This window comes from Leptodactylus fuscus, chromosome 11 (genome assembly GCF_031893055.1).
Source record: "Leptodactylus fuscus isolate aLepFus1 chromosome 11, aLepFus1.hap2, whole genome shotgun sequence".
NCBI lineage: Eukaryota > Metazoa > Chordata > Amphibia > Anura > Leptodactylidae > Leptodactylus > Leptodactylus fuscus.
This window is the reverse complement of record NC_134275.1, coordinates 65535517-65607605: the sequence shown is the minus strand read 5'-3', so window position 1 is coordinate 65607605 and position 72089 is coordinate 65535517.

Here is a 72089-nt window from a genome sequence, read left to right as displayed (position 1 = left end):
CCCAGTTCACGGATACTATCTATACTGGTAGCTTGTGTAAACTGAAGCCTTTTCGTAAATATATTGCTTTAGAAATGCTGCTTTGTTTGCCTGCTATGTGAATTTATTCCTCCCATTGTTTACACAGCGTTGATGTAACCATGGACCTGTAGGACAAGTGACATCACTTACTCACTGCTCTTGCCGGCAGGACAATTGTTCAGCTAACTGCACTTTGCTGATAAAGCCCGGTCTGTTTTCTCTCTATGTAAACACACAGATAACACCGAGCCTGTTCTGTACAAACATCTGCATATTATCTGATCTGCAGAAGTGTTCTGTGTCCTGTTCAACCACAGGGAGGAGGGGGTGGAGAAATACAGGAAGTGAGAAGCAGACACTGCAGGCAGACTGCTGAGACACTGAGATGGGAAAACCCCTTTAAATGGTTCACAGTGCTCTTATCTACCACTGAGTCCATAAACCTGGTGGTCCATAAGTCATCCTCACCACACAAAGACTGATTGAACTTTTTTGACCACCTTTGATCACTGGCATTTTGCACATTGTAAATTCTCCAATCCCAATAGCTAAAGACTGGGGTAGCCATACTGGCTCTGCATCTGTTCTCTTAAAGAGGACCTCTCACCCCTACTGACAGTACATATATATGTGTCTATGTGTTATTGGATATCATTTTTCTGTTGTATTAAATTGGTAAGGGTCCCCGACTAGGTCAACCACTGCAAAAAGGGGCGGTTTTCATTCATTTTGATGGGATTTTTTGGAGTTTCATTATTTTTGACAGCTAGAATAGCCTGTAGACTGGAGAAGGTATAAAAAGCTCTGAAAATATTCAAGTGTGAAATTAGAGCTACAGGAGCTCATTGGCCTCTGTCTCACTTCCTATGCTATTAATATTGCATTTTTTTATCTTGTATTCTATGAATAAATGATCTATTTTGCATATTTGCACAAAGCGTTTCACATTGATTAAGTCAACGATAATTCCCATTAATGTATTTAGTTTAGCTCGTAACAGTGGTTGGGTGGGGCGGGGGCACGGGATGTTAAAATGAGGCCATAACAGCGTACACATGGAAATCAAACCCTGTTTACATGAACATCAAATATGAGGCCATGACTTGCCTAATATTTTATCATTGTTACCATGTCTTTGCTGTTGCGTACCGTCCATCGGAAAATGCTTTGCTTCTGTTTGCAATGACTGCTTTGTTTTCGCAACGTGTTGCTTCAGCTTAAGGCAAAAACCACAGCAATTTACAGTCCCTGAAAAGTGGATGGACTAATCCCATTTCCACTTTTCAGAAAAATACCCGTAGCAGAAATGCTGCAATTTCTTAAACCGTTAAGTCCAGGTCTGGGAGGAGATCCCTCAGGAGACCATCAGGAGCATGCCCAGGCGTTGTAGGGAGGTCATACAGGCACATGGAGGCCACACACACTACTGAGCCTCATTGTGACATGTTTTAAGGACATTACATCAAAGTTGGATCAGCCTGTAGTGTGTTTCTCCACTTTAATTTTGGGGGTGACTCCAAATCCAGGCCTCCATTGGTTAATAAATTTTGATTTCCATTGATGATTTTTGTGTGATTTTGTTGTCGTCACATTCAATTTTGTACAGAACAAAGTATTCAATGAGAATATTTCATTCATTCAGATCTAGGATGTGTTATTTGAGCGTTCCCTTTATTTATTTTTTTTGAGCAGTGTATTTTTGAGCAGATTATCACCATAAAAAAATTTAGACTAAAAAGCATTGCAAACCTCAAAATCTCCCTGAAAAGATATAAAATATAAAAGTACATTTGTCCCGTCAAAAAAAACAAAAAAAAAAAACATATGCAGCCCCATATACAGAAATATATATAAAAACTAGCCTCTGCCTGCGACTTGGCGTTGATGATCCACCTATATTCAGAAAATTACTGCCGTTGATGGTTTGCCTGCTCCGGCGTTTTGGCAGCTCTTAAGCTGTCCTGCTGCTGAACTTGTTCCTCACACTGTGCCCGAGATTGTTCCGGCATCTCAGCAGCTCGATGGGACACCATATGATGAGCGTTTTGTTGGCGTCGATGAACCTCCTCAGCTCCGCTTGAGGAGAACTCTGTTGACTTCTGGATACCTTCATAGCTTTCGTTGTTTATGACAAATTAGATTTTCTTTTTCCAGGCATGTTTAAAATTGGCAAACTTCCAATTTGGATTAAAGGTGTTTTCCCATGTCAGTTTGTCAGCACTGCCTGGAGCAGATCAGATAATATGCAAATGCCGGTACACAATCCACTGAGGGTTAGCATGTGTTGACACAGAGAGATAACAGACCTGGCTGAGATAAAGCTGCTGCAAGTGCAGTGCAATATAGTGTGTGAACATAAATTCATAACAGTTGTGAAGCCATGTCATTTACCAAGAGAAAAAGTAGCCTATGCCTTAATCGAGGTTACAAACTATCTATGTGCCAAATTTCATTCAAATCCGTTCAGCCATTTTTGCGTGATTGAGGAACAAATATCCAAACACACAAACTATTAGTAGGGTAGTTATGGGTGTCAGAATATATCAACTCTCAATTTTTTTTTTTAAGGTGTTAAAACCTAACAAAATCTGATATTGCCATGATTGTATTGACCTGTAAAATTTAGGTAACATAATTTTGACTGTATAGTGAACACCATGAAAAAAAATTAATAAAAAAGCAATTTTTTTAGAACCCACCCCATTCTGAATTTTTTGCAGCTTCCCAATACATCGTATGGAATAATTAAGTAAAATTTGTCCTGCAAAAAACAAGCCCTCATACAGCCTTGTGAACAGGAAATGTGAACACTTATGGATTTTGGAAGGGGGGAGGTGTAAAAAAACAAAAATCCAAAAACGAGAAATGTCTGTGGCAAGAAAGGGTTAAAGAGAAGGAACGAAAGTGAATATTATGGCACAGATGAGTTCTCTTTAACCAGCTGGCGCGTATCCTTGATTAACAAAAATAGGAAAAAGTAACGGCGATGTTTTGCAGCTTCAAAGTTACACTGAAACAAAGTGACATGTAGATAACTGCAAGATTTCCGCAGGTCAGAAAGCGTTCCAGAACATAGAACAAGAAGCAATTATTTGCATTTATGACATTAACAGAAACCATAGTGACACGTCGCGATATAGGTAATCGACGGCACCTTTGTCTTGAGCAGGCGAGAATGCCTTCAGCAAACAGACCTCCTTAATCAACACCCTGAATAGCCACTTACTCCGTGTCTCTCCCCCAAGGGAACGCTGACATTTAGATCAGTGCAATTAAAGTTATACAAAGTAGAAGGCAATCCTGACAAACTCTCTGGGCGAATGTACGTCAAACGGCGAATGTCAAGACTCCGATGTAACTCTTAGCAAAACATGTGCTAATACCAGATCTAGAATTAATTGAGAAGGGAGACACAGGACGGTCGCCACCCTCTCCGGCGCTCTCACAATACCTTGTCAGAGGTATCTCTCCAGGGGCACAAGTTTTCAAGTATACAGTCACAACGAGGCGCCAAAGAGCAACTCAGATCCTACACAGCAAAGGAGGCATCACTGCGACTGTCATTTGTGTTGTTCCGATGAATAATAAAACTTGTGTAATTGCAATAATTTTCTGGGCAAAATATTTCATTTTCTGGAAAAATGTCAGGGATGCCAACGCTCATGACTTTATATTCAGAAACTCAGTCATGTTCTCTTTTCTCCTCATCGGTATCCTATGTCTAACAGTTAGGCAACTGGCTTCCGTAGGATCTACCCCCCTCTACCCTATCTGCAGTAGGACAAAAAGAGTGTTAACCCTTGCCCATGTTGGTAAGCCTCAGCCCCTCCAATGGCCTTCAGCCCAAAATGGAAGAGATTAGCAGGAGATGAACCCCTGTGTTTACTGCAGGATTTCTACAAACCGAAAAACAATGGGAACAAGATTATCTCCTGTTTGCCGTTATCACATATTTCTAAGTTTAGTGTTCCTATAACTTATATTTTGGTGACTCCTTTATCAGTTGTTCCATGATTATTTTTTAAGGTCATAAACTATTTTTTTTCATTGGTGACAATGGGGAAGGAATTTGGTCCGTTTCTCATGGTTGGAAGGTCTCTCTGAACTCTTTCTTGGCTGTGATGGTTTGAAGGCCCAGTTTGGCCCTAGAGATGAGCGAGTAGTATTCGATCGAGTAGGTATTCGTTTGAATACTACGGTATTCAAAATACTCGTACTCGATCGAGTACCACTCGCTATTCGAATGGAAAAGTTTGATGCAGAACCAGCATTGATTGGCTGAATGCTATACAGTCGGCCAATCAACGCTGGTTCTTCTCCTACCTTTAGAAGTCTTCTCCGTGCAGCTTCCCCGCGGCGTCTTCCGGCTCTGAATTCACTCTGCCAGGCATCGGGCCTGGGCAGAGCCGACTGCGCATGCCCGCACTACAAGCAGGCATGCGCAGTCGGCTCTGCCCAGGCCCGATGCCTGGCAGAGTGAATTCAGAGCCGGAAGATGCCGCGGGGATGCTGCATGGAGAAAACTTCTCGGGGGATCCAGCCCGACCCTCACTCGTGGACTTGGTAAGTATAATTTGATCGAACGTTGCCTACCCCTGAAACGAGCATTTTCCCCCCCATAGACTGTAATAGGGTTCGATATTCGATTTGAGTAGTCGAATATTGAGGGGCTACTCGAAACGAATATCGAATCTCGAACATTTTGCTGTTCGCTCATCTCTATTTGGCCCTTCTTCCCCTATGATGAATCCATAAAGTGTTCTCACCAATACAATAAGAGTTTTCTGAATTTCTAGTAACATCTGTGATGATGAAAAAAAATAAATTATTATGTAAAAAAAAAATTTCAGGTTGAGTTGCCCCTTTGAATACTTTCTTGGCTGTGATGGTTTGGAGGTCCAGTTTGCCCCCTTTTCCCATAGTGCTAAGTCTATAAAGTATTCTCTACCTTACAGCAAGAGTTTTCTGGATTTCTAGTAACATCTGTCAAGAAGAAAAAATAAAGTTTACGTCAAAAAAGTTTTCAGCAGCTTCTTGGACTGAACAGTCCCTGAACTCTTTCTTGGCTGTGATGGCTCAGAGGTCCAGTTTGCCCCTCTTCCCCGAGTGCCGAGTCCATAAAATATTCTCAGCATTACAACAAGAATATTCAGAATTTCTATTAACATTTGTGAAGAAGAAAAAAAATAAAGTTTAAGTCAAAAAGGTTTGCGTCAGTTTCTTGGATTGAGCAGTCTCTGAACTCCTTGGCTGTGATGGTTCGGAGGTCCAGTTTGTCCCTTCTTCTCTTAGTACTGAATCCATAAAGTACTCTTGACAGTACAATAAAAGTTTTTTGAATTTCTAGTAACTAGAGATGAGCGAGTAGTCTTCGATCGAGTAGGTGTTTGATCGAATACTACGATATTCAAAATACTCGTACTCGATCGAACACTACTAGCTGTTCGAAGTTTAAGGTACGATGCAGAACCAGCGTTGATTGGCAGAATGCTATACATTCTGCCAATCAACGCTGGTTCTTCTCTTACCTTTAGAAGTCTTCTCCGTGCAGCGTCCCCGCGGCGTCTTCCAGCTGGAATTCACTCTGCCTAGGCATCCGACCTAGGCAGAGCCGACTGCGCATGCACGGGCATGCCCTCGCATGCGCAGTCGGCTCTGCTCAGGCGTCGGGTCGGGCAGAGCCGACCGCGCATGCGCAGTCGGCTCTGCCTAGGCCCCGATGCCTAGGCAGAGTGAATTCCAGACGGAAGACGCCGCGGGGGTGCTGCGCCGGGAGAAGACTTCAAGAAGAATCCAGCCCGACCGTCACTTGTGGACTTGGTAAGTATAATGTTATCGAATTTTGCGTACCCCTGAAACGAGCATTTCCCCCATAGACTATAATGGGGTTCAAAATCCATTCGAACAGTCGAACAGTGTGCGGCTGTTCGAATCGGATTTCGAACCTCGGACATTTTAGTGTTCGCTCATCTCTACTAGTAACATCTGTGAAGATGAAAAAAATAAAGTTTACGTCAAAAAAGTTTGCGTTGGCTTCTCAGATTGAGATGTCCCTGAACGCCTTCTTGGCTGTGGTGGTTCGGAGGTCCAATTTTCCTCTTCTTCTTCTAGTACTGAATCCATAAAATATTCTTGGCAACACAATAAGAATTTTCGAAATTTCTAGTAACGTCTGTGAAGAGGAAAAAAATAAAGTTTACATCAATAAAGTTTGCGTCAGCGTCTCAGATTGAGAGGTCCCTGAACTCCTTCTTGACTTTGATGGCTCGGAGGTCCCGTTTGCCCCTTCTTCCCATAGTGCTGGGTCCATAAACAATTCTCAGCAATAGGAGTTTTCTGAATTTCTAGTAAGATCTGCGAAGATGAAAAAAAAAACACTAAAAAAAACCTTGACCTTTGCAATATAAAAACATTTAGAATTTTGCCCAAACCGATTCCGCTAATGAAACGCCTGCCACGGCCATAGTCTATTTTCGATGCCAGGTTACATAGGTTGCCAGTGTTATTTTCAGTGCATTGACTTCCCAAAGTCCTTTTCATCTTGTTGTATGTGAAAGGGCAAGTGAAACTTTTTTCATTTGCCGCCGTGGGCCATGTTGCCTCTGGCAGATACTTTTTTTCCTTTGCTTAGTAAAGGTCAAAGAGAAGTTAGGAGGGGGCGGCAGAGAGCTCTCCTCACATTAGATGAAGCTGCAGGTGGAAATTGCTGACGGGGCATCTAACTTAACTTGAGAGTTTATATATGTATATTAGAAGCAATTTAGCAGGCGGAGAGAGAGGCGATAAAATGGGAAATTCAGCAGGTTCATGGAAATTTCTTTCCTATTTCCTTTCCCCCGTAATGAGACTCTACATATTTTGAGAACATATCTTCCTTGCTCTCTAATTATACAGGCCAGATATGCCTGTCTGTCTAGAAAGCTGAACTATACACCAGTTTCATCCAGCAATCAAAGTGGCTTTCGAGTCTAATTATTGGTACCCTCCATCTGATCCGCACCGCACTGGCTATAGACACCCGATCTTGCAGAAATGTAATCGTCGTCCTCTCCTTTGATGTAGGAGATGAGGATAAAATAATTATTGTAATAAGGACCGAGTTGATACTTTGCAATAAAAATCATTTTGTAACATCTAAGAAAAAAAGTGATCTGGTTAGAATAAAAGAGTGCATTACCTTCCTACGGCACCATTACAGGAGTCATAGTATTTCTTCAGTGCTGGAGGATAATGGAGGGCGTGAAGGTCGTTTACTCGTAGGAAGGGAATTCTGCTTAATTTAAAGGGGCGGTTAGGCTATATTTATGAGATATATGAAAACAGACGAGCTGTTGCGGTATACAGACTGGAAAGTGAATGTCCTTTACTGAGCCTAAAGTGATTCAATCTATTTATCTATCTACATGTCTCTATATCTTTACTTCATTCTATCTATCTATCTATCTATCTATCTATCTATCTATCTATCTATCTATCTCCTATCTATCTATCTATCTATCTCCTATCTATCTATCTATCTATCTATCTATCTATCTATCTCTCTATCTATCAATCATCTATCTATCTATCTATTTCCTATCTATCTATCTATCTATCTATCAATCTATCTATCTATCTATCTATCTATCTATCTATCTATCTATCTATCAATCAATCATCTATCTATCTATCTCCTATCTATCTATCTATCTATCTATCTATCAATCTATCTCCTATCTATCTATCTATCTATCTATCAATCATCTATCTATCTATTTCCTATCTATCTATCTATCAATCAATCTATCAATCAATCATCTATCTATCTATCTATCTATCTATCTCCTATCCTATCAATCAATCAATCATCTATCTATCTATCTCCTATCTAATCTCCTATCTATCTATCTATCTATCTATCTATCAATCATCTATCTATCTATCTATCTATCTCCTATCTAATCTCCTATCTATCTATCTATCTATCTATCTATCTATCTCCTATCTAATCTCCTATCTATCTATCTATCTATCTATCTATCTATCTATTTCCTATCTATCTATCTATCTATCTATCTATCTATCTATCTATCTATCTCTTATCTATCTATCTCCTATCTAATCTCCTATCTATCTATCTATCTATCTATCTATCTATCTATCAATCATCTATCTATCTATCTATCTATCTCCTATCTAATCTCCTATCTATCTATCTATCTATCTATCTATCTCCTATCTAATCTCCTATCTATCTATCTATCTATCTATCTATCTATCTATCTCCTATCTATCTATCTATCTATCTATCTATCTATCTATCTATCAATCTATCTCTTATCTATCTATCTATCTCCTATCTAATCTCCTATCTATCTATCTATCTATCTATCTATCTATCAATCAATCATCTATCTATCTATCTATCTATCTATCTATCTATCTATTTTTTAACTAATACTGATGTAGCCAACTTCAACATGACTTTTTGTTAAGTAAACAGTTGTTAATCAATCTTTTTTAATTGGTTTCAATGGCTTTCAATTCAATTTGAAGATGGCTACATCTGTTTGTGCCTATCTATTATATTATAAATATTGTGGGCAGGTAGCTCGGTGGCAGCAATGGTGTGTACCCAACCAGTCAGAGACAAGGACACAAAATGTGGTTCAAACAGGTTTATTTAGAAAAAAAAACAGCAAAATAAATAATTATTCACATTATGTATAAAAATAAGCAAAATAAAACACAGCCTTAACTTCAGGCAAAAGAAAAAGACTCCTGCTCGTCCGAGTTCTAACTATTACAGAGTAAGGCTAGTTGTACATGTGTGGCTTACTTCCGGTTACACAATAAAACAAAGCATGATAGGTCCCAGTTTGGTCTCACTAAAACTCAACTCTCCAACCTATTATGGGCCAGTAATGAGTAGGGTTGAGCGATCGGGATTGGAAAAGATCGGATTTCGATCGGCGATCGAGTAAATTTCACGATCGAGATCGGAATTCCGACCCGATCTTTTCCAGCGGCATCAAGATCGGAGGTTATCTCAAGATCGGCTCAACCCTAAAAGTGACTTTTCCCATAGAGAAGCATTGACTAGGGTTGAGGATCGGGTTCGGAAAGGATCGGATTCCGATCGGCGATCGAGCAAATTTCACGATCGCGATCAGGATCAAGATCGGCTGGAAAATGATCGGAAATCGGATTTTAAAATCGATCTTGAAATCTCAAGATCGGCTCAACCCTAGTAATGAGCCTATGACCCACACCTGGACCACACATATGTCAGGAATCTGGGGGAGATATACCGTGACTCCAGCGCTCTGCCCGTCACCTTCTCACTGACTTGTGTTGTAAATAATATATACCTATATTATTATTATTATTATTATTATTATTATTATTATTATTATTATTATTATTATTATTATCTAACATTTAAAGTAGTTGTTCCACAAAAACACTTTAACTTTCCATAGAATAAACAATTTGGACCCCACAATCACTAGAATGGGCCTCACCCAGTAGGTTTGAAGGCAGTGACGGTCATGCAAGAATGTGAGATCAACAGAGGCAACCAAGCATTGTACACAGATTTTGATTGAACTTGATGGACTTCTTTCTTAATTCAGCTTCATCAGCTATGTGACTATGTGACATTTTTGCCAAACTTCATCCCATGTTTATGGCTTTGGACATGGTTCATTGTGTTACAATAACCTTTTCCTTCAGGTCCATCTAGTTTTGTTTGCAGAGGTGATTGATGGACTTCTGCCTTAAACTGGATCAATGTTGTAAGACTGTAGGTTGGACTTGATAGATCTCTGTCTTAAACTTGAGCAACACGGCAGGATTATAGGTTGGACTTGATGGATCTCTGTCTTAAACCAAATCAACATGGTATGATTATAGGTTGAATTTGATGGATCTCTGTTTTAAACTTAAGCAGCATGGTAGGATTATAGGTTGGAATGAAAAACCTCTTTATTATACTAGATCAACAGTGTAGGGTTATTGGTTGGCCTTGATGGACCTCTTTCTTAATTCAGCTTTATCAGTTATGTAACATTTTGGTCAACTTCCATTGCATGTATATGGCTTTGAACATGGCTAGTTGTGTTAAACCAGATCAACATGGTGGGATTATAGGTTGGACTTGATGGACTTCTATCTTAAATTGGATCAACATGGTAGTATTTTAGTTTGGACTTGATGGACCTCTTGCTTAATTTAGCTTTATCAGCTATGTAACTATTAACATTTTGGCCAACTTTCTTCCCGTGTATGGCTTTCGACATGGCTATTTGTGTTAAACTGGAGCAGCATAGTAGGATTTTAGGTTGGACTTTATAGGACCTCTCTCTTAACTGGATAAACCTTGTAGGATATTAGCTTGCACTTGATGCTTTATCAGCTATCTGACTATGTAACATTTTGGCCAACTTTCATCCCAGGTGTATGGCTTTGGTCATGGCTAGTTGTGTTACAATAACCTCTTCCTTCAGATCCATCTAGTTTTGTTTGCAGAGCTGATTGCTGGTATTAACCTAAAGGTCATGCTTGTGATTACATGTCAGCCACCGATAGGGTCGAAGCTTTCTGCAAACTTCCAGCCCCGAAAAGCAATTGAATTAAATGACTTTCCACCGTCTCGCAACGGAAAAATGAATCCAGTTAAGACTTGTTAATACTCCCTCCCTTGCTGGTCGTTAAGCAAATGCTTCCACCGCCGCAGTAAACGCAGTTCTTTAGTTAGTGCCTCTTAATAAATAAGATAAATCTCACATTTAAGTGGTGAGCTGTACATTAGCATCACATTATAAAACTGCCTTTATTGTCTCAAAACACGTTATCATCTCAAACAGCCGGAAAAGTGTCTCCTGAAAAGAATTTAATAGTTGCAACTGCAATTTCTAAATACATCTAACCAAGTTAATAGTCGAGATTTGGTTGTTCTCGTCCTGATTTTAAATATTTCACATAACAGTCGACTGAAGGGAGACATTTCTCTGTCAATTTCCTTGTTCTTGAGCGTCAGGGACAATATGGAGAGCGAGAGATACAAGAGTTTGGTTTAACGTGGAGTAATTGGTTTATTCTGCCGGAGCAAAGCTTCCTAAGGGGGGCGGGGAATACTCGGAGCCGAAACAAGACATGAAAGGAAAGAAGAATATTCAGAGGATGGAAATTGTAGTACCCGAAGTGAATGGTGACGGTCTCCTGCCAATGATGATCTTGTGACCGGCCTGCTCAGCCCTCAGTATTGGAACCTATAAACCACAGAGCCAGACCATTCAGCTACCACAGGGTGCAATGAGAGAGGGGGCTAGCCCTGTTTAGCAAGAGCTGTATTGGGTAGGGAATTGGTTTGACACCATATTATTCTATCTGAATAACCAAACCAAAACCACAAGGAGGGCTTCTTCTGATCCTTTACAGTATATATGCCGCAGGTTCCCATGGTTGACTCATTCGACCCACAGTCCATATGGGATTTATGACTGTAATGTGATCCATATAATATAAATGCATTACATGTCTACTAGAGATGAGCGAGTAGTATTTGATCGAGTAGGTATTCGATCGAATATTACAGTATTCGAACTACTCGTACTCGATCGAGTACCACTCGCTATTCGAATGGAAACGTTCGATGCAGAACCAGCATTGATTGGCCGAATGCTATACAGTCGGCCAATCAACGCTGGTTCTTCTACCTTTAGAAGTCTTCTCCGTGCAGCTTCCCCGCGGCGTCTTCCGGCTCTGAATTCACTCTGCCAGGCATCGGGCCTGGGCAGAGCCGACTACGCATGCCCGCACTACATTTTCTTGTAGTGCGGGCAGTGCGGGCATGCGCAGTCGGCTCTGCTCAGGCCCGATGCCTGGCAGAGTGAATTCAGAGCCGGAAGATGCCGCGGGGATGCTGCACAGAGAAGACTTCTCGGAGGATCCAGCCCGACCCTCACTCGTGGACTTGATAAGTGTAATTTGATCGAATGTTGCCTACCCCTGAAACGAGCATGTACCCCCCATAGACTATAATAGGGTTCGATATTCGATTAGAGTAGTCGAACATTGAGGGGCTACTCGAAACGAATATTGAATATTGGACATTTTACTGTTCGTTCATCTCTAATGTCTATGTGTTAAAATGTGTAACTAAAAACCATTGAACTTGGTCTGTATTGGAGAACCTGACCTAACGTTACATCAGTGCAGGGGTTTTTTTTTAGCCTGGGAGCCTAAGGGTGATGGACACTGTATGGCCATACAATAATATTTATCGGAGGAATACATCAGGATACATTACCAGTATGTACATCTGATAACCATTGCAAAATATAGTGTGAAAAGAGCTCTAGAGACATGTTAATTACTTTTAATGGTAGGGGTCCAAAAACTGATGCCCAGAGTAATATCGCATCTCCATTGTTCGAGTCTGATAGACAAAGAACAGCACCGAGCTGCACATAGTGAAGTACCGTACAGTAAAGAGGTCAATGAGACAAGAAAGCTTCTCACCTTGTAAGGTTGTGATCACAACCGTTTTGTCAGTTTATAGACCACTTCTGGAGGGGAGGTCTTATACCCCTGGAGGAGAGCCAGCAGAATCCACGTCACCCTAGGTGTAGGTAATGGCAAAAAATGGACCGGACAAATAGAGGATCCCTGCGCTCAATCCATCGTCTTTAAACTCTCACTTTATTTTGGAAAAGTACACACAACGCGTTTTGGGCTAGCTGCCCTTTTTCAAGTGTATAGACTTATAGCTAACGTCGAGCTGGATGCTCGTTAGCTATAAATCTATAAGTCTATACACTTGAAAAAGGGCAGCTAGCCCGAAACGCGTTGTGTGTACTTTTCCAAAATAAAGTGAGATTTTAAAGACGATGGATTGAGCGCAGGGATCCTCTATTTGTCCGGTCCATTTTTTGCCATTGTTCGAGTCTGTCAGGAACCCGAACAACAAAGAAGCAGACCGGTAAAAATGCAGTTACACTTGGAGCTCGGAGTACCCCATTGACTATAATCAGGTCCGTCAGGTGTCCATCATTTTTAAACTGAAAGCAGCAGAGGACTTTTTCCGTTGCCGATTGAACATAGCCTAAGTTGCATGGTGTGGTCTTTATGGATAAGATTTGTTTTTGTATCAAATCCCAAAAGAAACTCTTTTCCCAAAGTAAGTGGCTCACAAAACTGGTTGTCCGCATTATATAGTACAAAACTGAATCTGACCAGGTGATTTCCACGGTCTAGAGATGGTCCCAGTTGCATTCCAGAGATCTCCATCACATCGAGCATCTGTGGCAAGTTGATCCTTGGAGGCCTCAAGGAACACCTTACGAAATCTACCACTAACATCTTGGTCTCAGATACCACCAGACAATCTTTACTGGTATTATGGAGTTCCTACCTCAATGGGCCAGAGCTGTTTAATGTATTGTGGTTGGTGTAAGCTAGCTTATGATATCGTCGACAAGTGGAATCTAGAGTATTCAAGTTGCTGTTTTACGAAGCTAAGTTGTAGTTCTGTTGAAATTCTACTGGAATGTACTAAAATATCCAATGTTTTATTAATATTCTCCTCTGATTATCGATTGAAGAAAGCAGATGTTTGTATATTAATAATACAATACTTGGTTAAGTGGAGGATTTCTATTGCTTATCTGAATCGAATTGCCTCTCATTGGGATTGAATAGATTGTTCACCAAAGTTTTGTAGAAACTTCTCGGAATGTTACAATAGTTGTCTACTTTTTGCAACTTTTGTCCAAGGACGTAATTTTCTTAACAACACAAAACGTTTTATTTTTTATGCTGTGTCGTCTTTTTCCTTGACAAACTGCTGAAGAAATGGGCAAATCGGCTCGTAACCAACCTATTGTGACCAGACTAGTCTAAATTATTTGGTTTTGAACAACAGAACAAATGGTGGAGGTGACACAAATAAAAAACCCCATTGATTCTCACCTTCAGTTACCACTTTTTAGGCTTTCTCATGGTGTCTGACACTCTCCTGTGATGTCATATGTCCAAGGACACCGCTGAGATTGGGCCACCAGTGGCCACACACTACAAGTCCCTGCATGCATACTGTTCTTGGAACTCCCATAGAAATGAATGAAAAATGCTGAGAGTTGTAGTTTGACAGCAGCTGGAGTGGCAAAGGTTGCTAAACTCCTTGCATATTGTGCTACAGATGACAAGACTTTGTAAGAGATCATGGCTTAGATCTTGGGGACTACTTTTCCAGCTGGTCGGTGTATGGAGTCAGGCAGCGCTCCCTTCGGAAAACGTATGCAAATCTTCTCTCCTGAAGAAAGAAGAAAAATGTCTCTCTAAAGTCACCGAGGCTAATCTACATATCAAGACTGCATCAAGGAGCTCCAGACCTTTACTCCTCTCAAGGTATATAACAGCATAACAGTACTGTGCATGGTCAAGAAATGGTTAAAGAGGCAGCTGAAATGACATCTATAACACTGGTGCAGCATTCTAAGGCAAGGTCTAATACTGTACTTTATAGATAGCAGTAATTTGGGTCATTACCATATGCGGATATTATTTGCAGCAAAGTCATTCTGCTTATTTGTTAAGAGCTTATCTATAAGAGGTAAATTTCAAGAACAAGAAGTTATACAAAGTATCTTTAGAGGAAGAAAGTGCAGGGATGTGGAGTAGCGCGATATGAAAAGGGACAATTACAGTCAATTATATTTACCCCCTATTGTGTTACATAACTAGTTACGTGTATTTATGTTCAACGTATTCACAAAGTATCGGTGTGGAGAAGCTAATGATGGCATCTATAGTGGGTACGGTGGGTATCTGAGCCGATGTGTTAATTATGTAGAAGGAAAAAGAAACGTGTGAAAAGACGTCTTCAATAAGAGCATGTGCTGTTCAATTTCACTCAGCGCTAAGTGACTTGCATTTACAGGGAGTCTGTCACCAGAATCAAGCATATCAACCCAGACAGGCATATAGATAGATTTGGGTCCCTTGAATCAAACAGTGTTTTCCCCTTGTCAATCGCTGACTCCGTTGCTGAGATATCACCATTTTTGTCAGCAATGAGGGTGTTGCGACTAGTGTTGAGCCAATCTTGACTTTTCAGGATCGATTTTAAAATCTGATTTCCGATCACTTTTCATTCAAACCCGATCTCTATCCCAATTTCTATCCCAATGCAAGTCAATGGGATTTTTTTTTTATTAATCGGAGATCGGATTTTAAAAGCAATCCTATTCACTATACAGCATGGAATCTAACAATTGAACGCTTTAATTGTTCGAATCCATGCTGTGTAGTGAATCACTAAGTAGCCAGAGGATTTTTTTTTTAATCCTCTGGCTACTTAGTCCCCCCTATTGTCCACTTACCTGCAGAGATGGCTGCTCCGGTTCTTCTTCGCCTCGCTTCCGCTCCATGCTGCTCTTCTCATCTCGCTGCCCCCTGCCTCCCAGGTTAGGAGAGTGTGGGCAGGTTAGGAGAGTGTGGGCGGGTACTGAGAGGGGAGACGTCACGTCTCCCCGCCCTGTACCCACCCACACTCTCCTAAGCCACAAGCCCCGCCTTCCTAGCTCTTTAAACACTAACCTGGGAGGCGGCAGCGGCAGCGAGGCGAGAAGAGCAGCGTGGAGCGGCAGCGAGGCAAAGAAGAACACCGGGCACCGGAGCAGCCATCTCTGGAGGTAAGTAGCTACTAGAGATGTTAGTTTAGTCTCCCATTAAAATGAATGGAGGCAGCCAGCGCGCAGGGGGTTAAGGCTGTGTGCCGGCTGCTTCCATTCATTCCTATGGAACTGCAGCGGAGCCTTCACACTAAGTATACACTCTGCTCAGAATGAGCGAGCGGAGCATATACTCAGTGTGAAGGCTAATGAAAGCATTGTGGGAAATAGTACCGATCTCGATCCCACCTAAAAAGATTGTGTTCGGAATTCCAATCGCGATCGTGAAATTTTCTCGATCGCCGATTGGAATCTGATCTATTCCGAACACGATTGCTCAACCCCAGTTGCGACTTATCATTTTGGAGCAATGGCAATGCCCTTGCTGATCCAAAGATCAAATTAACAAAAACAGCCATGTTTCGGCAATGGAGGCACCGATTCACAAGGGGAAAGAGCCGTTTGAGTCAGGTAACCCTAACCTATCTGGTTTTATATGCTGGTTTCCTTTAAGGGTTTTTCTGAGACCTATCATCTATTCATAGGACAAGTGTGTAAACCAGTGTTTCTCAACGTTTTCAGACCCAGGGCAACCCTGGAAAAAAAATTCCTAGGGACACTCCTACCAAATAACTTTTAACAAAAGAAAAAATATGTCCTATGATTGCAGATAACGTAGTATGAAGGCACACGGTCAACCTGGCCACCAGAGCATTGCAACCCAATGGCAGATTTTACGTTCGCACCCGTTTGAACTTCTGCGCCATCCTCTGGCTGCATTGTATGGTGCAGGAGGCATGTCCGCTCATGATTACCTGCTCCTGGACTCTGGTCATTTTATGATGGCACTGTTAGGGTCAACTGTTGTGTACTTTGTGATTGAAAGCCGATCTACCAATCAATTCTGGTGCGGGTTCTGGATTTCCTATAAACAGGCCATTTGCTCACACAGGTTTGCTGACTATTGTGACTCCGTTCTCGCTAAGCGCTTCCCTTTACTATTGTATTGTATTTACTTACTTCTAACCTTTGGCTTCCCTTGTTACTATTCTTTTAGATTTCGATTTGACTCTCTGGTTTGACCTCGGCTTGCTAACTCTGCTTCTGTGTTATTTTGTCTTGTCCTGTTCTGTGTAACACTTCTCCAGAGAAGGGACTGTCGCCCAGTTGTCCTCTACCTCCTAGGGTAGGCAAGTAGGCTGGGACAGGGGCTGCATCAAGTTAATACTCACTGTCTCTGCCATTCTCTTCCTTCCTGGTTTCAGCACCAGCTCTGGGGAATTGCTCAACAGACAATTCCATAATGACAGGTTTCTAAGGCACCCCTGAGTACCACAGAACACCTATTAAGAATTAATGGTCTAAACTCTGAGGTTCCTCCTACTGGGTCCCTATGCATGGTGGCCATGCACGTACACTTAAAGACTAGGGCTCTATGGAATTCTTCCAACAATAAATTCTTTAGGTTGAAAGCAAACGTCTTAGGAGAGATTCTACAAAATTATGGTTCTCTAATGTTATCCATCAAAATGGAAGAGGTTTCTTTGACCATGTGATAATCCAGATTATTTGCCAATTTGGCATTTTTCTGGTTAATTCTGGATTAAAGGACCCGTACTGTATTATGATAATTATTTTGCATAATGGATTTACATAGAGTCCCAGGAGCAAGGCGATAATTACAGCCGCTAAAGCTGTTTCCATCTCATTATACTGGACAGATCCTGAACACACTGGCTAGTCCTCATACCCCTTACACGGTAACATTAATCTGCTGGAAATATAGACAATAAGATTAGTCTTTCCAGGTGGGCTACATGATCAGACATTAATTGTAATTCAGTCCTTGGTAATGGAATATTTCTGCACTTAGTGACTCAAAGTCTTGTCAGCACCTTAGCTGTTTCAGCGTTTCAGTAGAGTGCTATTTCTATTTCTCTCATTTATCATATATGAAAGGCAGACGGTGTAGATAGTGAAAGAAAAACATGTTAGAGGTAGAAGAAACCGTCAGAGCTTCAGATTCCTTTAAAGTGAATGTGTCACCAGAAAATGACCCAATTTTTAAATCAAGTTCTATTCTAGACATATTATTTAAGAATTTTCGGTGATCTTCCCATGTTATTAACTATAATTTACAAAAAATACTTGTTACTCTTACCACTAAGCCAAATAATATGCAGACAATTCCTGTTTCTTTTGCAGCAGCACACTGATTATCCCAGCACAGAATCCACTAGTCACAATAGAGGATGTCACAGTTTATCTACTCCCCTCTCTACACAATGACCTCATGGAGTACAAGTCACAGGGCATGCCTAGAAAATTCTCCCATACAAGTGACTAGGGTCTGCTCTAGACCAGGGGTGCTCAATACGTCAATCGTGATCTACTGGTAGATCGCAAAGGACGTATGAGTCGATCTACTAGGGCGGGGCCGGCTCGGGCCTGTGGGTGGGGCCGGACGGGCCTATGGGTGGGGCAGACGTGTATGTGGGTGGGGCCGAGCACGTGGGCGGGGGCCAGGCGGACCGTGATAGCAGGAGACAGCGGTGTTCTGTGGCTGCCCAGGGATCCCCGGTGTCTGCTTGTTCACAGTGCAGGCTGAGAGTCATCTCCGGACACTAGCAGGCCGCAGCCCCAGCCTGCCAGTGTCCAAAGATAACTCTCAGCCTGCGCTGTGAAGAAGCAGACAGCGGGGATCCCTGGGCAGCCACAGAACACCGCTGTCTCCTGCTGTCACGGTCCGCCTGGCCCCCGCCCACGTGCTCGGCCCCACCCACATACACGTCTTCCCCACCCATAGGCCCGCCCGGCCCCACCCTCAGGCCCGCCCGGCCCCGCCCTAGTAGATCTTTTGCCTTGGTCAGCTAATAAAGTAGCTCACACGCTGAAAAAGGGTGAGCACCCCTGCTCTAGACTATTGTGCCTGTGGGGGAACAATAATATCTTATGAAAAATTGTGTATAGAGGTGGGGGCTGAGATGGTTCTATCTGTCCATCTCTCTCTCCCAGAGAGATGCAGTTTGGATCTTGCCAGACTGGTTATGTAAATACTATGCTCTGTGTATTGGGTGATGCTATCTTACAAAGAAACTAATTAAAATGGAGACAGTTCGGCAGGAACCACGGGCATTGTTAGGAAAGGATCAAAGACCAAAGACCCTTTTTAAGATAAAGGGACAAGAGAAGGGTAATTAAGTTAATTGTCTCCAACAAGGATGTCTATTGTCTTTAGAATACCATGAGATAGACATCTAGGATGTGTATTTGAGACATGTGCTGATGGCCGCCATTTTGTGTGATCATGCGGTCACCAGACCATGTGCTCACAAGACTCCATTTTAGAGTCCTCAGGGGGGTGTGACCTCTCTCTCCAGTTTCTTATCCAATAGATATGCATCAGGGCTATTGTTACAAACTTCTCCACCAATAGATGTTAGGCTAATTATACTAGCCAATCCTGTTCTGTCTATGCCATGTGATATATACTTTGTTCTAGCCACCATTAAACCAGAATCCATTTTGATACACGACCACCATGTGTCTTCATGATTCTCCAGGCTAAAAGATGGCGGAGGCCGATCTTGGCCTGTTAATTAACTTTCCTTTACAGACAGCATATCTCTGGGGTATTATGATTTGACCTCAACATGCCTATTGCTCATGGTCCATGTCCAGGAGACGGGAAAATACAGATAGGCTGAGTGGCAAAAGATAAAATTGGAAGATATTTATGATTTTCTGTTTAATATAAATAATAACATGAAAAATAAAAAAATAAAAATGTCCAAAAATTTAAAAACATGTTTAACATAAAACATTTCATTTATACATAAGGTTATTTTCAGGCAATTCCCTTTAAAGAAATCATCATACTTGGATAGTGCTGCATTATAGGCCTATAAGGTTGTGTTGGTTTAAGCAGGGGCGGTGCCTAAGCTTCCGCAGCTAGTGATTGGACATATGTTGCCTGAGGTGTGCTGTCCAATCAAATACATCAGAACAGTTGTCATTGAACATACATGTAGTGTAGGCTGAGGTGCATATAAAAGAAACTTAAGAAGATGCTGGCTGTCTGGATAGGCAACTAGATGGTGCTGTCCATGGTAGTGGCAGTGAATGGGAAAGGTTAATATTAGACTTGTTGCATTTTAGATGCTAAATTTAATGGAGGGGAACGTCTATAAAGTTGGGTTGAAAACATAAATTAGGTGGGGATCTGCCCTCTTAGACTCCAACCAAGGGGTCTTAAAGAGGGTATTTCACCTCCCTCCAACCAGCTCCATCTTTTTGCATCCTTTAATAGATGCTTCTCGACTGATTCCGGCACAATTAGAACTCATTCGCTAAGACTAAGAGAACAAGTTCCTTGAAACGCGTCAGCTGATCTACTTCCTCCTGTTCTTTAAGGGATGATACCCTTCATTATATTGTTGTAATGCATTCTTGTTGTTCGGACACAAGATGGAATAAAATCTAAGTTTTATTTACAAAGACGTAGGATTCTTGGGGCCTATTCTTGGGGCCTACTGAGGGTAAATGGGGTTAGCTTGTGTAATTCAAAAATTTGAGAGAGTGGCCCAGATTTACTCTTGTAGTTACGACTAGACACTAGTATCAATATGGCACATCTTTGGGATAGGTAGTCTCATCTTGGTGCAAATCGGTGCATCTAAGTTAAGGTCAAATTTTTTATAGTTGCTAGATATGTGGTTGTGGTTTCTAAGGAATGGGAATGTGCCGAGGTGCACAAAATTGTGTAGTGAAAATCTGGCATAAAGTAAGTAAGTAACTTAGACTAGACAGTTTAGTTACTAGAGATGGGTGGATCAGTTCAGATCAAGCGTGGCTTCAAAATCCGAAATTGTTCCATTTCTAAGGAAAACCTAATAATTTGGAAATCGTCTCAGGCAAACTAAAATAACCACCGCTGGTAAATTATTATACCTAGTGGTCAGTATATACGGGCCAGTGACTGACTTGATCACAAGATGTCCCAATCTCCTGATTCTAAAACTTTACGTCCATTTTCATTAAATACTTCTGCATGATCTCATCTTTTTTTCTTCTTCAGTTCTTAACAAAAATTGGTGCGATGCTGACAAACATGAAATAGAATTGTTCCTTTCAACCATGTAACAAGACAATGTCATTGGGCCAGCATCTCACTTTGTGAAACTTTTCTTACGACGCTGTCACACTTCCAGCTCCATCTTCTGGTCACGCAAACCATATCTGTCCTCTTACTAATTATGTACAAGAATCCTCCCCAACAACCTTTCAGCATCCATTAGAGGCAACATCGAACCGTTCATTTGTGACGTCATCCGGTCCTGACACGCTTCATGTCCCTGTCACATGGACCTTCTGAAGCGTGTCCAGAATAACATGTTCAACGGGACAGAAATAACTCTTGTGAAATATTAATAAGTTCTGAATGTCCGTATTATGGAAAATTTATAGCAGGGGAAATCTGTCACCTTTCAGAATAGAAAACGAATGTAACAAGTGTTGTCATGAGTCTCCAGCACCTGACAATAATTATTAGCAGCCATCACCCAGGAGACCTAGTGCCCGTCAGTCTGAGAAATAGTCATTAACTATAAAAAAACGTCAGGGCTGAAGGAGAAAAATGACCATTTATATCATGAATTTACTTTCCTGAATCTCATTTCTGGGTCATTTCAGGATAAGTGAACGGTCTGCAGAATTCTAGTGCTTTTGTGTCCTCACATTTGGTATTGGTGAAACTTAGCTGATGGTATAGCACTAGGGTTGAGCCGATCTTGAGATTTCAGGATCGTTTTTAAAATCCAATTTCCGATCATTTTCCATCCGAACCCGATCCCAATTCCAATCCTAATGCAAGTCAATGGGATTTTTTAATGATCGAAAATCAGATTTTAAAAACGATCCTATTCACTACACAGCGTGGAGTCCAAAAATTGAAGGCTTCAATTTTTTTGGCTCCACACTGTGTAGTCATTACAAAAATCCCCCGACTACTTAGTCCCCCCCACTTACCTGCACAGAATCACTGCTTCTGCTGCTCTCCATTGTTCTCGGTCCGGTCCTCTCTCATTCACAGGCCTGCAGAGCGCCGTGCATGCCCCTGCCTCCCAGGGGGATCACTCACGTCTCCCCTCCCAGTACCCGCCCACACTGTCCTAAGACACAAGCCCCGCCTTCCCCCAGGATCTGTAACACTATGCGGGGAGGCGCACAGCGCTCTGAAGGCCTGTGAATGAGAGAAAACCAAACCAAGAACAATGAGGAGTGGCAGTGGCAGCGGCAGCGCTTCTATGCATGTAAGTTGAGCGATCAGGATTTACTTGATCGCTGATCGGGATCTGATCTTTTCCAATCCCAATCGCTCAACCCTATATAGCACTAAACTTGCCCATTTACTTATACCCCTCCATATGAATATGTGTGTAATAAGCAGTGGGTGTGAAAGAACCACAGGCCCTAACAGGTTTGGCTTTGGGCTATTCCTGATGGCATAGCCTAAGTGGCTTCCTGATTTCCACCCTTTAACCCTTATTAATGATCTGTACTTTGTTCAGGGATCCACCAAGTACCTCTAGCAGTCCCAGTGTAGGCGATGGGTAACCCAGGTGAGTTCAGAGACATCGATGTGTAACTTTGATGGTTCAGGTATTAGATGAATCCGGGTACAGGTTGACATTAGTGCTGGCAGAGTTTGTGCTTAGTCAGAGGACAGGCAATAGGTCAGGGCAGGTAGGTCAGGTTCAGAAATCAGAAACAAGGTGGGCTCAGATATGGATGGAACATTAGACTGGGACAAAGTCTGGTAAAAAGTTTAGTCAATATACAATCACAAAATAAACACAAACACCTTTGCTGGAACTAGGAACTAGATTGCTCAGGAGCTAACAATATAGAAAAGGATGACTAGGATTGGTTGGGGACAGAAATGTTGGTGCACATGCTGATGATAAGAGAGAGATCAAGGACAGGGGAAGTAAAAGTGCCAGATAGGAAAGGTCGAGTATTGTCATGGGAAGGAGGAGGACAAACCTTTTAAAGCCATATATGATACTTTTGTGTTTTATGATTTAAATTTTGTAGACACAGCTTTTCTTCTTAATTTTTTTCAATTACTTTTTTTGTCCCACATAAGAGATTTTTATTTTTGTTGCCTTGTCTGTGCATGTAAAATTCCCAGGATGCTCAAGTTAGGGTTACAGAGCAGCATTGAAGCATTTGTGAAGCCAATTAGTAAATGTTTTCCTCTCCCCCATGATGCCATGAACACTATTGAGTTATCTCGAGGGTTAAACAGCAGGAGTGGGAGTTTTCTCTGACCTTGTTCTTGTTGCAGGGTGTTTGGCTACCACTTGCCCCTACACATGATCATACATTTACGTCACATGGTATTAAGGGGTTACAGATTGCTTCCTGCTGTGATTGAATCATCAAGTTTTATAAATCTTTGAGCTGTCAAGTTGTCAATTTTTTATTTAGCTGTTTCTTAGTCATATCTATTTAAGACCTGGGCTGAAAGGAGACTTTTTTGTTGCGATGCTGATTGATTTTAACTATTGAGCTACAGCAGCAGTACAAAGGAATACCATGAATTCACAGCGGCAATCTTGTCAGCTGTCGATCCATGGCTAAAATCTATCATTAAAGCTTCAAAAAGTCTTTGTGGAGACCTAGAATAAAGTTGATAGCCACTGAGGACACATACTTAGGTCCCACAGAGCTTGTTACCCAAATTCTTCTTAGACAAGTCTGATTAGTAGTTACCATTAGATAGATGGTACACAGTGGCGTAACAAGTAATGGCGGGGTCCCATGGTGAACTTTTGACATGGCCCCCCCCCCCAACCGACACTGACGCCGAAGACCTCGACCGACCCCCTCCTCTGCACTCTATTATGTCCCTTAGTAAGCCCTGCACACGGTATTATGTCCATTAGTGGCCCCTGCACACAGTATTATCCCCCATAGTGGCCCCTGCACACAGTGTTATCCCCCATAGTGGCCCCTGCACACAGCATTATGTCCCATAGTGGCCCCTGCACACAGTGTTATCCCCCATAGTGGCCCCTGCACACAGCATTATGTCCCATAGTGGCCCCTGCACACAGTATTATCCACCATAGTGGCCCCTGCACACAGTATTATCCCCCATAGTGGCACCTGCACACAGCATTATGTCCCATAGTGGCCCCTGCACACAGTATTATCCCCCATAATGGCCCCTGCATACAGTATTATTCCCCATAGTGGCCCCTGCACACAGTATTATACCCCATAGTGGCCCCTGCACACAGTATTATGCCCCATAGTGGCCCCTGCACACAGTATTATCCCCAATAGTGGTCCCTGCACACAGTATTATGTCCCTTAGTGGCCCCTACACACAGTATTATAGCCCATAGTGGACACCCATAAACAATTATTATACTCTGGGGTCTTTTCAGACCCCAGAGTATAATAATCGGAGACCCGGGGGAATAAAAACATAAAAAATTACTGTTTCTTACCTGTCCCTACGCTGTCTTCTCCACTGCCGTCCTTGTTCTATGACGTTGGGCGTCACATGACCCGGGAAGCAGGCCAGGTTCATGTGATGTCAGAGACGTCAGACAAGAAGGAAAGAGGCCTGGCAGGATTGTGGAGATGTAAGTAACTGTGTTTGTTACGTTCCCTTACCTTTCCCGGTCCGCCGATCATTATACTCAGGGGTCTGCAAAGACCCCTGAGTATAATGATAGCAGCGGTAGTGGCTGTCACCGGCCCCTAATGTCCCGGGCCTTGTGGCAGCTGCCTCTGCTGTTATGGCGGTAGTTACACCCCTGATGGTACAGCTAATCCAGCCATCACCAGGCTCTCTCCCCCCCCCCCCCCCCAAAAAAAAAAAAAAAAAGGTATAACTAAGTCAGTATTGTGTCAAGTACTTTGCATCAGTATTTGCAATCCAAAAGCAGGAATGGGTCCAAAACACAGAAGATGTACAAATCTTTCAGTTATACCTTGTCTCTCTATAAGTTCCATTTCTGGTTTGGATCACAAATATTACTGCCAAATTTTTAACAAGTAATGACTGTGTAAAAATTGCAATAGACTTTTTGACCGAAGAGAATAAATCTTGACTTCAAAGGTGACATTCTTATCCACTTTATTTCTCTCAAAAACAAATCGAGCAGAGATTGTTCCCACCGCTGACACCAAAAACCATCAGGATCTTTGCAGGAATAGTTCAACCTCCAAGCAGTGACACCCCAGGCGAAATTAAATGAAAAATTATGCAGTCTCATCTATTATAGTAAGAACTTACTGTATAGAGCAGGAGGACCTGAGCAAATTGATATATAGGACTAGATTCAGTATAAACTGTCCCTTATTTATTCTCTGTTCTGTTTATTCTGGTCTTAGGAGTCTTAGGAGTCCAGTGGGCAGTCCTGGTCAGTGATTGTCAGATTCCCTTTGTGTGATGCATATTGAAATCAGTGGTCTGTCTAGGGTCCTCCAGACAGAGAGAGGTCCTCCTCTTCGTAGCCACTTTCTGCCCCAACTAATTGATGAAGACCTCCGAACAAGCGACCCCCTCCCCATATTAACTCAGTCTGGAATATTTGTAATTTCTAAACCAGGAAACATTTTAATCCAGGCCAATGACACTAATGAATTGCCCCCTACTCTCTTCAGTATGTTGATTATGCACCTTTAATATCTTCAGTGCTGAGAGATTTCATCAAATTTCCAAAATAAACATTTTTGGTGCTGAGGGAGAAAAAAGCTGAGAAAAGCTATAACTGGAAATTGCTTCTCCGTGTTAATATTTCCTATGTAACTGTCTCGGTAAAGTCTGCGACTCAATAAAATGATGATATAAACCGACCATCTGTTCCGGCTGCACATTTCTCTCCATCTGGGTATTTTACAGGCTGCTTTTTAATATATATTTTCCGATATTTCCGTACACTTTGGGGAGATTTCGCTCATTTAAACACTGTAAACACCTTACAAGGTTTTTAATATTTTGTAGCCGGTGATTATGGCGGGCGAGGGAACGCGGGATGCAGGTGTTCAAGCGGTCAGTTCTGAATGCAAGAAGAAAAGACCTGATTATTAATTTTACACATTTGTGCCATGAGCTGGTGCGTAAACCGTATAATTTTCCAAGCACTACGCGAAAAATTTTCTACGGCCGTGGGATCATATATAATGGAACATCATCAAAAAAATTAAATTTTGTCTGATGGTTCTTATCTCGAGCTACCAGATAAGCAAGATGTTCTAAATAGCGGCAATGATCATTATTACGCAATTTTACTCCCATCTGCTGATCACTATTATCCCCCCCCCCCTCTTGCCACCAGAACCAATAACATTTGATTACACATTTTATCGTCTGTTTCATTTCATTCAAGGTATATGAATTGTGAATTTGTCTTTGTGCATGGCTTCTCTCACTGGCTCTGTGCCTTAGTCTAGTATCCTGACAATTAATGTGCTACCAAGTGGAAGATAAGCTGATTACATATACTTAGCGGAGTGCATGACATTTTGCAAGCTCATTGCAGTGTGGAAGGGATAAATATGAATGCACAATCCACTGATATTTGTTTAAGAACCCAAGAAAAGACCTAGGTTGAAGAGGTCCAGCATGGCTCCTACTGTCCCATCAAACCAAGTGATATCAGAATAGGACCACTTAACCCACATGGTCATGAAAGGGGACACCATCCAATGGGTGTTCAACCTGCTGATGAGTAGAATGGAGTAGAAGGACCACTTAACCCACATGGTCATGAAAGGTGACACCATCCAAAGGGGACACCTGCTGATGAGTAGAATGGAGTAGAAGCTTAGATACATATTGAGTATGCTCAGTCTTTTTATGGTTGGCCATCTCAATCACCTTTACCATGATATATAGACATGTCTTCGAAGAAAAAAACTACCAAGTGGAAGGTAATGTGATTGTCTGAAAGCTTGCCAACTTAGTGTAGAAGAGACCTATCAACTCAACCCAATAATGAGCTAGGATGGAGCATACCTCCTACAGATCTGTCTCACCAAATGATATCTTAATATAACTTCTTGACTAGTTGGGCAAGAAGGTGACAATGTTTGATGGGAGGTCAATTGTGGTGTCCCCTTCAAATCACTAGACCGAAGTTGAATCTAGAAAACCAGTATACTTCCTCATCTCCAGTTGGCTCCTCTCAGCCTTCTTATGGTGGCCACATGGTTTTCCTTTGACTATAATATGACAACTATGCTGCCATCTAACAATCTACTACACATCATTGAATTCCCTGCCATACAATGGTTAAATAACACCCCATAATATGCTATTATAGAACAGGAGGCAGAGAAGGCTATATAGTTCTTTGTTGTTCTATGCATCTCTTGGTTCCTCCTGGGCAGGACGCAGCTATATATGGGGTGCAGAGGTAGTAGGCACACTAGCTCTGCAATAGATTTTGCATTGGGACCCATGACCTTCAAGTTATGCCTCTTCTCCTGGGTGTTCTGTCTTTTTTGGAAGACCCTGGGAAGGAGGAGGTGCTGGGGAACTTCTCTGTTGCTACCCCCAAACTGGTCATAAGCCTACAGAATGATGATACTTTATCTGACAAACACAGGAACAACATGAAGCAGTTAAAGGGGTTATCTGGTTTCTCACCTTGATGGCCTATCCTTAGGATCCATAATAGACCTGCGTGGGTCTGTAGATCACCAGAAGGGAAACAGCATGAGTCCCTCACCATACAAACTATAACAGCCAGTGTAGGTACTGCAGCACTGCCATAAAAGTCCCAATGGGACAGCACAGCAATACCTACACTCACCACTACAGAGCTGTGCAGATCGCACTATGTAAACAATACCGCAAACCATGCTGGTCTTGCTACCGGTGCCCTGTGCGGTTCCTGGGTGTTGGACCCTCACAGATCTAATAAGGACAGGCCATCAATATTAGGAACCGGATAACCACTTTAAAGAGGACTCGTTACCAGGTCAGAAAGGCCCAATGACATCTGATAGGCACTGTCACTCTACGCATTTTGGTGTTTTGTTAATCCTAATCCATTCAGCCATTCCAAAGATATAAACCCTTTAATTGTTTGAAAGCAAATTAGGATATACTAGTCAAGTGGGTGGTAACACAGCCATACATACAGCACACAGAGACCCCATGCCCAACCTACAATGTTACCGTCCACTTGGCTATATTAGATCCTGATATGTCTTAACACTAAAAGGGTTCATATCTGTAGAACATCTGAACGGATGGTGTCTATCATAATGATATGTGTATGATAGTGGGGTATGATAGACACCATGATAGTACTTAAGGGTTAAGTGCCAAAAAGAGAACATGTCACAGATCATCTCCCTTACAGACCCGGGCTTACTGTCAATGACGAGACCCTCAGCAGTTTTTACCTCCTTGCCTCTAAAACGGTGCGTTTATATCCTTTTCATCATTAAAACGTAAAACGATCCTGCGTGTAATTAATAAGATGATGTTAAAAAATTAAAAGATGAATTTCTTCCACTTTTGCAGTTGGTGATAATATTTAGGCAGATCCTGTATTAATAGACATGAGATCGTTTAGTAAGTATTAATCAGCAGTCTTTAGCCAAACACATATTCCGAAGTTTAGCATTGAGGAATAACTTCTGCAGCGTCCTCCCACACGCGCCACTCGCTTCGGCTTCGTGCAAGTTGGTAAAAGACTTTTCCTACAAGGCAGTAATGCATATTTAGCAAACATTGTTATTTATTCATCGACACTGATCTAACTAGAAATGACAAGGAGGGAACATTAAGAACCTCCAGCAAAACCGTTCCTACTGTATAATAAATACTTTACGTATAGGAAAACACTACAAGCTTAAAGACCCACCACTGGGAAACTCGCCCACCCCCCCTATACAGCCCTGGACCGATTCTGTCTCTTTCCAGAAGGGTTGCTTTTAATTTAAGGGGTTCTTTAGGCTAAGAATACTATAACCTATCCTAAAGATCACTATAAGATTGATCGGGGTTCAACATCCAGTGACACCATTAGATATTTTCCGAGCAATGGTGCAACTGAGTCTCAATAGCTTGTGAATAGGAGCTGATTTGCAATACCTGGTCTGGCCACTACACAGAGAACAGTGCTGTTTACTTCCTGTTCCATTCTCTAAGTCTCAGCTGCTGAAAATAGCTGATCAATTGGGTTCCAGGCATCAAACCCTCAAAGATCTGATACTGACGAACTATTCATAGGTTAGGTTAGCAATATATTTTGGCTTCTTCTTAGTTTCGGAAGCTACTACAGTTCAAGAAAGAGAAATATAGCAATTAATAAATAACTGGTCATAAAAGCAGCTATTTGAAAAACACAGCTACTTCCCTGACCTATATACATGTGTAATGTCACTGCAACTTTCCTGACCTATATACATGTGTGATGTCACCGCTACCTGACACATATACATGTGTGATGACATAATATGGAGAAATGCTTGTTAGAAAACCTCGAACCTTCTGCAGAATTAGAGATGCTATGGTGGTAAATTATAGGAATATTGAAAGACCACAGGCTATGGTAGAACTATCTGGTGGTTTGCATGTCCTCACCCACATGGCGGAATATAAAAGATACAGTATAATGTACAGTAAATGTATTTTATGTGTACAGACATCGGTTAGCTGATATTGCCCCAAGCACCAGCACACTGGGGTCAATGCTCAGGAACAACCTAAGATTATGTTACTTGTATCTATTCGCAATATATTGTATATCTATATATATCTATATCTATCTATCTATATATATATATATATATATATATATATATATATATATATATATATTTATATAGATTACCCCTATAGACCCCATAGAATTCTCTCTCTTAAGATACATTTCACTCAAATCCCATAAATCAAACCCATTACCTTTCGGTGGGGTACTAAAGCAGTCAAGGGTCTTCAAGCAGAATAAATAATGTGAGCCCCTTCCAGACCACTGCATACACTGTCCAAACCTATCTGTGTCACAGAATTTTTAGGTCACTCAAAGCCTCCTCCGCAGTGGAGCCAAATAGAAGAAGAAGCCTATTAACTAATATGGAGAACGTCCTGATTAACCTCTCTGTGATGGGTGAAGTGGATCAGAGGAAACCATCGTCTCCGTTATGGGTGGATTTGCATTGTCAGGTGTAAATACATGTTGGGTTTGTCAACATTCATCACCTAGTGAATTATCCGATGATGAAAATTCACCGGAGGACCCCTGGTAACTCGGAGAAACAGCTGCTGATGGAATTTATTGTGCGGAACTGTCTGTGCCTGTGATGGGCTCGCATGTTAATTCCTCACGTTCTTCTCATTTGTGAAGATATGTTACAGGGCTAATGACTAAGCCCATGTGTTAGGAAAGCTATAAAAAAACCAAGGGTTATATTGTATCTATTACCAGATCAGATCGTGAAGATAAACAGTGATGTACAAAGAGAGGTGACTACAAATGAGCGGACCGATTTCTTAGGAATTTTCAAAAAAAATTTGGGTTTAAACTTTCGATCCTGAAACTTTTTGGCTTTGATACCCACAAGTAACTATTATACTATGGGGGCTCTTCAGACTCCAGACTATAATAAGTGAGGTCCGTGGAGGTGTGGAAACATAATAGACAAAGATACTCACTCTTTGATCATCTTCTGACCTCTTCTGCACCACTGGGTGAAGTCATAGTGGTCACATTGGGCACACCAATGTCATGATGTTGCGTTAAAGCGCCATGATGTCTTCCTGCCCCATGTGACACTTGAGACCCAATTACAGGCCTCAGAATTCCCTAATTGTCTTGCAGCCTGTCCTTTGAAAGACGCAGCAAACAGAAAGCTGCGTTTAACTACTTACTTTACCTACTGAGGTTATTGACCAAGCCTGTTTCAAGAACGGATTCTTCAAGTTCTACTGTGTGCAGAAAATAACTATTCTTTTCCCTGTTACAGCGCCATCCTTGTCCACAGGCTGTGTCCAGTATTACAGCTTATCCCTCATCACTTGACTGATCTAAAGTAGACACCACATATGGACAGGCATGGTTCTATTTTTTGGAAACTCTTTTGTTAGATGAAATTGGCCAGCCAATAAAAATCACCAGTGTGGTCTAATATTTTTTAGTAGTTCTTCAGGACACAGGTATGGTTTGATTTTACCAAACTAAAAGCCATTGCTTGTTCATATCTCTCTCCTGTGACTCGAGGTGGACCTGAGTAGGAGAGTTCCTTCTATGGTGTCCATTGACTTATGGACAAGGGTTGTCCACCATGGGGAGCTCTATCTAACCTCAAGTTCCCATTTCTTCAAGGTCAACTCAAGAATTTCACTATGCCATAGATACCTTCTTGTCCCATTATTCTAATTTCCCAATGTTCTTTGTCTATTCTAAGAAGCCTCGGCGAGTTTATCTGTAATCCAATTCATCAATTTCACGGTCATTTTCCACGTTATTGGTCAGCCCATCCGGAAGTGTCAGATGGAAAGATGTCCTTATGCTTGGTTCACCATTCTCTTGCTTGGCGACTTCTGATTTAATTATAGTGTTGTGTAATGTAGTGTTACTTAATCATTTTGTAGGTATTACTGGCATTCATAGACATCCACATTGATCTAGTTTGTGCTAATTACCTGTCTGTGTTATTGCTTGCCTTAATTGATTCCTAATATAGCTTTATGTTTATCCCCAGCACTTTCACATAATGTAACGGTTTCAAAATCTTCTCCGTCTACCGGGGATTGACATTATGAATCATCCCGCGACTCCGTAGACTAGATCTTACATTCGGGACTTTGCTGACTACAAACATAATAACTTGTGTCCCGTGACGTTATCTAGTCCCTTCTTCATTCCTTCATTGCCCTTACACCTACCGCTTTTTTTTGGGAGGCCTCTCACCAATCGTCTTTCATCTCCTTCTGCCTCCGAATGGAACATGTTTGTTTCTGACTGTCTCTCCTCTAATCTACAAGTCTCGTTCCTATGTAATTAGACGTGGGCACTGGGCCAGAAACTGCTCTCTCAGGCCCCAATTCTATCATCCAATTTAATGCCACATTAATTACAATCAATCGTTAGTAAAGGGAGACGTGGATTGTGGAACTAAGTCGGAAAGAAATGGAAACTTTTCTGACGCGACTATGAAATATCAGAGTAATTACGATGTAGGATTATGGCGCATTCTGCCCATTAAAGTTGTCACCGTCTTTAGGTCATTAATCATGTCTTTGTGATTAGGTCATTCTCGTCGTACATGGAGCTGGCTGCTTAACCATTTATAGCACAATTATCCAGAACATTCTGATTTACCCTTCCTTAGTAACGTCTTGAGTCAAACCTTCAGTCTCCTTGGCTATGTTTCGCTGTCGACATTCCAATTTTTTTTTGCTAATGGAAACTTTGATGTTCCTACAATGCTTGAATACCTTTATACTACTTGTCCGTTTGGTTTACGGTTTGTCCTCTATCTACATTGCTTTACTGATTGTATACAGTGAACATACATAGTAGATGAGGTTGGATGAAGACATCAGTCCATCAAGTCCAACCTATAACCCTACAATCCCTACAGTGTTGATCCAGGGGAAGGCAAAAACCCCATGAGGCTCATGTCAATTGCCCTATTTCACGGGAAAAAATTCCTTCCAGACTCCAATCTGGCAGTCAGTATAGAAACCTTAGATCAATGTGTCCTTAAAATCTAGAATCCATAACCTGGAATATTTTTATTTTCAAGAAAGGCATCCAGGCCCTCTTTGAACTTGTTTAATGAATCCACTGACCAATACACTGACTATTGCTGACCCTTCAATGTTGTTCAGTCAAAAGTTATGACTTCTGACCACCTTCTATCCATGCTTAGCAACATGAATATGGTGATAAGCTTCTTGCCAGACACCTATTATGGCCTTGAGAACAAAAGGAATTGGCACTTGAAATCCAACATGGCGACCCTTCTTTTCACTGGGAAGTTTAGGACACTCCCATACACATTATACGATCACCCAGTCCTGACATGACTACATATCGGAGAAATTTGGATATCATTCATCTTATGCAAATGGAAACCTTTGGCTTTCATATGGACTTAAAGACTCATGTCGTCAGCTCACCAAACACATTAGATGTACAGAGGTATCCTTCATTACCTTTTCCTTTTAAACATGTCCAGATACTTTATGTGTTTCAAGAGTAGCTTTTTTTGCAATATAAAGTCACAAAATAAAATACTATCTATCCTATATGCTTCTGTGTAAGATGATCCAGTGGCCATATTGTGAATTGCAGTCTATCCAGGGTTTTTGGTGGTGCGCCGTAATATTGTATTGACTTGGTTTGTTGAGAACAGTCCTTAAAGAATACATTATAAAATAAAATTCAGAAATGAATTGTACAGGTGAATATAAAAAACTTTGTAATATATCTGATTAAATAAATATACTTTCTTCTCCTTTTATCAGGATAAATTACTTTCTACATAGAAGTCTATAGAGAGAGGGAGAGATGGCTGCAGCAAAAGACACACAGATAACTGCAGCTGCTACACTCTGCACTGAATGAGGGAGCTTTTCTGGAGTGCAATACATCTGCTGTCAGCAGACTCCTCCTTCCCACTCCATAGACTTCTGTATATAAGGCTAAAGACTGGTACTGAGGTTGAGTGAAAATAAGGGAGAGGAGAGCAGAGTAGTAGAATGCAACAGATGCAATGATTTGTTTGTCTTTTCCAGCAGCCTCCTTCTTACCCTTCCCTTCTCCATAGACTTCAATGTAGACAGTAGCTCTAAAATTAAGGAAATGTATTTCTTTAAGATATATAATAAAGTTTCTTAAATTCACTCTTATGAAAACATATTTTAGAACTGGAGTCACAATTTACCTAACGTAAAATGAAATTGGGCCAACAATCTAATGTCTATGGTGTCTCCAGACTCTTCCCAATGGTAGAATGGTCAGTAACACACCCAATCCTTGTGTTGCCTAAGACCTTTAACCCCTTTCCCTGCACAAAGTGGTGTCCATTCACCAAACATCATCTAAAAGCTGTCCAATGTCTAAGATCAGGCGCAGCCAGTTCAGATTCACTAAATCTGTACTTTAAGCCAACAGCTTACAAAGTTCTCAACTTCTATTGATGCACATTCACACTGTCAGATGGTGATATCCAAACTTTTCAACTGGACTTTATTACTGTCTTGTTCTTTATCCTGCAGGCTCAATTTCCAAGCTTGACGTTGACTCTTCATTCACCGATCCCTTATTATATATAAGGTATCTATTGACTGAGCACTTAGGGGCAATGTCCAGAGCAGTCATCCAAAAACACTCGCATAACCTGCCACACGATAGAGCCGGGAATACGTCGTCTCCAGTGATCTACCTCCTATTATACTTCTTAATATCGAACTTTAAGAGATTCATTAATCTCATTATGACAACTTGAGTACAAGGAAGATCTAATGATGCGGAACATGACACTCGAAGTACATAAAGATGAAGATATTTTCTCTATTTGATGCATTGTGTTATCAAGACACTGCCCTGAGCCACTCCATGTAAACAGCATTATACAAAATGTTTTTGATAGATTTCCTTCATATTTATCCTGCAGAAAATATGTACAGTATTTCTGCAATATGAATGCAGGGACAACCTCTTAGGATTCATATGGTGTGGAGTGAAAGCCTCAGATAACCTTGAGAGGTAAGAGAAGAAAGGAAGCAATCTCCGAGATTGTTCTTCTCTATTAACGGTGAGGCTGATTCTTAGGTCCCATACAACACTATTCATACAATATGGCCTTGAGTCCTGCACTCAGCAGTATAGCGAATTGAATCAATAGGACTTGTGCATATTTAATTCTGTATGAAAAGCAGCATATCTATGGAATAGATTCTATACGAATGACACCATTGTGACTATGTGGGGCTTGTTCAGTTGCAGGCCATACAATACCTCCATTTTCCCTTCTAAAAACACTGACATTGACTTTCCCCCGATCATCACACCAGCAGTTCAGTTAAGGCGATGTGTCGCTCCCGGGCAAACGAAGGGGTGAAGTGCACACCATGGGGTCTCCGTACAGGGCCATTTTAATACATTAGGGCCTATTCAAACTGTTTGTAAGTGGGCCTACACATAATTTAATTTACCCATAACGAGCCCCCTCATAAGCCCCCTTAACCACCACACACAAAAAAACAGCACCCCCCCCCCAAAGAATACTCACCTATGTATGTAGGTTCCTGCAATAATGATGTCTTCTTATTGGCGCTCATTGCGCTCCCCTGCCACAGACATCATCAGACAAAGGCTGAATAATGGGGTTGAGCCGATCTTGAGATTTCAGGATCGATTTTAAAATCCAATTTCCGATCATTTTCCAGCCGATCCCGATCGTGAAATTTGCTCAATCGTCGATCAGGATCCGATCTTTCCCGATCCTGATTTCTCAGCCCTAATTGTATATTATATATACAGTGGGGTTGAGCCGATCTTGAGATTTAAAAATCCGATTTACGATAATTTTCCAGCCGATCCCGATTGTGAAATTTGCCCGATCACCAGTTGGGATCCGATCTTTCCCGATCACGATCGCTCAACCCTACTGAATAATGGAGCATGGAGCTGATGGCACTATTACACTATTATATTCAACTCCTGTGCTCTAAGAACACAAATAGAGTTGAAATCAATGCCTACCACCTGGAACATGACACATGGCAGAAGATCAATCCATCAAGTCCAACATGCTGGAAGTGCCATCAGAGTAACCACAGCCCTGTATTAGGAGATGTATAGATAGCTATGTTTTCCACATATTGGTGCTGTGTTTGTATGTTGAATTGCTTATACCATTATAAGGACTGCACCTCACTAAAAAAGATGGCTGTGCTATTACTGCATTTTAGAGTCCTTAGGGTGGGCATCCTTTGCATTGCTTACCATCGCCAATGCTATACATCTTTCTGTGACTGTGCATATGCAACAACCAGTAAGTCGTGGACCCTGTGTATCGTCATACTAGTTTGGCTTTGGGTCACTTATAAGGGCGTTATCTCTCTGGCTATCTAGGTAGCCTTTAACCACTGTATGGGGATCTGGACTATGCAGCTTGGAGAACGTCAACTTGCTTCTTCTTAGAAATTTATAAAAAGTTAGACTAACTGGGAAGACTGTCTTACCCTTGCAGTTACCCTCCTTCTTGTATGCATCCTCCCTCTCCTCCTTTGTATATGCATCCTCCCTCTCCTCCTTCGTGTATGCATCCTCCCTCTCCTCCTTCATGTTTGCATTCTCCCTCTTCTCCTTCTGTGTATGCATCCCCCCTTTCTTCCTTCGTATATGCATCCTCCCTCTCCTCCTTTGTGTATGCATCCTCCCTCTCCTCCTTCGTGTATGCATCCTCCCTCTCCTCCTTCTGCGTATGCATCCCCCCTTTCTTCCTTCGTATATGCATCCTTCCTCTCCTCCTTCGTGTATGCATCCTCCCTCTCCTCCTTCATGTTTGAATCCTCCCTCTTCTTCTTCATATATGCATCCTCTCTCTCCACCTTTGTGTATGTATCCTCCCTCCCCTTCTTCTGTGTATGCATCCTCCCTCTCCTCCTTCATGTTTGCATCCTCCCTCTTCTCCTTCGTATATGCATCCTCCCTCTCCTCCTTCGTGTATGCATCCTCCCTCTCCTCCTTCGTGTATGCATCCTCCCTCTCCTCCTTCTGTGTATGCATCCCCCCTTTCTTCCTTCGTATATGCATCCTTCCTCTCCTCCTTCGTGTATGCATCCTCCCTCTCCTCCTTCATGTTTGCATCCTCCCTCTTCTCCTTCGTATATGCATCCTCTCTCTCCTCCTTCGTGTATGCATCCTCCCTCTCCTCCTTCTGTGTATGCATCCCCCCTTTATTCCTTCGTATATGCATCCCTCCTCTCCTGCATCGTGTATGCATCCTCCCTCTCCTCCTTCATGTTTGAATCCTCCCTCTTCTCCTTCATATATGCATCCTCTCTCTCCACCTTTGTGTATGTATCCTCCCTCCCCTTCTTCTGTGTATGCATCCCCCCTTTCCTCCTTCGTGTATGCATCCTCCATCTCTTCCTTCATGTATGCATCCCCCTCTCTTCTATTTGTGTTCCCCTATGTCTTTTCTTGGCTTCATGACTATATCTTCTCCATCTCATGCCACGTAAGCTCCTCTGGGGATCTCTATATTTCACTATTCTGAAATTCAGTATTCTGTGTATTTTAATTTTGTTGTTTTAATTCTCTAATAAAACAAACAGCTAAAACACATAAAAAGTTATAAAACATCTATCTTAATGACAGAAACAACAGTTTAGACAGATTTTTTGGCATAGACACAATACAAGGTAAATACTAAACAGCGGGCGCCGCAATAGTAAAAGGATTGCAAATATAGAAAAGTAAATAGTAAATTAAATGTAAAAAAAAAATGGGATCAGGTAGAAGAATTACCATTGTATTGTCTATTCCTGATATCAATGTATATTAGAGAATCCGTTTTTCACTATATCTACAATTGTTGTTATTTTTGTCCTACCCCTAATTTTCACATTTTTTGTGTGTGTATTTCATTCTATTTGTGCGTATATACTGCTTGGGTGCGTCTGTACATTGTGTATACCTGAAGAAGGAGCTGTCCAGTTCTGAATCTCTTCGCCTACACTTCAGTAAAGCTTTGAAAACCTCATCCATTGCTTCTGTAAGGTTTCTTCAGCTCTGACCCATGAGCATTGCCAAGGATCAATGTGATTTTTTTTCCCTTTTGCTTCTGCTCCAGTGTAAAATGCAGCTGGAATGGCGACAAATAAACTTGAACACGCTGCGCAGTTAACTCTTTCTCTGCTGAAGTGGTTTTGACAGATAAAACAGAGACAAGCTGCAACTCAGTATGCACATAATTCGTTTCAACTGGAAAAGTCTCTATTGATATCGATAACAGCAGTACCTGGGATAACTGTGATAATAGAGAGACATTTCTGGCAACAGTCCCAACTTTATAACTCATCCACAGAGTTTTGGGAGCTTTTCTTCTTTACCGTCTTTTGCCATTAGCCTCTTCATGCACCAGCTTAGCTTGTCACTGATGTCTCAGCACCTGACCAACTGAGGGTGTAAGACTGTGATCTCTCCTCAGGTAGCCCAGGTATTACTGCACAACTGTGCACTGGCGGCACAAACATCGGGGGGATTCAAGAAGACTGACAATTCTTATGACAGTAAATATAAAATATATATAGAGATGTCACAGTACAGGGATAATATACACAGTGATGTCACAGTACTGGGATAATACACACAGTGATGTCACAGTACAGAGATAATATACACAGTGATGTCACAGTACTGGGATAATACACACAGTGATGTCACAGTACAGAGATAATACACACAGTGATGTCACAGTACAGAGATAATACACACAGTGATGTCACAGTACAGGGATAATACACACAGTGATGTCACAGTACAGAGATAATACACACAGTGATGTCACAGTACAGAGATAATACACACAGTGATGTCACAGTACAGGATAATACACACAGTGATGTCACAGTACAGAGATAATACACACAGTGATGTCACAGTACAGAGATAATACACACAGTGATGTCACAGTACAGATATAATACACACAGTGATGTCACAGTACAGGGATAATACACACAGTGATGTCACAGTACAGGGATAATGTCACAGTACAGGGATAATACACACAATGATGTCACAGTACAGCGATAATATACACAGTCATGTCACAGTACAGGGATAATACACACAGTGATGTCAAAGTACAGGGATAATACACACAGTGATGTCACAGTACAGGTATAATACACACAGTGATGTCACAGTACAGGGATAATACACACAGTGATGTCACAGTACAGGGATAATACACACAGTGATGTCACAGTACAGGGATAATACACACAGTGATGTCATAGTACAGGGATAATACACACAGTGATGTCACAGTACAGGGATAATACACACAGTGATGTCACAGTACAGGGATAATACACACAGTGATGTCACAGTTCGGTGATAATAAACACTGTCACTTTCAAAGATCAGTGAGTTTACATGTGGGGGCCACTGACCATGGAGCTGGGCTACAATATCTGGGATTGTAACTTTCTCAGGCAGTTTCTCTTATGAATAAATACTTAGTACAAATGTGAATTAATGGGTATCACAGCAGTAAACTCATTCCTGCCTTTTATTTCATCATGTAGAAAGCACCATGTAATGAACACTAATTCCCTCTGATCTCTCAGACTGTTACATAGTCTATAAATGTCCCCAACGCCGGCGTGCAGGATCCTCAGTGCGGTTACAAGCCTGGCAATTGTATATACTACTATAATGTATTTGCCATCAAAACTTCAAAGGGAAAACACTCTTAAAATCGCTTATATACCCAAGTGATATTTGGCCTCTTAAGGGGGCGCCAGTATCTGATGGTGAGTACTAGAGGGCCTTAGGAGAAACTGAATTATAATAGTCAACTTTGATCGATTCATTCAAGGTGAACCCCAAACATTTTTGGATTCAATCGAACACAAATTTTTTGTAAACCTCAGAGCCAACCTGGTTCTTACGAATTTGTTAGCACATCTCTAAACAATGCTAGTGATTATAATGGCTGTCACACAAAGCCACTAGATGAAATAATAAAAAAATAGATGATTATAATTTTTACCATCCTGACAACAAATTGGTGTCCTCTGACTTTCCTTGTACCGAGCGTGTGCTGTAGTTTTTTCCGTGGCCCCGCTATTCCGTACAGCGCGGCTCTGCATTGTCTTTATGAACTGTGCAGTAGACGAAGAACACAACAGGATATTGTAATTCACCATAAATAAATCAAGTGTTTGCAGCCATCGCTGCTTTCATTATCAGAATCATCTGTTCCCAAATTCAAAGGCCAGGCGGAAAACCAGCTTTTCTTCATATTTACTGCTCGCGAGAAATCAATCTTTAATTGTTTTCCAAAACCCCCGCAGTCTGATAGTGGAGACACTAACGGGGTGACAGAAAGCAATGATGCCACGTAATGCACTCACTCATTCAGAAAAATTAGGAGACGACTTCAGAGTAAAAGCACCCGGAGCAGATGTGATGGGGTTAACAGTGCAACAGTAAAACCTTGCCCACCCGCCAATGGGCGCAGATTGTTGGGGGCTTATATGGCATTATGGAATTATTACCTATAACATTGTGAGAGCATTAGTAGGATAGGCAGAGTTATGGTTGAATATGGTTAGCCCCATCATGGTTGCTATGAATTTCGTTACCCTTGGGATGTCCAGACAGTCTTTTTCAAGGAGTAGATGGTAATAATGGCAATGATGTGTGTAATGACTTAGTCTTTCCTACAACTTGAGTGTAATAAGACATATGGAAGGTGTGATATTTTTTTGAGAAGTTCTAAACTGAATTTATGGACCATGTGATGATCCAACAGGTCCACCAAAGTGATGTTAAACGCAAATTAATGTAAGGGTCAGTTTTTGTACTTCCAATGGTGCCACTATGGTGCCTCAGTAATCCGTTTGGGGGAGTAGGCATGTGGACCCCCCCTCCCCTGAATGGACTACCAAACGCATTGGCAAGTGGTGTACAGTGAAAGCACACGGACCCCATAGATTTTATTGGGGTCCGTGTTTCCGCGCGGTCTCTGCACGGAACATGCAGATAGAAAAGTAGTTCACAGTCTACTTTCCTGTCCACATGACTCGTGCGGAGACTGTTCGGAAAGCACACAGAGCCTGTTGTAGCCTATAGGGTCCATGTGCTTTCACTGCACACCACTTGCCAATGCGTTCAGTAGTCCGTTCAGGGGGTCCCCCTGTGGACTCTCCCGAACAGATTGCCAATGCAGATGTGAATGAGCCCTAAGTTGCCAAAAAGTAATTCCCTTTCACAGCTCCACCTAGACATTCCACCTACAGACTTTTCTAGGTCCATGTAATTACGTTGGTCGGTGATAGGATGACCAAAATCTTTGTATCCAAATTTTCATTATAGTCCCTACCAGTAGGTGTTGAATACCTGATATGTCCCAAGGGGTAGAGATGTCTATTAGTCACTTGGATTAGAAGGGTCTCCTGGTAATAAGCTGATCACATGTCTAAGACATCCACTGGTCAGTTGTATTCTGTGTAATTTGACCAAACCACAGCGTTGCATTAGGCTTGGGAGCAGCACACCACATAAAACATCTATATGGTAATTGATGGTTCAACTTTGACATCACTTTGTATTCCAAAAAGGTATAAATCTTGATGGTTACAGTCTCTGGCACAGCTTCATGGTTGAGATCACTAAATGGCTCACATGCTATAGGATTCATAAGAGAAACTATTTACATAGGCTCTACATGTAGCAAAGGATCAAGAAAGGCAAGAAATCAAACTTTTCCCTATGGAATGGGTACACAGTCTCACACTGCTATGGGCAGAAGGGTCTTCCACTGAAGGTGAACATAAGTAACTGAGTGCATTCTCTGCCCATAGTCTAGTTTTCCATACTCATCCCTAATAGTCCGCCTCACCCAGGACCAATAGTCCTAAGCAGCCATGGCCTTATAGGTCAGACCCGCTGCACCTCCGACCCCCTTGTACCACCACTCTGTCGACTCCTTTCTCTATTATATCATGTCACTGCCAACAAAGACCTCTTGTAGAAGAACAAGTAGTGTTCTCCATTGGGATTACTATAAAGACGATGGCCACATTATATCACACGTATTAAATTGAAAATTTATGACATAAATCCACAAACTATCTGGATTAGGTGCAGTGCTGACCACTATAGTATGAAGGACTCGCCGAATCATCAGGGTTTGCTAAGCTGAGAACTTGCGGGATCCTTAGGAAAAATAATGAAATTAATAAGTGCACTAAAGACAAGTGGCTAAAGATGCCCGTCTGCTAAATCTTATTTTTATCTGCCATCTGTAACTCAGGACAGCAGCCAAAATCTGTGCCCTGGCCACCTCAAGCAGGTTCAGATGAACAGTCTATCCTCTCATTTCCGACAAGGAACTGGACACCTTCCAAGGTTTAAGAAGGTGAAGACAAGAGAGATTGGGGAAAGAAGCCAAACACAACTATGGCTGGAGAGAAAACATTCAGTATATTAAAAAATATCTGAGCGCAGTCTGGATCTGCGACCTAAACACACTGTGATGTCTACAGGGTTAAAAGGATCAACTCCATTAAGGAATCTAATGGTTGAAAGACACGAACTGGGTAAAGACTCGGGCACACAGATTTATTATAGTCCTGAGCAACATCAAATTTGCAAGTCTACGGACCCATACTGTTTTCCTATATGGCCTTGATGTTCTGCTGTACTGGCTCTGCAGCTATTCAATGTGTATTAGGTCTAAAGCTGCTTTCATGCATCCCTGTTACCTAAACAATGTTGTATGTGCATGGGATTCTACAGAACTGGACTTGTGTCCATGTAACACCATCAGACCTGAGAATAATTGTGGCCAAGATCAGCAACGTTGTAGGAGGTCCACACATTACTGGTATAATAAGGAGGCTAAAATCCCAAAAATAAATTATCAATCTTATAAGCCCAGAAAACCCTTTTAACCCTATGCTTGCGGTGGCAAGACTTAGCAGTTAGACTGCAATACCATCTATGGTGCAAATTATTCGAGGATTGTAGGTTTCTGCCCTTGGGAGGGGCTAAAAAAATAGAATAGGTGGTCAAGGTTGTAAATCCAAAAATCTCCTTTAACCCCTTGCCAACATGTGTTGTAACGGTAGTAGTTATTTTGCAATTTCTCCATAGACTGCAACACGGTCTATGGTACAATTTATTGAAGGACTGAAAATTATTTTTTAAAATGTAGGATTTTTGTAATACCAAAACCATATAAATTTGGTATCACAGTAATGATAACAACCTGCAGAATATAAGTAAGGTGGAATTTTAGCTAGACAGGGAACGACGTAAAAACAGAACCCAATGATGCAAATGCATTTTTTCTTTATAAATTCCTCCTATTCTGAAGGTTTTTGCACTGAAGAACACATTGTCCAACAAAAAAAAAAAAAAAAATCTCGTGAACAGAAAAAAGTTATGGCATTTGGAAGAAAGGGATTAAAAAAAATAATAAAAAGGTGCGGCCGGAAAGGGTTAAAGTTGGGACAAGTTTATCAGACATTGTGAGATATTTGATCATTCTGACAGTGAAGACTTCAGCAAAACTAACTTCAAAAACCCGTCTCATGATGACTCTCCCCATGGTGTGTCAGATTTGGGTGCCTTTTCTCTTTTCAGCAGATATTATGCCTCCATAGCGCATTAGAGTCGATCAATGGGAAATCGTCTTTGTAAATGATTGCTTTTAATTCACTGGAATTGGAGTCATTTTAGAAATTCATGGACTATTCAGAGCATCTGTAGAATACCCACAGCTGGTGCTGCTTCCCTGGAAATGCAGATTGAGATGATAATGTACATACACCAAGGATGTTCTGTCACTTTCTATTGTCAACGCATCAAGATATTAACGTTGTGGAGTCTGGTTATTATAAGCACATTTTTATTGCATTGGTTGAAGGATGTTTTGTAGAAGGGAATCAATAGCTGGAGCATCGGATCTAATAAACATGTTGTGACCCTAGAATGTCTTTTAGTGGCGCTACAGATGCCAAGAGTCGTTAACTTGCTTTGCCATAATGCATTGCTGTCCCTTCCCTTTACTCAAAGAGATGCATGATATCATACTTGCAAAAACATCCAGTGTAATAAGATGTGAGATGTGGCATGCCGTGCCCATGTATGACCTGAGTCTCAATCATATCACCATCAGGGTGAGGGTGGGTACACATCTGCGCCCGGTCTCCGCTTTAGCCAATCCGGCGGGTTTTCGTCTTCTGCCCCGAGAAACTGGACAGGAGACGGAAACCCAGCAGTCAGTTTTAAAGCCTATTCACACCAGCTTACTGTGTAGGCGGCCATTTTCTTGTGGCCCAGGCATGCGCAGTCGGCTCTGCCCGAGGCCTAGAAGATTGACACCCAGGACGGAAGAAGACACAGGGAGGGGGCGTTTCAGAAGATAAAGGCGTTCGCTGGAGATTTCTTTCACAGCATTGTTGACGCTCCCACTGCTGTTTGAGCGCTGGGGACCGCCCCCTTTGCTGCGAGAGAACTCATTTGCATACCGAAGAAAATCGGATTTCTACAGAATGGCGGCGCAGAGAAGACATTTAAAGGTAGGAGAAGAATAGCCTTTCTTAAGGCTATTCCTACGTGTTAGGAAGAAAAAAAGGGTATCCAATGATAGGATCCATTTAAACTACAAATTTAAATATTGTTGGATAAGCTTACATACTAATATGTACATGAAGGTCCGCCATCATCGGATGGCGAATTCGGATACCTTGCTAAGTTCTGTAAACTAAGAGCTGGGGTGACAGAGGACTAGAATGTTTATCACTATAGTAAGCAAGTTTACCGCTGCAGAGAATAGGTTGGTAAGTTTTTTAGATTCCCAGATTCCCATTTAGGCTAAAGCCCCATGTTGCGGGCCATAATGAAAATGCGCTGCAGGAAAACCTGCGACGGCAACGCATCACAGAAAAGGAGGAAAACTCTGCGGACTTTCTGCTTCAATTATACCGATAGGGAAACCGCCGGCGTTCTGTAGGTGTAATTGACATGCTGCGATTTGGGAAATTGCAATGGTTTTGGAAATCTCAGCATTTCCGCTGTGTATATTTTTTTGCAATGTGTAGATGAGATTCTCCACACGGGCCCCGCTCTTAATAATTTACGTGCCATTTATGGCAACGTACTTGGTGAATTTCACCCCTTGTTTCTTCCGAATCTGTACAATCCAGTATATCTGTTATATTAACCCACATGGAAATGACAACTAGGTTGAGTTTAATGCTGTCAATTCGGCAGAAGTCTGGAGCGTAGCAGAAGGCCATAAATAATTACATCACAGCTTATTGAAAATTCCACATTTTTTAAAATAAGACACGGACAGTGACAGTCAACCGGGATCTTGTGCCAAGTGCAGCAACCTTTTGAAGACTCTACGGATAAAAGCAAGGGTGATGCCAGCAGCAGCTGTAAAATGTAAGATCTCGGTGCAATGAAGGGGAAAATGTATAATAATGAACACAACATCTACACGCTTCTCCTCATAGGATGGGAAAAAAACTAAAGCAAAGTAAAAAAAAAAAAAAAGTGAGAAACTCCTTAGATGTAACTAATGAAGAAGTAACACTTAAGATGGCACATCATTATAGTAGATGGAAGGACTGCTTTGCCATTGGCATGAAAAGGGTTCTTCACTCTAAGTCGAATCAAACTATGGAACTTTCCATTAAAGGAAATGCCGACGACTAATTGTTTAGATTAATGAGGACTCGAAGACTTTCTTGAAAGAAATCACATCTCTCATTATCATCCTAAGACTTCAATGATATAAGTGACTGATCCAGGGAGTTGATCTCAACTCTATTTATAAAGGCCAAAAGAGCGTTGTATCCTACCATGTCAAGACGGACAATAGTGTTTCAAGAAATTACTAGGGCCCCTTCACACGGCGTAAGCCCGACGCTCATTTAGACCCGTACACGCGAGCGCTTCAAAACACATCCCATTCACTTCAATGGGACCGCGCGTAAAACCAGCTTTACGCGTGCTCCCATTGAAGTCAATGGGATGTGTTTTGAAGCGCTTGCGTGTACGGGTCTAAATGAGTGGCGCACTTACGCCGTGTGAAGGGGCCCTTCGACTTCTTTTACCTCAATGTTTCTCAAGTCCTCAGGTACTGCTAACAGGTCATCATTTGAGAAAATCCCATGGAGACACTTTCTGTATGGATATGCCTTAGGCTCTGACCATCATTATACACTATCTACCAGAGATGAGTGAACAGTAAAATGTTCGAGATTCGATATTCGTTTCGAGTAGCCCCTCAATATTCGACTACTCGAATCGAATATCGAACCCCATTATAATCTATGGGGGGAAAATGCTCGTTTCAGGGGTAGGCAACGTTCGATCAAATTACACTTACCAAGTCCATGAGTGAGGGTCGGGCTGGATCCTCCGAGAAGTCTTCTTCGTGCAGCGTCCCTGCGGCGTCTTCCGGCTCTGAATTCACTCTGCCAGGCATCGGGCCTGGGCAGAGCCGACTGCGCATGCCTGCACTACAAGCGGACATGCGCAGTCAGCTCTGCCCAGGCCCGATGCCTGGCAGAGTAAATTCAAAGCCGGAAGACGCCGCAGGGAAGCTGCACGGAGAAGACTTCTAAAGGTAGGAGAAGAACCAGCGTTGATTGACAGACTGTATAGCATTCGGCCAATCAATGCTGGTTCTGCATCAAACTTTTACATTCGAATAGCGAGTGGTACTCGATCGGGTACGAGTATTTCGAATACCGTAGTATTCGATTGAATACCTACTCGATCGAGTACTACTCGCTCATCTCTACTATCTACCAATAAGTATTTAGACACCTGTGGTCCGAGTGGCATGAGCGGCAATTACAGCCTCAACCCTCTGGGGCATGCTTTCCACAAGTCCTTGTATGATGGCTAGTGGTATTTTATTCCATTTGGCTTGGAGAAGACAGGTAAGTTCTTTCACCGATTTTGGTCGGCTGCTGCACCCCTTAGTTCGGCGATCCAACTCGTTCCAGAGGTGCTCGATAGGGTTCAAGTCTGGGCTATGGGCTGGCCAGTCCCAGGGCCGCCGATAGGCCAGTACTACTGCTACTGGCGTCAGGGGCCCGGCCAAATTTTAAAATGGGGGGGGCCCGGGCCCCCTGGCGCCGGCAGCAGTCATTGTATGTCCTGTTTCAACTCAGATCTGTGTCCAGAGGACGCAGATCTGAGTTGAGCACATACACGGCTGAAGCGAGGAGCTGACCTGTGTCAGCTCCTCACTTCGCTGCTGCCGCCTCTCTCGGTGACACATATGCGGCTGAAGCGAGGAGCTGACCTGTGTCAGCTCCTCACTTCGCTGCTGCCGCCTCTCTCGGTGACACATATGCGGCTGAAGCGAGGAGCTGACCTGTGTCAGCTCCTCACTTCGCTGCTGCCGCCTCTCTCGGTGACACATATGCGGCTGAGCCGGAACCCGGCTCAGCCGCATATGTGTCAGCGAGAGAGCCGGCAGCGGCGAAGTGAGGAGCTGACACAGGTCAGCTCCTCGCTTCAGCCGCATACATGTCAGCGTCAGCAAGAGAGGCGGCAGCGGCGAAGCGAGGAGCTGACACAGGTCAGCTCCTCGCTTCAGCCGCATATGTGTCAGCGAGAGAGACACCCAGCGGCGAAGCGTGGAGCTGACCTGTGTCAGCTCCTTCCTTCAGCCTTATGTGTCAGCGAGAGAGACGCGCAGAGAGCGGCGAGGGAGCGGAGGAGAAGGTAAGTTTAATGTGGAAGTGGAACGTGAATCTGGGGGCAGATGAAAGAGAGGACGGAATGACACTGGGGCAGATGAAGGAGGGGACGGCATGACACTGTGGGGACATGAATCTGGGGGCAGAGATGGAGGGACATGAATCTGGGGGCAGAGATGGGGGACATGAATCTGGGGGCAGAGATGGAGGGGGGACATGAATCTGGGGGGACATGAATCTGGGGGCAGAGATGGAGGGGACATGAAACAGGGCAGAGATGTGGTGACATGAATCTAGGGGCAGAGATGGAAGGGGGACATGAAACTGGGGGCAGATGAAGGGTGTATATGAAACTGGGGTAGAGATAGAGGGGGGACATATAATTTACGGGTGACTGTAGGAGGATTATACTGTGTGCGGGCACATGAAAAATTAACAAGTGGGCGGAGTCAACACAAAAGTAGGCGGGGCTAAATTTGCTGCGGCGCGCTAAGCGCGCCACACATTTTGTCCCTCTTTTAGTTCTTCAAAAGTTGGGAGGTATGGAGATGGGGGGACATGAATCTGTGGGCAGAAATGTGGGGACATGAATCTGGGGGCAGAGATGGAGGGGACATGAATCTGGGGGCAGATGAAGGGTGTATATGAAGCTAGGGGAGAGACGGAGGGGGACATATAATTTACGGGTGACTGTAGGAGGATTATACAGTGTGCGGGCAAATGGAAAATTAATGAGTGGACGGAGTCAACATAACAGTGGGTGGGGCTAAATTTCCCGCGGCGCGCAAAGCAAAAATGGCAGGGGGGGGGGGGGGCCCAGACACTTAGGCTGTATGGGGCCCCAAAATTCCTGATGGCGGCCCTGGCCAGTCCAGTCGGTTAACCTGCTTTTCATTGCCCCAAGCCATGGTAGACCTCGCTGCATGATAGGTGGCGTTGTCATCCTGGAAGTAACATTGGTCCAACTCATAGAATCGTCATAATGTAGGAAGCACACTGTTATCTTAAATAGTGCAATAGGCGTTGGCGTTGAGTTTCCCATGCACTGGGACCAAGGGTCCCAGTCCATACCCGGAGAAACACCCCCGGACCATAACTCCACCTCCGCCGAACTGTACTAGGTGTCCAAATACTTATTTTTTTTATGGCCGTCATTAGGATGGACCAGTGATGGCGAACCTTTAAGAGACCGCGATACATGTGACCCTGTGGTCATGCTCCCTGGCATTGTGTACATGCCCAGAGCTGCAGAGGGCACGCACTGTATGAGCATCACAGCGGTGTCTCATGCGCTTTGATAAGTTTTGTTTTTATATTGATTTATTGCATTTGTTACACTTTGTAGTATTTTTATTTTTTTTTTACAGAAACTGAATCACCCCTTTTATGCACCCCAAGTTATTGACTAATTTGCCAACCAGTTCTTCCTTGCAATATTCTGGAAAACAGACAATGCGCTAGGCAATCATGTTGATTTTGCATCGAAAATGTAAATGCTCGCGATCTGAAGAAAAGTACCTAAGAAGGTATCATAAAGTAGTAAACACAAGCTGTAAATGATGGGGGCGATGATGAGGGTGATTATGGTGCCTTGTGGCGTACTTAGTGCAATCACGAAATGGCAAGCTTGTGTCTGAAGTGCTGTGTCTATGACTGGCATCGGAGCGCGCTCACCGTTTTTCTAGCTTGTCTGGATATGCGCTGCCTCTTCGCGATAGACACTCATTCTGTTTTTTTGGCTTCTGGAAAACAAACCCTAAATGGAACCAGCTAGCGACAATTGCGGATATTAAATGTTAATGAAGCAGAGCTGCCACATATGGGGCAAATATACGCTGTGAAATGAGTAATGCCCAACCTGCTACAAAAATCTATCCTCGATTTACACAGTACCTACACAGATAATCACTTGTTATGTACATAGCTACATACGACACGCACAACCTTATCCAAGAACCTGACAAACATGGGCTACAAATTCCCTCAACTCTTATCTCACACGCGTTCTCGGGGCTCATCTGTCCACCAGAGTATGCACTTGGCATTGAACGGACATGGTGTCAAATTAAACATGGCACCGACATCCATGCTTCCCTTTGCCAGATTTACTCATCCAACCCTGAGGCTCTCCGCAAGCCCATATGGCAGGTCTCAAACACCATCCATGCCGAGAGTAGGAACTTGGCAGGAGTGAAGCTGAGAGTAGGGGCTTGGAACGGGCTCAATCACCTCTACTCAGAGCTCTGGGAACTTGGCTCAAATGCCACCAGATGTTCAACTAGCCTAAAATAACCCTAGCACCAAAAGGCGGTGGATTTCCAACCTCGGAAGGGTTAAAGTGCCCATGTTCCATGGGCAACGCGCTTTACATGCGATATCTGCGGAGAGATTAACCCTTTTCGGATATGTCACAGCACCTGGAATCGCTATGCTAATTACCACCGTATGTGTGTGCAGAGTAAATTACAGAGCCGTCTCTGGTGGCAGAATAGGTCTCTAATTACCATTATTAGTAATAAGGGCAGATTTGTGAGAGAATCGAAAAAACAAACAACCAGTGCACGAGATGAAGGTCTTTATAGGCACTGAAATGATTGTTAACCTCTTGTGCCTTTTATAGACTTTATCTATTCTGGAGCATACTGTGCCCAAGTCTTCTTCTAAACTTACGCTCCATGCACACAACCAAGACGTGCTCGGAGCCGTAGGCACTCGATGTGCTGCCATATGGTGCCACTGTATGTCCTCATATTACTTCGAAGGTCTCTGTAATACAGCATCTTTTAAATCATGCTATATTTTTTTCAGTAGGCATCCAGAGGTATAGGATTGTCCCATAGGGAGCTGCAGGTGCGGTATAATGGCTCGGGACAGCTTGTATAGAACAGGAGTAAATGCATATGCATGAGCCCAGGATATAGCTCATTTCTATATCCCTCTGTCAGAACTCAAATGTTCTCTTCTATTTCTCAATAAGCGTGCTTTCACACTTGCATTGTTTTAATCTGTTTTTATGGGCCATTGTTGGAACGGAACAATGAACGATACATTAAAACTGATCCATCTAGTGACAGATAACAACAGATCCCGAGGGACTCATTGGCCATAATGGAGTCCACTGGGTATCCATTGTTTTCACCATCACATTGTCAAGCGTCCATGATTTTAGGCAGGCTCTGCACCTTGGGTGCACAATGGAGCGTTGTTATATGTTGTCAATACTACGTTACGCGTTTCTAGACTTTCAGCAAACATTGCACCAATACTGCGGTACTGTACAGTAGGCGTCACACATTTCTGAACAGTATATGACTTCTATTCTGGTTTTATAGCTCTTTTCCCCTTTGCAGGCATTATATCTAATATTCATTTCTTCGTGAGCTTGTAGATGGACACTAGCCGCTATAATGTCTACCATAGCCGACACACACAAAGCATGTAGAAGTATGGTCATATAGTACACTGTAGAGAAGAAATGACTTGTCTTAAAGAGGTTGTCCCATCTCAAGGAGCCTATCTATACTGGTACCTATGTAAATTGAAGACTTTTCCTAAATATATTGCTTTAGACATGCTGCTTTGTTTGCCTGCTATGTGAACTTATTCATTTAATTGTTTACACAGTGTTGCTATGACCACGGACTTGCAAGATAGGACAAGTGACGGCATTCACTCAGTGCTGGCAGGACAATCAGTTCAGATAATTGCAGTTTGCTGATAAAGACAAGTCTGTTTGTCTCTCTAAGTAAACATACAGATAACACAGAGTCAGTTCTGTATAAGCATGTGCATATTATCTGATCTGAACTTACTTTTATCTTCAGCAGTCTCTATGTGTGTCTATCTCTCTCGCTGGACTCTCCCTCACTTCTTCTCGCTTCATAGACTTCTATGTAATCTGAAACCTCAGCTACCTTCAGTCTATCTTATTGTAACAAGAAAAATTCAGCAGAGAGTTTAGAGTGAAAGTCAGTTTCTGGAGAGGGAGGAGGAAAAGAGTTGGGAGGGTCGGTAGAAACATGGTCAGGTGCTAGGATCTGGAGATCTTCTCTTAACAGCATGGTGGCTCAGTGGTTAACACAATTTTCTCCCATGTGCCAAAAATATACCGATAAGTAAATCAGCTTCCTGTAATGTGTGAAAAGCGCTTTGCAAATGTATGTCAATGTCCCATAAACTTATATGGGGGTGGGCGGGAAGGGACAAATGCAAAACGCAACAGCAACAAATAACACAACAGTTTTTGCCTCAATTTTTTCCGCATTTTTTTTTTTAATTAAATTTGGCCCATGCCCTATTCTGATGTTGAGTTGCAGAAAATTCTTCAACAAATCGTCCATTTGGGAATGTGCACACTTAGCCTAAAAACAACGCTGTCCGTGAATAACTCAAGACGTGTTAGAAAACTCAAGAATAAAGTGAAGAAAATGGCTGCAATTATATGGGTCAGACCGACATCTCTGCTCCTCCAGGTCTTGGCATGACCCCCGAGCTGATCTCCAGCATGTCATTATTGTCTAATGCGAAGGGTCTGTAGAATCAGAGACAGGCAGTCTACCAAGACATCCAGGTAATGCAGCAAGAAGAGGAGATTTCTGGACTGCCGAAGATAACGCTGAGATGAAGGCGGAGAGGATTGATCAAAGCTCATTGCACATTGATGGCTATAGATTTCTTCATGTATGCGCCTGGCAGCACCTATCAATATGGCTGATACAAATCTGTGCTGCTTTACAAACATGATGAGTCTCGGGGGTTGTGTCATGCTTGTGTTAATTGAAGGAAGATGGCGGCTAAGTAGTTAATTGCTAGTTTCATTGATTTCCAAGGTCATTTACTTGAATCTCAGGAGGATTCTCTGAAGCCAAAATGACTTGTTTTAGGCGATATTAGATTCATTCCTTAAGGAAGGCATCCTGATAATAACGTGAGTCCCTGCAATGAAAAAGAAAGAAAAAGTGGCCAGTTTTTCTAACGTTTTTATTAAAACTTTTTTTAAATGATTTTTCTTATTTTATTTCTAATTTTCCATGTAAGTTTCTATATTTTACAATGTCCACTGAAGCCTGATAGCAATCTTCCACTTTCTAACTCTATTGGGGTTTTCTTTGCAGCAATCACCTTATTTACAGCAGACGGGATTACAATAGAAGATAACATCTCTGCAGACACACCTATTGTGACTCTTCATTACATCCAGTACTGACAATAGCTGATGCCACGTCTTATCTATTCCCCGTCCCTGCACAGAACATGCCTAGAAATCTCTCCTTTAGACCTCAATGAGTTTGCTCCAAATTTTTGATACCTAAGGCCCGCTTCACATCTACATTCTGGTTTCCATTTGGGGAGTCCACTTGGGGACTCACCATACCGAAATCTATATGCATTAAAAAGTGGTTACATGGGAAATTTCCCCAATGTGAGACTATTATAGGATTATCTTATCTTAAACCCGCAGACCCCATAGTCTACAATGGGGTTCGTGTGGTTTCCGCTCGGTATCCACACCAAACATGTGGAGAGAAAAATACTGCAAGCAACACTTTTCTCTCCACATGTTTCGTGTGGGCATCGAATGGAAACCACAAAAACTCCATTATAGTGTATGGGTCCACGCGTTTCCTGAAGGTAACTGCTTTTTAATGCATATAGGTTTCCGTTGGGGGGTCCCGAAGTGGACTCCCCAAACGGAAACCTGAACGCTGATGTGAACTGCACCTTTAGCAGATCAGGCCGATACCCTAGTCTTGTTCAGAACGCAGCGATGAACGCAGAATGTTTGTCGCACCTCCATTCATTTCAATGACTGAGAACTGCCTTGGTTTTTATGATGATGGCTACGTTCAGTTTTTGCTATACAGATCTTGGCCGCATGTGAATGCACCCTTATACTTGGCTCCGTCAGGCCCTGCACTAGGCATAACATCCTTTTGTTCCTGGAGTGTTTCTTTAAATAGATTCCCCCACCTGATACATTTATAGCCATAAATCTGTGATACACGCGGGTTCCATCTGTTATTGAACTGTTCACACACATTAGGATTTTCTGTTTGCTCTTGGCCAGATTGAGATCAGCTCTGACTCTGTATACAGATGTGTTTTATAGACCTGCCTGTATTACTGCTATATATACAGGTACATGCATTCATATTCCTCCAGACAGGGGTCTTGCTGGGGTGGTGCGGACAGTGAAGGTGCTGAATGCCAGGGGGCGCCAATAAGCCACTTTTCCTCCATCAGAGTCCTTAAAAGGAGTCACCATAATGTATACGTGATACATGGTCTGCAGATATCTAAAGCTCATATACTCCTAGTAGGATGAATGTGACAATAACGCTGTATAGGAATTGCCAGTAAAACACTACTCATATCTGCACTTATCAACCAGATTTTAATGCAGAAATGTAATGCAATTTTTTGGTTACTCACAAACTATATTGAATTGGGTAACTGCTTGCCCCTGATTGGGAGCAACATGCATCGTGACACAAGCTTGGATTATGTGACATCCCATACATCATTGAAGATGGCCGACATCAGTGGGGAGTGCAGAGATGCCGGGAATAGGTAAGTAACAGTGTTTTTTATGTTAGTATGCGCCCTTGGGTGTCCAATTATTATACTCTAGAGTATGTCCAGAGTATAATAATTGTTCATGGGTGTCCACAATGGGACATAATACTGTGTGCAGGGGCCACTATGGGGCATAATACTGTGTGCAGGGGCCGCTGTGGGACATAATACTGTGTGCAGGGGACACTATGGGGTATAATACTGTGTGCAGGGGCCACTATGGGGTATAATACTGTGTGCAGGGGCCACTATGGGGTATAATACTGTGTGCAGGGGCCACTATGGGGTATAATACTGTGTGCAGGGGCTACTATGGGGGATAATACTGTGTGCAGGGACCACTATGGGGGATAATACTGTGTGCAGGGGCTACTATGGGGGATAATACTGTGTGCAGGGGCCACTATGGGGTATAATACTGTGTGCAGGGGCCACTATGGGGTATAATACTGTGTGTAGGGGCCACTATGGGGTATAATACTGTGTGCAGGGACCACTATGGGGCATAATCGTGCGGGGTGGGTGGGTGTCAGTTGGTCGGGAGCTTTTGCGTTGGTCGGAGGGGCCCCATGTCAAAAGTTCGCCACACCCTCTACTGGACTACAATACAGCCTTTTGTAAATGATAATACATGTGGTGGGGCACTCTTTCACCCTCCCCTCCTTTTTGGGATAGTGGTGAAAGCATCGTGGAAAACAAAAAGTTGCTAATATTTTGCACGAAAAATGGACCTCAGTGTCATGTGAATAAGCCATAAGAAGTACTTTGGTTTAGACTTTGCTCCAGGTTACCAGATACTCATCTGATAGATATATCATATTGTTATCGGGGTAATATCATTAGTAGAAATACGATCGCAGGGTCATCATAAACGGTGGGCTGAACCTCGGTTGAGTCAATACCTAAATGTTTATGACTTACGTATAAAAATCAAAGTCAAAGCCGAAAGGTAAAAGATGGTGACAAAGCGAGCCGTTCCCGTAATCTGTAATTCATTGTATAATATGGAGAATCATTTCCATTTTGTAGCATAAAAGATATAAGAACAATAAATTGATGCCGCGTACGGCGATAATCACACAATCAAGAGGCGTAAATTGCTGCAGCACCACGGACAGCGGCGAGGTCTGATTTATAGAATCCTTACTGCTCCGTGTCCCCGATTTCCATGTTGTTGGGGTGATTTATGAGCGCGAATGTCTTGGTTGCTGGTATATAGGTAAATTCATATTACTGAAGACCTATACGAGACAACATTGAATAAAAGGGCCTGCGGACATGAATCCTTTTTATTGTCCTTTACACATTAGCCGGTCATCAGGGAGAGAGATATATAAAAGGTGATTAACAATGTACGAAAATCGTAGTCGGCGCCCAAACGGCCTTTATTTCCATTAATTGTACTATTTCCTCATCAGATTTCCTGCACGAGTCGTAGATTTTCTCCTTCGCCATCACTCAGGATTCGTCGAGCGGCCTGACACTTTATTATAATTGTCCCCAGCATGGCCCGCGCTGCAATGTATTAGCAGATCCATTTCTAGATAACATCTGGCCAGAATTGCTGGAAGTGCACACGTCTCAGCTCTAGGATTCATTTTTGCAATGACTTGACTTGTACCACTTATAATAGCAGAGATACGAATCTGCAACAATTTCAGAATTGAACAAAGGGAACAAATGAGTCAAACTGCGCAATTCGACATAAGCGGACTATACGGAGGATGAATGGAGACTAAAGTTATTTTTTGATGTGCTGTAATGAATGTGATGTCAGTTCTATTAAATCTAATCTAAGTCATTCTAAAAACATCTATTTAAGAGAAATGTAGAAGATTGGAAAGTCACCTTATTTTAGAAACGGCGCCACTAGTGATGGTGTCTGGTACTACAGCTTAGGCCCATTCATTTGACAGGTGAAGCTAGGTTCACACTAGCACCAGGGAATCCAAACGACGGAGGGATAGCAGTGACACAAGGAGCTTGGCAGACCTCATTGAATATAATAGGGTCCATTGGGTGACCACCATTTTGTAACTGAAAGTTCGCGTCTGACTATTTTTGTCTTTGCGATGGAGTCTCCATTGGAATACAGTCTGAACTGTATATATCTAAGGTAGGTTCACACACACAACAGAATTTGGCAATGATTTTGAAGTGGATTCTGCCTAAAAATCAGTCCTGAATTGGAATACAATTGGAGATGGAAAAATTATTTTTACAAAATTAGTGCCCTGCTCAATGTACCCACAGATTTAGCAACCGATTCAACCGCAGAAGTCGTGGCACGAGACACTCCATTGACTCAATCCATTCATGGAAGCCTAGTCAGTGAGTGAAAGCCATAGGGGCAGAAAGTGGAGAAGAATTTGTGGTGGAGGTCCATAGTAAATTCCTCTTCCTTTACTGCATTGTGAACATTCCCTTAAAGGGTTTTTTCAGACAAAAATATTTTTTTTTAAAAAAAACGGTTTGTTAGTGTTATTAATGGTTTAATAAATGCACCCATATTAATGTTTTGAGTGATTTCCGGGTTTTTCTGATGTCTAGCATCTTCAAAATTGTAGTTTCCTGCTGCAATGCATTCTGGTAGTTGTAGGCTCTCAAACTATCTCCAGCTCACTCATTCCCCCATCTCACACCCACTTCCTGTCTCTCTAGCTATTCCCCCCCCCCCCACTACTAGTCTTTCCTAACTCAATCAGCCCACCCCCTTACCCCTTCCTACTCCCTCCTCCCTACTCCTCACTCTATTATACTTTACCTGTCTTCTTTCTTCTGCCAGGAACGTGCAGCGCTATGTCCATAGCTTTCAATACTTCTTTATTGCGCATGCTCATAGCTTGCGCAATAGAGATGTATTGCCGGCGTCAGTGCTTCTATTGTGCATGCGCGCACCAACGTCATCAGAAGAGGAGGAGCTGTTCCCCGGAGAAGGAAGCCCAGACAGGAAGAAGTTGAGCAAGTATGATGGTGTGGATGGGAGGAGGAGTAGTAGTGATGATTAGAGATGAGCGAACACTAAAATGTCCGAGGTTCGAAATCCGATTCGAACAGCCGCACACGGATTTCGAACCCCATTATAGTCTATGGGGGGAAATGCTCGTTTCAGGGGTAGGCAACATTCGATAAAATCATACTTACCAAGTCCACGAGTGAGGGTCGGGCTGGATTCTGCTTGAAGTCTTCTCCGGGCGCAGGGTCCCCGCGTCCTCTTCCGGGTAGAATTCACCTGCATTCATATGCAGTTGGCTCTGCCCAGGCCTGACGCCTGAGCAGAGCCGACTGCGCATGTGCGTGTATGCGCGTGCATGCCCGCGCATGCGCAATCGACTCTGCCTAGGCCGGATGCCTAGGCAGAGTGAATTCCACCCGGAAGAAGACATGGGGACGCAGAGAAGACTTCGGAAAGGTAAGAGAAGAACCAGTGTTGATTGGCAGAATGTATAGCATTCTGCCAATCAACGCTGGTTCTGCATCGAACCTTAAACTTCGAACAGCTAGTAGTGTTCGATCAAGTACGAGTATTTCGAATACCGTAGTATTCGATCGAACACCTACTTGATCGAACACTACTCGCTCATCTCTAGTGATGATTCGTTTCTGGAAATAGAGAAACAGATCATTAACGGATAGTTAAAAAATGTCCCTGGGGTAGTCACATGACCGCCCCAGGGATACGGGTAAATAGACATTTTTGAATAATAATGTCATTTAGAAAGTAGAAGGGGGAGGGTGTTTAGACTCCTTTAAGTTGGTTTCACACGTCCAAGTTTTGGACATGAAACTCAGTCTATCTGTGAGCTGGATTTACTGGACGGTGGTCAGCTCCTCGCTGGTACACAAATACATTTTGAGTTTTTGACATAGCGAAACAAAAAATGTAGAAAAAAAAAAATAAAACCATATAGTAATTACTCAAATTACCAGTGACAATTGTGACAATTATTCTCAATGAGTTTTGCTATCAGAAAATGAGTCCTGTTTTATAACACTGACAATTATCCGCAAACAAACCATTAATAACAAAACACAATTAATTCTAGACGTTCCTCAAAACATGTGATTTTTCTATTTTTTTGTTGAATAGTTCAGAAAATTGAGTGATAATTAAATCAAGTGGCGGTATTTTTTTTTCTATTTTTCTATTCATTCAAATATCCTGACATATTACACTTTTTACACTCTCAACCAACACATACACAAAAAGCAAATATTTCCAGGTTTCTGTTTTTTAGCTCTATTGTTAGATTTGTTGTGTAGACTGGGTTGGGGTTAGAAGAGTCATCTCATTATCATTAGAGGAGTTAAAGGAACACTGTTAAGTTCAGAGGCTATGTGCGAGTACTGTCAGGGGGGTGTTTCTCACAGCGCAGTGATGATGCTAGACTGTCAGGAACAACACTGATTGTTATGACCCGGTCTCTGCGTTCTCACCTTATTGGGTTCAGGCGTATGGGGAATGTTCACACTCGGCATGCTGTTTCTGAAGTAGCTCTCAAGCATGGATCACGTGATGAGTTGCCTTGTGGATCAGTGCTTGGTGTGTCTTGGTCTCTGAAGGGGTTAAGACCTCTGCAGTGGGTGGTACAGGCTGTGGGTGGTTCTAAATCCTGTTCCTTCCTATTTAAATCTGCTGTGCATGCTGTCTGATGCCGGTCTGGTCTTAATCTTCAGTGCCTGTGTCCCAGACATGGTCTGTCTGTCTGAAGCCTGCAATTCCATCTGCATCTGAGTCCTGGCCCATTCACCTTCCTTAGCTGCATGTTCACACTATCTGGATCTTTTGTTAAGTATTGAGCTCCCTTATCCAAACATAGTTGTTCCGGGTGCAGGGAACCCTAGTTTAATTTTCGGTTTGGAGGTTTGGATTTTTTGTAGGGTTTTTTGTGTTTGATACTAAGTTCTGTTTATCCTGTCCCTTTGCATAGTGTCAGTATTCTGTGTTTCACATTTATTTTCTGCACTATACTTTGTGTGCCTGATGACATGAAAGGTCCTCTTTAAGACCTCCTTCAGAATTGCAACCCAATGATGGCAGCTTCCACGGAAGAAGAAAATCCTCTGCAGACTTTCTCTGAAAAGATATGTAAACAGCATGAAACCACCATGTCCAACTCCCCTGGAGGAAGAAGGTAATATTAAACTCCCTGGACATTACGTTTAATGGTAGAAGATGACGCTATCGTGTAGCTAAGGACTTGAACGAGGGAATTTATATATACAGAAAGTTAAGATCCTGTATACTTCTTCATTTCCCAATCTCTGGTCTTTGGGAAGCCCTTCATCGCCTGTAGGAGGTTATTAGTCTATGGACCATTAGGGATAAAATGTTCTCCTTGATCTTACTTTCTGCTGTTATTCATGGAATCTATTAGGTATTCCAGCCCCTCTCCAAATCTATAGTTGAGTCTATATGGACAGGTTACAATAACTTGTGGTCTCCAGTCGCTGAGTTGTGCGGTCTGGCAAGCTCTGACCATAAGCCCATCACATCTCACATACTCTCCGCCTTAGCGTTTTTGGGTTCATGGTCCAAGTTGACCTTGCCTCTCCTGGATGGAACCCCGTCCTGCCTGGTTTGACATGGACACAGCATAGTAACAGTCACACTCTATTCTAGCATCTACCCTAAATCTATACCAAAATTTATCTGAAAAAGATCCACACCACACCTCATTGGAATTCTCTGCCCGGTAGACAATAGTCACTATTTTGCAGGTTATTATCGGTGTAGGAAGTGATGACTCCCTGTTGATTGTAAGATTCGTTTCAAGTGGACTGGATAAAATTTCAGGTTTCTTTTTCCCGTCAATGAAGTAGTATGGATAGTTGTGGCGGATTCAGTAATATCAGCTCTGTAATTCCTCACAGTACATGGCCGCGTCCTTGTGTGCTTAACCCCTCGTCGCTGCAGAACTTTTGCTTTTTGTGTTTTTGTTTTTTACTCCCTGCCTTCTACATACCAAAACTTTTTTATGTTTCTTTCTACAAAGCTATATGAAGGCTTGTTTTTTAAGCAAAACAAATTGTTCTTTCTAATGGTACCATTTAATATTTCGTATGATGTTCTGAAAAGATGGAAAAACACTATGGAGTAGAATTGGGGGGAAAAACTCAGTTGTGTAATTTTTTTTAATTTTTTTAATTATTTAGTGTGTATTATCTCTGTACTGTGACATCACTGTGTGTATTATCTCCATACTGTGACATCACTGTGTGTATTATCCCTGTACTGTGACATCACTGTGTGTATTATCTCCGTACTGTGACATCACTGTGTGTATTATCCCTGTACTGTGACATCACTGTGTATATTATCCCTGTACTGTGACATCACTGTGTGTATTATCTCCGTACTGTGACATCACTGTGTGTATTATCCTGTACTGTGACATCACTGTGTGTATTATCCCTGTACTGTGACATCACTGTGTGTATTATCTCTGCACTGTGACATCACTGTGTGTATTATCTCTGTACTGTGACATCACTGTGTGTGTATTATCCCTGTACTGTGACATCACTGTGTGTATTATCCTGTACTGTGACATCACTGTGTGTATTATCTCTGTACTGTGACATCACTGTGTGTATTATCTCTGTACTGTGACATCACTGTGTGTATTATCCCTGTACTGTGACATCACTGTGTGTGTATTATCCCTGTACTGTGACATCACTGTGTGTATTATCTCCGTACTGTGACATCACTGTGTGTATTATCCTGTACTGTGACATCACTGTGTGTATTATCTCTGCACTGTGACATCACTGTGTGTATTATCCCTGTACTGTGACATCACTGTGTGTATTATCCCTGTACTGTGACATCACTGTGTGTATTATCCTGTACTGTGACATCACTGTGTGTATTATCTCTGCACTGTGACATCACTGTGTGTATTATCCCTGTACTGTGACATCACTGTGTGTATTATCCCTGTACTGTGACATCACTGTGTGTATTATCCCTGTACTGTGACATCACTGTGTTTTATCCCTTTACTGTGACATCACTGTGTATATTATACCTGTACTGTGACATCACTGTTTATCATCCCTGTATTGTGACATCATTGTGTGCATTATCCCTGTACTGTGACATCAGCATGTGATGAGTTGAACTGACTGATTTACTGAAGTTCAGGTCAGTTTCCTGTTGTTATGGAAATCTGCCAGTTCCTACCTGCTATAGATTTCCATTATGGTGCCAGGTAGTGTTGGGTGAATGTGCTCACAACAAGCCATATTTGTTCCAAATTGTTCAGTTTTTATTGAAACCCACATTTGGGATTCGTCTCGGGAAAACTGAAATGGCTGCCACATATAATTTGCCTTGAGGAGGCCCAAATGACTGAAAGTTGTTGGCATCACAAAAGGGGCTGGAAAATGGTCCAAGAGCGCAGGAAAGGTGAGTATAAGTGTTTATTACTAGAGATGAGCGAGTAGTGAAATATTCGAGATTCGTTTCGAGTAGACCCTCAATATTCGACTACTCGATTGAATATCGAATCCCATTACAGTCTATGGGAAAAAATGCTCATTTCAGGGGAACCCACTATTCGACTAAAGGAGAGTCACCAAGTCCACGAGTAGAAGGAGGAAAGTGTTTAGGAGGAGCGCTGTGCAGTTAAAGCTCACATACCCCATTATAGTTTATGGGGTCTGTGCGCTTTAACTGAGATTAAATACTTATTTGCTTTAACTAGAAATTGCTGCCCATGTGACATGACATCACCTCTTTGTTCTAATCCACAGCCTATATTTTTTTCTAGGAATAAAGAACCAGAGGTCCCACGTGGCTTGACATTATCTTAAGCCATAAGCCTTGGTGGCCTCCATGGAAATCATGAAATGTTCTTTAGTAGAGATGAGCGAACACTAAAATGTTCGAGGTTCGAAATTCGATTCGAACAGCCGCTCAATGTTCGTGTGTTCGAACGGGTTTCGAACCCCATTATAGTCTATGGGGAACAGATACTCGTTAAGGGGGAAACCCAAATCCGTGTCTGGAGGGTCACCAAGTCCACTATGACACCCCAGGAAATGATGCCAACACCTCTGGAATGACACTGGGACAGCAGGGGAAGCATGTCTGGGGGCATCTAACACACCAAAGACCCTCTATTACCCCAACATCACAGCCTAACAACTACACACTTTACACACTCAATACCACCTCTCTGACAGTAGGAAAACACCTTGAAACATGTGTATTTGGCACTTGCAGTGAGGAGAGCTTGTCACCAGCAGTGAATTTGGCCCTTGTAGTAAGTTGAGGTTGGCACCAACATTTGTTTTGAAAATCAGGGTGGATTGAGCCTCTAACCAGCAGAGTTTGGGCAAATTCATGGTGGAGGGAGCCTCTAAACACCCCAGTTTGGGCAAATTCATGGTGGAGGGAGCCTCTAAAAACCCCAGTTTGGACCAATTCATGGTGGAGGGAGCCTCTAACCAGCCCAGTTTGGGCAAATTCATGGTGGAGGGAGCCTCTAAAAAACCCAGTTTGGACCAATTCATGGTGGAGGGAGCCTCTAACCAGCCCAGTTTGGGCAAATTCATGGTGGAGGGAGCCTCTAACCAGCCCAGTTTGGACCAATTAATGGTGGAGGGAGCCTCTAACCAGCCCAGTTTGGACCAATTCATGGTGGAGGGAGCCTCTAACCAGCCCAGTTTGGACCAATTAATGGTGGAGGGAGCCTCTAAACAGCCAAGTTTTGGGAAATTCATGGTGGAGGGAGCCTCTAACCAGCCCAGTTTGGACCAATTCATGGTGGAGGGAGCCTCTAAACAGCCCAGTTTGGGCAAATTCATGGTGGAGGGAGCCTCTAACCAGCCCAGTTTGGACCAATTCATGGTGGAGGGAGCCTCTAACCAGCCCAGTTTGGGCAAATTCATGGTGGAGGGAGCCTCTAAAAAACCCAGTTTGGACCAATTCATGGTGGAGGGAGCCTCTAACCAGCCCAGTTTGGGCAAATTCATGGTGGAGGGAGCCTCTAACCAGCCCAGTTTGGACCAATTAATGGTGGAGGGAGCCTCTAACCAGCCCAGTTTGGACCAATTAATGGTGGAGGGAGCCTCTAACCACCCCAGTTTGGACCAATTCATGGTGGAGGGAGCCTCTAACCAGCCCAGTTTGGACCAATTCATGGTGGAGGGAGCCTCTAAAAAACCCAGTTTGGACCAATTCATGGTGGAGGGAGCCTCTAAACAGCCCAGTTTGGGCAAATTCATGGTGGAGGGAGCCTCTAAAAAACCCAGTTTGGACCAATTCATGGTGGAGGGAGCCTCTAACCAGCCCAGTTTGGACCAATTAATGGTGGAGGGAGCCTCTAAACAGCCAAGTTTGGACCAATTCATGGTGGAGGGAGCCTCTAAAAACCCCAGTTTGGACCAATTCATGGTGGAGGGAGCCTCTAACCAGCCCAGTTTGGACCAATTAATGGTGGAGGGAGCCTCTAACCAGCCCAGTTTGGACCAATTAATGGTGGAGGGAGCCTCTAACCACCCCAGTTTGGACCAATTCATGGTGGAGGGAGCCTCTAAACAGCCAAGTTTGGACCAATTCATGGTGAAGGGAGCCTCTAAAAACCCGTTTGGACCAATTCATGGTGGAGGGAGCCTCTAACCAGCCCAGTTTGGGCAAATTCATGGTGGAGGGAGCCTCTAAACAGCCCAGTTTGGGCAAATTCATGGTGGAGGGAGCCTCTAACCAGCCCAGTTTGGACCAATTAATGGTGGAGGGAGCCTCTAACCAGCCCAGTTTGGACCAATTAATGGTGGAGGGAGCCTCTAACCACCCCAGTTTGGACCAATTCATGGTGGAGGGAGCCTCTAAACAGCCAAGTTTGGACCAATTCATGGTGGAGGGAGCCTCTAAAAACCCCAGTTTGGACCAATTCATGGTGGAGGGAGCCTCTAACCAGCCCAGTTTGGACCAATTAATGGTGGAGGGAGCCTCTAAACAGCCAAGTTTTGGGAAATTCATGGTGGAGGGAGCCTCTAACCAGCCCAGTTTGGACCAATTCATGGTGGAGGGAGCCTCTAAAAAACCCAGTTTGGACCAATTCATGGTGGAGGGAGCCTCTAAACAGCCCAGTTTGGGCAAATTCATGGTGGAGGGAGCCTCTAAAAAACCCAGTTTGGACCAATTCATGGTGGAGGGAGCCTCTAATTAGCCCAGTTTGGACCAATTAATTGTGGAGGGAGCCTCTAACCAGCCCAGTTTGGACCAATTAATGGTGGAGGGAGCCTCTAAACAGCCCAGTTTGGGCAAATTCATGGTGGAGGGAGCCTCTAACCAGCCCAGTTTGGACCAATTAATGGTGGAGGGAGCCTCTAACCAGCCCAGTTTGGACCAATTAATGGTGGAGGGAGCCTCTAACCACCCCAGTTTGGACCAATTCATGGTGGAGGGAGCCTCTAACCAGCCCAGTTTGGACCAATTCATGGTGGAGGGAGCCTCTAAAAAACCCAGTTTGGACCAATTCATGGTGGAGGGAGCCTCTAAACAGCCCAGTTTGGGCAAATTCATGGTGGAGGGAGCCTCTAAAAAACCCAGTTTGGACCAATTCATGGTGGAGGGAGCCTCTAACCAGCCCAGTTTGGACCAATTAATGGTGGAGGGAGCCTCTAAACAGCCAAGTTTGGACCAATTCATGGTGGAGGGAGCCTCTAAAAACCCCAGTTTGGACCAATTCATGGTGGAGGGAGCCTCTAACCAGCCCAGTTTGGACCAATTAATGGTGGAGGGAGCCTCTAACCAGCCCAGTTTGGACCAATTAATGGTGGAGGGAGCCTCTAACCACCCCAGTTTGGACCAATTCATGGTGGAGGGAGCCTCTAAAAACCCGTTTGGACCAATTCATGGTGGAGGGAGCCTCTAACCAGCCCAGTTTGGGCAAATTCATGGTGGAGGGAGCCTCTAAACAGCCCAGTTTGGGCAAATTCATGGTGGAGGGAGCCTCTAACCAGCCCAGTTTGGACCAATTAATGGTGGAGGGAGCCTCTAACCAGCCCAGTTTGGACCAATTAATGGTGGAGGGAGCCTCTAACCACCCCAGTTTGGACCAATTCATGGTGGAGGGAGCCTCTAAACAGCCAAGTTTGGACCAATTCATGGTGGAGGGAGCCTCTAAAAACCCCAGTTTGGACCAATTCATGGTGGAGGGAGCCTCTAACCAGCCCAGTTTGGACCAATTAATGGTGGAGGGAGCCTCTAAACAGCCAAGTTTTGGGAAATTCATGGTGGAGGGAGCCTCTAACCAGCCCAGTTTGGACCAATTCATGGTGGAGGGAGCCTCTAAACAGCCCAGTTTGGGCAAATTCATGGTGGAGGGAGCCTCTAAAAAACCCAGTTTGGACCAATTCATGGTGGAGGGAGCCTCTAATTAGCCCAGTTTGGACCAATTAATTGTGGAGGGAGCCTCTAACCAGCCCAGTTTGGACCAATTAATGGTGGAGGGAGCCTCTAAACAGCCCAGTTTGGGCAAATTCATGGTGGAGGGAGCCTCTAACCAGCCCAGTTTGGACCAATTAATGGTGGAGGGAGCCTCTAACCAGCCCAGTTTGGACCAATTAATGGTGGAGGGAGCCTCTAACCACCCCAGTTTGGACCAATTCATGGTGGAGGGAGCCTCTAACCAGCCCAGTTTGGACCAATTCATGGTGGAGGGAGCCTCTAACCAGCCCAGTTTGGACCAATTAATGGTGGAGGGAGCCTCTAACCACCCCAGTTTGGACCAATTCATGGTGGAGGGAGCCTCTAAAAAACCCAGTTTGGACCAATTCATGGTGGAGGGAGCCTCTAAACAGCCCAGTTTGGGCAAATTCATGGTGGAGGGAGCCTCTAAACAGCCCAGTTTGGGCAAATTCATGGTGGAGGGAGCCTCTAACCAGCCCAGTTTGGACCAATTAATGGTGGAGGGAGCCTCTAACCAGCCCAGTTTGGACCAATTCATGGTGGAGGGAGCCTCTAAACAGCCCAGTTTGGGCAAATTCATGGTGGAAGGAGCCTCTAACCAGCAGAGTTGTGGGAAAGCAGGGTGGAGGGAGCCTCTAACCAGCAGAGTTGGTGGAAATCAGGGTGGAGGGAGCCTCTAACCAGCAGAGTTGGGGGAAATCATGTTGGAGGGAGCCTAGTATTAGCAGAATTGTGCAACGCTTATGGTGGATGAGTATGAGGATGCGGAGGAATTGGAGAGGTTGAGTACAGACATGGAGTTTCATGTTGGGGTGCTTTACACAGGTGGGCACAAAAATGAAGGCTCTATCCAGTGGTGGTTCATTTTTATCAAAGTGAGCCGGTCGGCACTCTCAGCTGACAGACGGGTGCGCTTGTCAGTGATGATGCCACCGGCTGCACTGAACACCCTCTCAGATAGGACGCTGGCGGCAGGACAGGACAGCACCTCCAAGGCATATAGGGCAAGTTCAAGCCACAGGTCCAACTTCGACACCCAATACGTGTAGGGCGCAGAGGGGTCGGAGAGGACAGGGCTGTGGTCGGAAAGGTATTCCCGCAACATGCGCCTATACTTCTCACGCCTGGTGACACTAGGACCCTCCGTGGCGGCACTTTGGCGAGGGGGTGCCATCAAGGTGTCCCAGACCTTAGACAGTGTGCCCCTCGTTTGTGTGGACCGGTGAGAACTTGGTTGCCTACTGGAGGAACTGCCCTCCCTGCCGCCACTGTCACATGCTGGAAACATCTCCATCATATTCTGCACCAATTGCCTGTGGCAAGCATTGATGCGATTGGCCCTCCCCTCTACCGGAATAAAAGACGAGATGTTGTTTTTATACCGGGGGTCAAGGATAGCAAAGATCCAGTACTGGTTGTCCTCCATGATTTTGACAATACGCTTGTCGGTTGTAAAGCACCCCAACATGAACTCAGCCATGTCTGCCACAGTGTTAGTTGGCATGACTCCTCTGGCCCCACCGGAAAGTTCAATCTCCATTTCCTCCTCATCCTCCATGTCTACCCATCCGCGCTGCAACAATGGGACGATTCGAAGTTGCCCGGAAGCCTCCTGTATCACCATCACATCATCGGACAACTCTTCTTCCTCCTCCTCCTCCTCCTCCTCCTCCTCCATTAAACGCAGTGAAGCGGACAGATGTGTGGACCTACTCTCCAGCTGTGACGGATCGGATGCTATCCCTAACTCCTCTGTGTGATCTGAGTTATCCCTGATGTCAATCAGGGATTCTCTCAGAACACACAAGAGCGGGATTGTAAGGCTCACCATCGCATCCTCAGAGCTCACCCTCCTTGTGGACTCCTCAAAGACCCGTAGGATGTCACAAAGGTCTCTCATCCATGGCCACTCATGGATGTGAAACTGAGGCAGCTGACTTTGTGGCACCCTAGGGTTTTGTAGCTGGTATTCCATCAAAGGTCTCTGCTGCTCAACCACTCTATTCAACATCTGAAACGTTGAGTTCCAGCGTGTGGGGACGTCGCACAAAAGCCGGTGTTGTGGCACATGCAGGCGTTGCTGGAGAGATTTTAAGCTAGCAGCGGCTACTGTCGACTTGCGAAAGTGGGCGCACATGCGCCGCACTTTCACCAGTAGCTCTGGAACATTGGGGTAGCTCTTTAGGAAACGTTGCACCACTAGGTTGAAGACGTGGGCCAGGCATGGAACATGTTGGAGTCCGGCAAGCTCCAGAGCTGCTACCAGGTTCCGGCCGTTATCACAAACGACCATGCCTGGGCCCAGGTGCAGCGGCTCAAACCATATTGCCGTCTCATCGAGGAGGGCATCCCTCACCTCGGAGGCAGTGTGCTGTCTGTCCCCCAAGCTGATCAGCTTCAGCACAGCCTGCTGACGTCTACCAACGCCAGTGCTGCAACGTTTCCAACTCGTAGCTGGGGTCAATCTAACAGCGGAGGAGGAGGCGGTGGCGGAGGAGGAGGCGGTGGCGGAGGAGGAGGCGGTAGAGGAGGAGGAGGAGGGGGGTGTTCTTCTCGTGTCCCTGCCAGGAATGTTAGGCGGGGAGACGAGGTACACCGGGCCAGTTTGGGAAGCAGTCCCAGCCTCAACTACATTTACCCAGTGTGCCGTCAGTGAAATGTAGCGTCCCTGTCCGCATGCACTTGTCCACACGTCGGTGGTCAAGTGGACCTTTGTGCAAAGCGCGGAACTAAGGGCCCGCCTGATGTTGAGTGACACGTGCTGGTGCAAGGCGGGGACGGCACACCGGGAGAAGTAGTGACGGCTAGGGACGGCATAGCGAGGTGCCGCAGTTGCCATCAGGTCCAGGAAGGCGGGAGTTTCAACAAGCCGGAACACCAACATCTCCTGGGCCAGCAGTTTAGCGATGTTGGCGTTCAAGGCTTGCGCGTGTGGGTGGTTAGCAGTGTATTTCTGCCGCCGCTCCAATGTCTGAGAGATGGTGGGTTGTTGTAAAGAAACGCCTGATGGTGCCTTTGATGGTGCAGGAGAAGGAGATAAGACAGGACCAGGGGAGGATGAGGTAGAAGTCAACAAAGTGGCGGAGGCAGATGAAGTGGTGTCCTGGCTCGTCCTCTGGAGTGCATCGCCAGCACAGTCAGCAGTGGCAGTGGCAGAGGCAGAGGCAGAGGCAGTGGCAGTGGCGTGAACGGCAGGTGGCCTTTGTCCTGCCGTTGCTGCCTGCCACTGATTCCAGTGCTTGGATTCCAAATGACGGCGCATTGAAGTGGTGGACAGGTTGCTCTTCTCAGAGCCCCTAATCAATTTCGAGAGGCAAATTGTGCAGACAACACTATATCTGTCCTCGGCGCATTCCTTGAAAAAACTCCACACCTTCGAGAAACGTGCCCTCGAGGTGGGAGTTTTTCGGGGCTGGGTACGAACTGGAACATCTTGGGAGATTCCGGGTGTGGCCTGGCTTCGCCTAAGCTGCTGACCTCTGCCTCTGCCTCTAGCTACCCTTTTTGGTGCTGCACCTGCCTCAACATCCACACTACTTTCCCCGCTTGACATCCCCCCTGTCCAGGTCGGGTCAGTGTCCTCATCATCCACCACTTCCTCTTCCAACTCCTGTCTCATCTCCTCCTCCCGCACAATGCGCCAGTCAACTGGATGCCCTGACGGCAACTGCGTCACATCATCGTCGATGAGGGTGGGTTGCTGGTCATCCACCACCAAATCGAACGGAGATGGAGGAGACTCTAGTGTTTGAGCATCTGGACACAGATGCTCCTCTGTTAGGTTCGTGGAATCGTGACGTGGAGAGGCAGGTTGAGGGACAATGAAAGGAGCGGAGAACAGCTCTGGGGAGCAGGGACAGTTTGGGTTATTGTTCTGTAAAGCTTCGGAATTTTGGGAGGAAGGAAGACAAGACTGTTGGGTAATAGGAGGAGAGGAGGCAGAGTCTGACTGGCTGCTGGACAATGTGCTGTAAGCGTTCTCTGACAGCCATTGCAAGACCTGTTCCTGGTTCTCGGGCCTACTAAGGTTTGTACCCTGCAGTTTAGTTAATGTGGCAAGCAACCCTGGCACTGTGGAGTGGCGCAATGCTTGCTGCCCCACAGGAGTAGGCACGGGACGCCCTGTGGCTTCACTGCTACCTTGCTCCCCAGAACCATTCCCCCGACCTCGCCCACGGCCTCGTCCACGTCCCTTTCCGGGAGCCTTGCGCATTTTGAATTCCTAGTTAGAAATTGGCACTGTATACCAGTAGTAAAAATTGTGGGTGCACGTAACCCCAATATATTCTTTGAATTCCCAGTCAGACACTGGCACTATATGGCAGTAGCAAGAAATGAGGGTATTTGTATTCCCAATATACTCTTTGAATTCCCAGTCAGACAATGGCACTGTATACCAGTAGTAAAAATTGTGGGTGCACGTAACCCCAATATATTCTTTGAATTCCCAGTCAGACACTGGCACTATATGGCAGTAGCAAGAAATGAGGGTATTTGTATTCCCAATATACTCTTTGAATTCCCAGTCAGACAATGGCACTGTATACCAGTAGTAAAAATTGTGGGTGCACGTAACCCCAATATATTCTTTGAATTACCAGTCAGAAACTGGCACTATATGGCAGTAGCAAGAAATGAGGGTATTTATAACCCCAATATATTCTTTGAATTCCCAGTCAGACAATGGCACTGTATACCAGTAGTAAAAATTGTGGGTGCACGTAACCCCAATATATTCTTTGAATTACCAGTCAGAAACTGGCACTATATGGCAGTAGCAAGAAATGAGGGTATTTGTATTCCCAATATACTCTTTGAATTCCCAGTCAGACAATGGCACTGTATACCAGTAGTAAAAATTGTGGGTGCACGTAACCCCAATATATTCTTTGAATTACCAGTCAGAAACTGGCACTATATGGCAGTAGCAAGAAATGAGGGTATTTATAACCCCAATATATTCTTTGAATTCCCAGTCAGACAATGGCACTGTATACCAGTAGTAAAAATTGTGGGTGCACGTAACCCCAATATATTCTTTGAATTCCCAGTCAGAAACTGGCACTATATGGCAGTAGCAAGAAATGAGGGTATTTGTATTCCCAATATACTCTTTGAATTCCCAGTCAGACAATGGCACTGTATACCAGTAGTAAAAATTGTGGGTGCACGTAACCCCAATATATTCTTTGAATTACCAGTCAGAAACTGGCACTATATGGCAGTAGCAAGAAATGAGGGTATTTATAACCCCAATATATTCTTTGAATTCCCAGTCAGACAATGGCACTGTATACCAGTAGTAAAAATTGTGGGTGCACGTAACCCCAATATATTCTTTGAATTCCCAGTCAGAAACTGGCACTATATGGCAGTAGCAAGAAATGAGGGTATTTGTATTCCCAATATACTCTTTGAATTCCCAGTCAGACAATGGCACTGTATACCAGTAGTAAAAATTGTGGGTGCACGTAACCCCAATATATTCTTTGAATTACCAGTCAGAAACTGGCACTATATGGCAGTAGCAAGAAATGAGGGTATTTATAACCCCAATATATTCTTTGAATTCCCAGTCAGACAATGGCACTGTATACCAGTAGTAAAAATTGTGGGTGCACGTAACCCCAATATATTCTTTGAATTACCAGTCAGAAACTGGCACTATATGGCAGTAGCAAGAAATGAGGGTATTTATAACCCCAATATATTCTTTGAATTCCCAGTCAGACAATGGCACTGTATACCAGTAGTAAAAATTGTGGGTGCACGTAACCCCAATATATTCTTTGAATTCCCAGTCAGAAACTGGCACTATATGGCAGTAGCAAGAAATGAGGGTATTTGTATTCCCAATATACTCTTTGAATTCCCAGTCAGACAATGGCACTGTATACCAGTAGTAAAAATTGTGGGTGCACGTAACCCCAATATATTCTTTGAATTACCAGTCAGAAACTGGCACTATATGGCAGTAGCAAGAAATGAGGGTATTTATAACCCCAATATATTCTTTGAATTCCCAGTCAGACAATGGCACTGTATACCAGTAGTAAAAATTGTGGGTGCACGTAACCCCAATATATTCTTTGAATTCCCAGTCAGAAACTGGCACTATATGGCAGTAGCAAGAAATGAGGGTATTTGTATTCCCAATATATTCTTTGAATTCCCAGTCAGACAATGGCACTGTATACCAGTAGTAAAAATTGTGGGTGCACGTAACCCCAATATATTCTTTGAATTACCAGTCAGAAACTGGCACTATATGGCAGTAGCAAGAAATGAGGGTATTTATAACCCCAATATATTCTTTGAATTCCCAGTCAGACAATGGCACTGTATACCAGTAGTAAAAATTGTGGGTGCACGTAACCCCAATATATTCTTTGAATTCCCAGTCAGAAACTGGCACTATATGGCAGTAGCAAGAAATGAGGGTATTTGTATTCCCAATATACTCTTTGAATTCCCAGTCAGACAATGGCACTGTATACCAGTAGTAAAAATTGTGGGTGCACGTAACCCCAATATATTCTTTGAATTCCCAGTCAGACACTGGCACTATATGGCAGTAGCAAGAAATGAGGGTATTTGTATTCCCAATATATTCTTTGAATTCCCAGTCAGACAATGGCACTGTATACCAGTAGTAAAAATTGTGGGTGTATATAGCCCCAATTCTATTGCTAGGGGACTTGCAGGGTATTTCTGGGGTGAAGGTGGGGGGGCACACCGTTGGAACGGGTATCGGGGTATATATCGGGTATACGGGAATACACTGACAGTGTATTCCATTCAGGATCCTGGGAAAGCTGGGTTGCGGCGATTGAGCCCGTCAGTGCCACGTTACACTGACAAGCTTCTCCCTGGAATTTAGCTCTTATAAGAGCTGTTGGTTGTCTTCTCCTTCCTATCCTAGCCTGTCCCTGCCTACCCAGAA